The sequence below is a fragment of the Heterocephalus glaber genome, unplaced genomic scaffold (genome assembly GCF_053883595.1).
Source record: "Heterocephalus glaber isolate CG9 unplaced genomic scaffold, H.glaber_assembly_v1.0 deba00001550, whole genome shotgun sequence".
NCBI classification, from domain to species: Eukaryota; Metazoa; Chordata; class Mammalia; order Rodentia; family Bathyergidae; genus Heterocephalus; species Heterocephalus glaber.
In genome coordinates this window covers 14,280,197-14,352,285 of record NW_028258343.1, presented here as the reverse complement: position 1 = coordinate 14,352,285, position 72,089 = coordinate 14,280,197, and the positions used below count along the sequence as shown (strand labels likewise).

Below are 72,089 nucleotides of genomic sequence, written 5' to 3'. Positions count from 1 at the left end.
CCCAATGATGAATGTAACTGTATTTTATATCTAAAATATACCAATAAACTTAATGGGGAAAAAAATTAAAACTAGGGCTACCATAGTATCCAGCAGTCACACTTCTGAGTATGAGATTCAAGGAAATTACATCACTGCGTAAAAGAGATACCTGCATCTTCATGTCAACTGCAGCATTATTTACAATAATCATGATATGGAACCCACCTGCCTATTGACAGGTGAATGGATGAAGAAAACCTGGCTTACATATACCATGGAATCTGATTCCACCTTCAACACAAAAGCAAATCTTGCCATTTGTGACAGTGCGGATGAGAGTGGAGGACAGGAAAATAATCTGGACACAAAAAGACAAATACCGCACCATCTCATGTAGATGCAGAATCTGAAAAACGAAACTGTTAGAAAAGAGAAGCTGAGCAGAGGGGAAATGAACAAATGCTGGTCAAAGGACACAAAGTTTCAGGGGCCTTGGGGGGGTCGTTTTTTTAAATTTTTATTTTATTAGTACATGCTTGCAGTGCTTGATGATTACGGCCCTCGTGGCAAGTTGGCACGTGTACCTAACACACTCAGTTCTCTATCCCTCCCTTCCTCCCTGCCCTTATCTCTTGGTTTCCTTCCCATTTGCAAAAAGACTTCTCTGTTGCTTATTATCTCTTTTATTTCGCTCTTTATTCACACTTTGAGTTTCTCCTATAAGAGACACCATGTTGATATTTAAGCTTGTGTATCTGATTTATTTCACTTAACATTAATGCTTCAAGATGCGATGTTTCAGTTATACAAACAATTCCTAGAGACATCGTGTACAACATAGTTAATAATAATGTATTGAAATTTGCTTAGTGAATAGGTCTGAAGTGTGTTCACCAACCACAAAAAAGTAGTTTAAAAATTTACTACTTGTTGAATTTCAATGTGTTATCAAAGAATATATAGAATTATGAAAATTCTACTAAAATATCCTTGTTTTGCCAGGTGTGGTGGCACATGCCTGTAATTCCAGCAGCTGAGAGGCTGAGGCAGGAAGATCACCATGAATTCCAGGCCAGCCTGGGCTGTGTAGTGAGTTCAAGGCCAGCCTGAACTGCATAGGGAGTCCCTGTCTCAGGAAAAAAAAAAGAACAAAATGCCCTTGCTTTTCCCAGTCACCTATCTACATGAAGCCAGAATTTCTTCATCTACTTCAAACAAACAAACAAAAAATCCCAAAGGACAAAAAGCCTTGCATACTAGTGCATGCCTATAATCCTAGCACTTAGGAAGCTGAAGCAAGAGAATCACTTCGAGTTCCAGGAGAGCCTGCGCTATATAGCGGGTTCAAGGTCAGCCTGAACCATAAAGCGAGACTGTCTCAAAAAAAAAAGAGAGAAAATAAAAACAAACAAGAACAAAAAACTTTATTGGACTGCATTAAAATGCAGGCACAGATACAGAAATATAATTATTTTCAAAAATGCAAAACAATGCCATTTTTACTATTTTTGAAAATACAGTTATTGCTCATAAATTAATTTTATATTAACATCATATTATAATCATTTTCAATTAATTACTATTTTGCAGTGTCTCCATTTTAAAATCTAATTGATAGGTTGGTAGCTATAACTCATGCAGACAAAACTTCCGTGGGATCCTCAATTATTTTCACAAGTACAAAGGAGCCCTGACTGCCCAAAGCCTGAGAACGACTATGTGCGTGGCCATCTTGGCATCTGTGTTATATTCAAATCACTTTTCTGTGTGCTTCTCTCTCCACTTGGGCTGAAAATGGTGATGGGGACCACAGTTGGTGTGCCATTGTACCCCAAGTACCAAGCACACAACTTAGTACACAGGAGATGCACAAGGAACGTTTGTTATTAAGTTTCAAGCTCAATGTGGTACAACCCTGTCCCTCAAAAAGCCAACAATATCATTGGAGAGCTGGGAAATTTATCCCAAAATAGGAAAATTGTGTATTCTGATTTCTTCTTAAGGTGTCAAATGAGTTATAAAAACAGAAGTAAGAGCATTTAGAAATGTGTGAGCATAAAACACATTTACATTTACTAATCTTGGTAAAATAAACTTATTTGCAAATTCTAGGTCATAAAAATTTTTTTAAAATATTTACAACAAAATTCCAAGTCATTAGAATTAGTTTTTCATTTCTTTTTGTCCTTTCATTATACGTAATTTTCCATTGCTAGGAATGGAGCTCTACCCCTCCCTTGAAAAGCACATTGGAACACTAGAAATTCCCAAGTATGACCAAAGTAAAGATACATTCCTGCTGTGAATTAGTCTATTAATATAATATCATAATGAAAGTTATCTTGAATACTGAGCCTGAAATGTAAATGGCAGAGTGTCACTAGGAAATTAGTGAAAACAGTCTCTGTTTTATAGTCTGAGGTATTTTAGCCCTTCCTCTGTTTTCTTTAATTCTGAATTGCTTTGCAAGACATTACTCGTGAGTGTAATGTGCACCTGCAAAGTAGAATCTTTTGAGAGGAGTGAGTTTTGCTAAAAGACGCCAGCTAAAGGCGTCTTCCATTGGCCCACTTAAGTTATTTTTGTGGACGATAACTATGGAGTCCCTAAGTTTACAGTGGCTGAACAAAGCCATGGGCCCAATAAACTGCAACAGGTGTTTCCCAGGTTACCAGCCAAGTACCACAACAGGGTTACACTAAGAAATGGGAGAACGGCAGTTTGTGACTTGGCTCCACCAGCTGGCTCCCTGGAATGCTGCACCTCAAGCCCCTGGCTCTACTCAGGGAAAATATCTGGGTTGTGCTGCACCTGCTGCTCATCCCTGCTGTCGACTCCTGGTTCCCACTTCTTTGACCTACACTCAGAGAACCCTTGAGCCCTCATGCCCAGCATTCCCAGGAAGACACATGCTTCCACTCCAAATGCCTCTCTCTTTCACTCTCTCTGATGTGGTCTTTCTTCAGTTTAGTGTCCCAAGTTATTGCTGTTCTACTCTTTTTCATACCCTTTCTGTCTTAAGGATCCCAGCACTTGTCCAAAGAGTACCTAGCCCCAAAATTATCCAGCATCACAGCCCAGTGTTCTTACACAAAGGGCCAATTCAGTTTCAGTTCATGAGCTGCTGAGATCTCCATTACTATGACCTTCGCTGTACTTCTCCAAAATGTATACACTGAAGCTACCAAGATGGCCGTGTTTGGCCATAGGGCCTTTAAGGAAGTTGTTAAGGCTCACAAGGGTAGGACTCTAATCCAAGAGGCCTAACAAAGAAGAGACACTAGAAGTGTGTGCACAAAGGAATGCCTGTGTGAGGACACAGTGAGAAGGTAGTCTGCAAGCCCAGGAGGGAGACCTCACTGGAAGCCAACCCTGCTGGCACCTTCACCTTGGACTTTCACCTACCCAAACTGTGAGAAAATAAATGTCTACTATCTAAGCCACCTAATCTGTGGTTTTGCTATGGCAGCCCTGGCCAAGCAATATATATACCCACAGAAATAAATGTACACAGAGGAGAGCCAAGAGAGCAGATGGGTCATTATGAAGGACTGAGCAACATGAATGGAATGCCAAAGATGGTGGAGCGGTTACTGACAGATGAAATAGCCAGATAAGGTCACAGCCCAAACACAATTATGAGAAGACAGCAGTGGAGGTGAAGAGGAATCTGAAGGGCTGACTTTGGGAGGAAGAAGTAAGAAAGACCCTTTCATTCACTTTGCCAACCTCTTCACCTGAAGCAGACTCTGTCAAAATTTATCCCCAAAGACTAAATACAACATTCAAGGAGAACTACGTCTTTTAACTCAGGTGATGCTTATGACCAAAAAGGTAACCTTGGGCCTCTATAGTTCCTCAACTGGCTTCTTACATATTTACCCAAACATAAAAGCTGTCAGTCAATACTGCAGAGTTTCTAGGTATAATATATACTCATAAGAGAAACTTAGAGGTAGGAAAATTTAAACAAGAGAATAGAAGACTCAAATATATGCAGTCCTTCTGACTGAAAAGGAGTGGATAACTACTCATCAGGCATTAGACCAGTAGCATGAAAGAGAGTGAATGAAATATATAAAAAACTGACACTCAATGGAACAGATAATTGGAAAAAAGAAGAAAAATTTTAAATACTTAAATGTATATATTTAAGGAAATATGAGCCATAAAACAAGAACAGAATGCTATGAAAAAAGACAAAGCCCTATTGTATTAGTTTTCTACCAATGCATAGCATATTACCACAAACTTAGCTTAAAATAATACCCATCTACTATCTAATAAATAGGTTCTCTGGGTCAGGAGTGTGGCCACAGCTCAACTGAGCCCTCAGTTTAGGATCTCACTTCCAAGCTCACTTAGAGTGTTGGTAGAATTCATTTCCTTTTGTTTGTAGGGCTGAGGGATATGACATTTTTTATGACTATTGATTAGTACCTTGTTCATTAGAGAAAGCCTGTCCTCTGATGCTAGAGGCTACTGTGGCTCCATGCAAATTGGGCTTCCCCAACATGACCACTTTATCAAGCTCATAAGGAAAATCTACAGAACAACTTAGCAGCATGATAGAATGCTATTTAACATAATATAATCAAAGAAGTGGCTTCACATCTATTGTTTAAAAGCAAATCACAGGTTCTGCCTATCCTCACAGGGGAACATTACATAAGGATGTGAACCCCAGGGCTTAGGATCACAGAGGACCACTCCAGGGTATCTTTCATACTTCTAAATGATGCAAATTTTGGCCAGTCACATTTTAATAATTCAGTAGAAATGTCATCCAGTTTTGTTAGTCAGGGTTCCTTCACTATAACAAGTACCAAAGATAAATCAACTTAAAAACAGTTAATTTGGGCTCATAGCTTTGGAGGTTTCAGTCCATAAATGGTTGGTCTCATTGCTTTTGGATCTGTGGTGAGGTAGCACATTGTAATGGGGAACATGTGGCAGACCCAAGTCACTCAACTCATAGATGAGATGAAAAAAGAATAAGGAGGAGAAAGAGAGGGGAAAAGGACAAGAAAGAGGTGGAGGGAAAAGAAAAGACAAAAAAGGAAGGAGAAAGGGGCTGTGCTCTCTATCCCTATCAAGGGTACACCCCTAGTGATTAGAAGACCTCCCACTAGGCCCCATCTCTTAGAGTTTCCACTGTTTCCCAGCAGCAACAAGATGGGAATTAATACATAGGCCCTTGGGAAACACTTAAGATCTAAACTATAGCAATCTATCCCTGGTCCCCAAAAGATCATGTCTATTTCACAATGAAAAATGTACCCAGTCCATTCCCAAGGAGTCTCCAAAGTTTTAATCATTCCAGCATTGCTCAAGAACCCAAGTCCAAAGTCTCCTCTGAGACTCAAGGCAAACTCAACCATAAGACCCTGTAAAAATAAAAAGAACAAGTTGCATATTTTCAAGATATAATGCTACAGGACAAACATTCCTATTCCAAAAGGAAGGAATAGAGACACTTTACCAAGGCAAGATTGAAACCCAATAGGAAAACATTAAATCATACCATTCCTGTCTGGCATTTAGGGTACACTGGGGCTGGGGAATTTGAGCTCCCAAGGAATTGGGCAGCCCTGCCCCTATGATCTTGCTGGTTGCTGACAGAGCTACTCTCTTGGGCCAGCTCTACTCACTGCCTGCAGCTTCCCTCAGCAGGCATTCCATGTTCCTGCCATCTCTAGCTTCCCAGTTCTCTTTTGCAACTTTGAGTTCACTCTCCAAGCTCCATGCATCATCCTGTCAGGAGCTGCTTGCATAGAGGCAGGATCATGGGCTGGCCACTCTAGAGTCATCTGCCATATGTCTGATTAAAAAGTTTGCCAGTTACATTTTAATAAGTCCATAGAAATGTTATCAAGGGAGGCAGCTTACTTAATGATTATGTAAAGGGCACATGTGTACATGTATGTAGGTACAGTATGCAATGCTATCCTGATGTTAATGTGAGATCTGGCATACATGTGTGTATGTGTAGATGTGTGTATGCATGTCTTACATATTAAATAAGATGCCTTAAAGGGCTGTGTCTTATCTCCCTTGCATTGTCAAGTGAGTGAGGGGAACCAGCACTCCAGGTCCCTCCAGTCCCTGGCTTCCCCAGTGTCTAACTGCTAAATTCTTTCGGTAATTGTGCTCCCTGGCACCCTTCTCAAGTCTAGTTTCTCCCTCCTTTCTTTGTCTTTTCAACTGCCTTAACTGCAGAGTCTCCCTGTGAAGGCAGAAACTGCTTTTGATAAGTTTCCCTATTGATCTTAAAGCTCAATGAGGCCTTTATCCTGTCTTTACCCTACCCACAGGGCCCTTGTTCCTACAGAAGGAACAAACAGGGGTCCAAATATGAGTCGGTCCATACCACATGTACCATCTTGTGCCCCTTGTCTCCTCCTTCCACCCTGGAAGCAGAACATCATTGAAGGTGCAGTTTCCCACTGGCTGCCCATAACAGGCTGTACTAGCCATCCACATCACAGGCCTGGGAAGGACAGGACTATATCCTGGGGAGGGGTGAATAGAACTGGGAGAGGGAGGTGGGAGACATCCCATGATACTGGCACAGAGCTCCCAAAGCATCAAACAAGCAGGGACTTCAAGCCTTTCCTGACACATCCTGAGACATGATGAAATTATCCAAGGCAGAGTAAACAGAAGACTGTCTGACTTTTTTCTGGGTGTGGAGGAAATGACCCAACAACTGCTGAAGGAAGAAGGTCTAGGTTGCTGAGGCTGTGGAGATTCTTCACTTCCAGGTAGAGCTGCTCGCTTCCTGTTCTCTCCTTCTCCAGTAGCTGGTGAGAGAGGGTGGCATTATGGAGAGGGATTGTAGTGAGAGTCAGAAGTCAAATGCAGACCTGGCTCAGGGGAGGGAACCCTTAAGACCAGAGTATTATACATGGTGAAGGGCTGAAGTGAAGGAATATTGTAGATAGGTGAGTTAATTAGACATCTTGAAGACAGACAGGCTCACTCTCAAGGCTCCAGCCCTCCAGGAGCCAACACAGGGAGGAGCCAACATGGCAACAATTGAGGCACAATCACTGGTTAGCATTATAAAAAGAAAGGAGGCACTGCTTCCCCTAGAGATAGACAGCAGTGCTTGATATTTTAAATGGGAAATTCCTTGTATGTGACTTGTTTTCCCATTTGATCCCCGTTTGATCAATATTACTGGACGGTCATGGTTTTGCCCCACCTCATGCCCACCTTGTAATTTCCACTGGGTCTTGCTGTTTTGTCCCACCTTGAACCCACCTCACCTTGTGGCTTTGCTCCATAAAAACTCCCTGGGAAATAGGGTCCCAGGAAACCCACTTTCCAGTCCCCCTTCTGTCTCTCTTAGGCAGAAGCTTTCTTTCTCTCAATAAATTTTTCCTACTCTTGATGTCCGTTGTTCCCAGAATTCATTCTTCAATTTTTCAGAACACAAACTCATGTTTTAGATATCTAGCAGGTTTGGGAGGTATATCTATTCCCCCTATGTCAGGAAAATGGGACAAAATAGGACCACAACTAACCGGAGTGAGAGAAAGGAGCATATATCTCACATTTTCCCTTCTTTTTGTAACCTACCGTAAAATTGTAACCATTTCTGTAGGCTGAGAAACCCTGCATCCAGGCTGTGTGTGCACTTGTGTGCATGTGTGTTATGTATGCACTGCAGCAGCCAGAATCACAGAACACCTCGGGCCAAAGGAGAATGTTCCAGCCTGCTGAAATAAATGTTTTGGCCTCCACCAGTGACCAAATGAACAAGTGTATTCTGAAAAATATTATTAAAACTCATAGCCCCAAGACATGGCAGGTTTGTGTTGGTCAAAGTAATTACAGAACTAATTCCATTGTGTTGCTGAAAATGCCTTCAGCTTGATCTTGATATGGCAAGAACTGTTATCAATAAGAACAAAAGCAGCTTTCCTGATTTCTTTACTTCACTTTGGTCACAATTCTCCCTTCCTTTGTAAAGCCATGGGACTTGGGAATTTACCCAGGATGGTAACTATAATAAAGGAGACGGATAGCCTATGGTCACACATATCTTCAGGGTATGTGAGATAGACTCATGGGGATAAATGAGCACTTCTTATCAGGCAGAGAATAGCATAGATGGATAGATCCTAAGTTATCTGTGCATCAGAATCACTTAGGAAGCTTTTTTAAACTACAGGGGCCTGATCTCCCGCACAGATATCCCCGTTCAGTTCATTTGCCTATGATCAAGGTAGGTCTATTTATTCAGTTTAAATTTATCCATTCAACAGCCATTCAGTAGGTATTTATGAGTTAAGGTTCTCAGCATATACCAATAAATAAAACAATAACAATCTCAACCTTTATGGCGCCCACATCTAAGAGAGACACAAAAAATGAGATGAATAAGAACAGCATGTTAGGAAGCAATAAGAGTCAAAAGGGAGAGAAATAAGCAGGAAAGAAGAATAGAATGTTAAGCAGGGACAAAATTTTTAAAGGAATAGCTGGGAAAGTGACATTTTAGAAAAGAACTAAATGTATTAGAAACTAAGCCAAGCAGAAACCTGAGGGAAACACATTATAGGTAGCTGGAAAAAAATGTCTGCAAAGGTCCTGAGTAGGAATGTAGCCAGCCTGGGTTTGAGCAATAATTAGGAGGGCCATGTGGGCTGAAGTGAATGCAGGTGCAGAGCACAGGAGGAGAGGAACTCAGAGAAGGAACAGGGCTGTGTGGATCTAAGTAGACTCTAGCTCTTGCTTTTGGGAGATCTGAGCAGAATGATGATCCAGTTTGACTTTTACAGTATCCCTCTTCCCCTTTGATGAGAACAAACTGAAAGGGAGTTGACAGGGAAGCCAGGGGAGCTGTGGGTTCTGTTCTGGAATCCAGGCCAGGGTGGCAAGGACTGGGATGGTAGATGAAGATGGTAGAGCATGGATTCTGCGTCTATTTGTACAGACCAGCCAGCAGGGCTCGCTGATGGATTTATCAGGGGACAGGAGACAAAGGAAAGAGTCAATATTGTCTCCATCACTCTGAGCCATGTGCACAAACAAAATTACCTCTACAAGGATGGGGAAGACTAGGGAAGGGGGTTAGTGCAAGGAGAATTAGTAAGAGCCCAGTTTTAGTCAGGTCACTTTTGAGTTGCTTACTAAAATCTAAGTTGTCATGTTAAACCAGAATAGAGCTTGAGGACAAGACTGTATCAGAAATATAAATTTTGACTTCAGCAATATATAGTTAAAGTCCTGAGTCTCAATGGCATCTCCAGGGAACTGAATGAGGTAGAAAAGAAAGATTCATTGTCTGCTGAGGGCCCACTCTTGATTCGTGGATGGCACTGTCATTTGCTGTATCCTCACATAGCAGAAGGAGAGAGGAATTTTCTTTTTGAGAAAAGGTCTCACCAAATCACTAAATGGTCCACGCTGTGCTCAAACTTGAAATCAACCTGCCACAGCCTCCCAGGGTACTCAGATTGCAGATGTACACCACCACACCCAGCTAGAAATTTTCTGTTGTAAATGTACAAATCCCATTCATTTGCCCTCAGGACCAAACCACCTCCAAAGGCACCACCTCCTAATGCCATCACACCAGGGGTTAGGATTTCAACATAAGAATTTCAGGGAAACGTAAACAGTGGATCCACGGCACAGAGGCTCGGCATCCTGGGCAGGATAAGGTCAGGGTCCAGAGCCTGGACACCAGATTCCCAGGCTAGGAGCTCCTCCTCCACAACCGATGGCCTCTTCACTGTTTCTTTTTCTCGTTTACTTGGCACCTTTAGTTCAGGCCTGATGCTCTCCGGAGAAGCCCTAATTGGAGTTTCCACCATCTGCCATGAAACTCACCTCCAACAAACAGCCAGGATGCCTTCCTTGGAGATTGATTTTAACAGCAAAAGATCAAAGGTTCTGTGGATGCCATGGGAACCCAAGGGGCTCCTCTGTCTCATTAAGCACTGAAACTTGTCATGAATTCTCATGGAAACTGAGAACTGGACTCTTCCCTCAGTCTGTGCCCGTTGCTTCTGTTTACATCACCAGAAGCTGTTTATCCACACCGGTCAGGAGAGTCCCAGTCAACAAATGCCCAAGGGAAAAGAGCAGCACAGTCCGCGAAGTGGGGAAAAGTGGCAAAACACGGCCAGCCGTATTCAGATAGATGGGAAGGTTGGTTGCAGTTACCTGAGGGGTGGGAAAAGGCCTTGGCTAAGGAGGGGAAGCCGGAGCAAGGCTGGGAGCAGAAGGAGGCCCTATTTCCCAACAGTGAGCCAACTCTGGGGTGAGTGGGGAGACAACATGTAGATTACCATATCACCCTCCACAATAAAAATAATTATATATATGTGACTTGTTTTTTATGCCAGATACTAGACTTTATAATTAATTAATTAATACATGCAGGTTATCTATTTTATTAAGGCACATTTGATATAGTATAAATACATGTTAAATTCTATTGTTATTTCCATTTTTCAAAACAAGAAAGATTAAGTTAACTCACCCAAGATCGCACAGCTGTGGAGTTGCAGGGCTAGCTCTAAAGCTCATGGCCTTAATCCGTTCTGCTGTAAGTCTTTGATACTTCTCATCTTGGCACACAATAAAAACATTTCCTCAACCAGCCCTGACGCCCTATTGACCCTCACTGCTCCAGCTTCTCACGTCACACCTCACAGTGAACTTCTTTTCTTGCCTCTATTACAGAATATGCCTCTTCCTTTATGGTTTTAAAATTGACAGATAATTGTATAACTTACAGGGTACAACATGATGTTCTAAAATATGTACTCACTATGGAATGGCTAAACCAGGAAAATCACAAAAATACCTCCTCTTCTACTTATTGCTTTTGTGGTGAGAATATTTCAAATTTACTCTTGATAATTTGGAAGCAGACATTATTATTATTTATAGTCCACATGCTGTGCAAAGGTCTCAAAAATTTACCAATGCGCCTGAGACTCTACCTCTCAACCACTGTCTCCCCAACTTCTGATAACGTCTATTCCGTGCTTCTGTGAGTTTGACTTTTTCACATGACACATACAAGTAAGATCATGTGATACTTGTTGTTCTGGACCTGGGTCATTTCACTCATAACAATGCCCTCTGGGTTCACCCATCACTGTGGTTTGGATGGTGAATGTCCCCTAAAGGTTCCTGCACTAAAGGCTTGGCAGGTGAACTGTTGGCAATGGTAGAAGCTTTAGGAGGTAGGTTCTACCGGGAAATCCTTAAGTCACTGGGAATGTACCCTTGAGGGGCACTGTGGGATCCCCGTCTGCTTTCCCTTTTGTTTCTGGCTGTGAAGTGAGCACTCTGCTCCGCACATGATGCCCAACATTGGGCCTATGTGGTCACAAATGTCAAAATCTCCCCTAAAGCTGAATAATATTCCATGGTACACAGGTCCCACACATTCTTTATCTACTCGGGCACTGACGGACACTGAAGTTGACTCTTTATCTGGCCATTATAAATAATGTCACAATGAGTAGTGGAGATGCATCTCCGACATTCTAATTTCACTTCCTTGAATATATATCCAGTAGAGGGATTGCTAAACCATAGAATGCTTCTATTTTTAGATTTCTGAAGAATCTTTCAGACCATTTTCCATATGGCTGCACTAATTTACATTCTCTCCAACAATGCACAAAAGTTCTCTTTTCTCTGCACCCTCACCAACACTTGTAAGCTTTTGTCATTTTGACAAAAGCCATCCTAACAGTCATGAGGTGATAGATATCTTATTGTGGTTTTAACTTGCACTTCTCCAATGAACAGTGATATTGAGTATTTTCTCATATATCCATTAGCCATTTATAACATCTACTTTTAGGGGCCAGGGATTTAGCTCAGTGGTTCCAATGCCTGTCTCGCAAGTGCAAGGACCCGAGTTCGATCCCCGGTACCAAGAAAAAAAAAAGTTAATAATGTCTGCTTACAAGAAATTTCTTTGCAAGTTCTTTGCCCATTCTTAAATCAGGTTTTATTTTCTCACTACTGCTATATATGGACATATCATGGTTATAAATAGCCTTGGCATATTTACCATAGCAAGCAATTGGGATATGCCCCCTAACAAGGTATTATACACCACATAATACATGAAAAAGTGGCTTCATTTGCTGAGTAGCAAGGGTGAGTCACTTAACCTACTACCTTTCATTTCTCAGGCAAATGAAGGTAAATCTCCCAAGAATTCATCAACAGGCAAAAAGCTTTAAGATTTGCAAAGGAAGTTTTATCTATACACCTGCTGTGTCCTCCTTAAATACATGGCAGATTTAAGTAAACATTCTTGATGACCAGGCTTTTAAAGCAAGTGGCTACTTTAGATAGCAGATGAACTATCAAACCCCCTCAAAGTCTACTCATCACAGATGTCTTTTTCACTCACAATAACATGATAATCTTTTTATTTAAATGAAAATTCATATTTTTCCTGTAAGCACTTTATGTAGAATGCTATTTAGTAAGACTTATAAAGAACTCAATCAGAAGTAGACATAAGTCAAATACACAGGTACTTCCAAAGTAAACAAAATGCAGTACACCATCCTGGAGTTATAAACCATTTAGAAAAAGCCCAAAATTTTAGAACTGCTATTGAATGAAATCTCACGTTTCGTACAAGAAAGTTTCCAATGGAAATATTATTCTTCCATGGGTGCCAGGAAGCAGCTGCTCATGTGAAAAGCAAGCTATTTAGAAGAGTGATGTGAAGCTTTAATTAACCCCATCTGCTGCTTCACTGTTTCTGACTATTAAACACAGTTTGTTATTAACATAACACTTGGAAGTGTGACTGCCTTCAGGTTTTGTTTGTTGGGCTGCAAGCCTGCTGTTTCTCTACATTGTCTTGTTTTTATCCTTTCCTATCAGTCTCTACTTGGATTTAAAAGGAAATAAGCTTAATATCTCATATAGTTATCTGTGCATGATAGAAACATACAATGTTACCTACCAATTTTTTAAAAACTTAATTACATTTTTTAAATGGGAAAAAAGTTCAAATTCACAGAACAATGAGTAAGTCCATTGTTATTGAATACAAGATGCTCTGATATTCAAACAACAGCAGATTAATGAGTTGAGAGAAAAATTAAGCAAGAGGCTCACCATGTCCCATAATTACAACAACCTTTCAGATGGATCGGAACCGTGTTTCCCAAAGTGAGCTCTGAGGAACCCTCATCTTAATAAGTGCTGAGGACAATACTAAGGGTGTGTTGATGACACAATAATCATAGCTCTTTCCTCTATGTCCTTCCCAAAAGAAAATAACGTACATTAACAAGTTAAGTGCCTTGAGAAGTCCTGGGTTGGGGGGGAGCTTGTTTGTTTGTTTGTGTATTTGTTTGTTTTAAGAACAGCTTATGGAACCTTGTGCATCCAAATTTTTGACCATAGAAAACTTTTGATTCTCAGCCCTAGTCATTCCATAGAACTAGCATCTTCACGGAAGACACAACTAGAGAAAGCCTAAAGGATAAGATTTTTTTTAAATGGTAAGACCTAGAAAAATACAGAACAGCTATTGTATATTTTTATATAGGATTTCTGAAAGGTTTTTTAAAATTTAAAAAAAGAACACTCATATTTGACTACATAAAAATTAACTTTTCCGTATATTCTAAGTCTTTATAAGCAAAAACAAACAGTTCACTAGCCATAAATATAGAAAGAACATTAAAAATTAATAAGGCATATACACTAGAAAACTAAAGGGAAGGCATCAACAGAAATTCACAGAAGAAATAGAAATGACCAGTAAACATAAGAGAACTCTTAGTCTTATCAATATTCAACAAATGCAAACATCATCAGATATGATTATTTTTTACCAAATTGAAAAATACTTTTTTAAATATGCTTTGTGTAGAAGGATAGCAACAAGGGCACCTTCCTGTCCTCCCCATGTGGACAACTTTTCTAAGAGGTCATGTCTTTTGCAAATTAGTTCCATTTCTGGGGTTACATTTAGATGGATTTATGTACATACTATTCATTGTATTATGGTAAGGAGAAAATGTCTGACAATAGAAAAATTATTAAATAAAATGGTATATAAAGGAAAATGTACCATGCTACCACAAAAAAACATTTTCTATGTAGTAGCATGAGAAAAGATACCCCCAATATAACATTCAATGGGAATAGTGTTCATTATATCTCAACTATATTTCAATAATTATATACATATATTAAAAGAAATAGATTGAAAGCAAATATGTCAACACAAATAGTAATTTTCTCTGGATATCATGTCCAGTGATTTTTCTAAATTTTCTCCCATAAAAGGAAAGTACAATTAATGCTGCCAAGTAAATAGCTGACTTCACCTTGATTAATTATATGAGAATTACATCTAATTAGCACGTAGCTTAATAATAAACAGGTGCTAGTAAAGTTGTTTTGGAGAGTTTTGTTTTTTAACTTGTAAACCCTATTTATATCCTTAACTAAAAAGTCTTTTCTCATATTTTAGAAAAGATTATCCCCCAGCCCATATACATATCACCGCAAATATCAACTGATATTGATTAACTATTAGCTATTACTATGACTCTTTATTGAGGAAAAGACCTGAAAAAGAAAAACAGACCAACTCCTAAATAATGCATGCTTTCAAATGACAGAAAATTTGGTGAAATTTTTGTAGTCTCCACTTTTCTTAGTCATATGAAGAAAATACTTCATAGAAAACTTTAGAAGAAGAGCGAAGGAAGTCACTCTCTTCCACCCATTTAATTTGTTTTTTAAGACAGGGTCTCATTCTCTATGGCCATTCCTCCTTCCATTGTCCTCAGAGAGGTAGAAAATCACTTAACAAGCACCCAGGTAATAATCTCGGGTGCCCTAGGCAAGACCACATGCATGTTGGATCCCGTGGCCTGACCGTCAGTCACCTTCACCCTCCTCAATCTTACTAAAGTTCATGAATAAACACTACACCTCATGCATATAATTAAGATCAGAGTGAATTCTGGGACAAGCATACATGTTGAGAGCCCCTGAGATGACACAGCACCCTCTTGATCATTCCTGTGAGTCATGCCTAGAGATTAAGGGGAGTCACCTGGGTTGAGGTCCATTGCCCTGAAATTCCAAAAGCCTGGTTTATCTGGGGCTGCTGTATGCTGTGTGTAGTGCTTTAGCTTTCCTGTCACCCCGGCTCTACTTTTCTGTTCATGCCATATTTTTGTCAACACAAACTTGCACTGAGCACAACTTCCCATGATCTTCAATAAAGGTAGCTGCTTTCCACTTTCCATTGGGTGTGCACTTACAATTCATTGCTCATTGTACACAAGAGGCTGGATTATAGCTGCTAAATTCATCACTTGGTAACAGTAGTAGTTGGGAACTATAAATGCTAAGAAATTCTAATGATGTGGCTGTCTGCTTCTGATGAACTCTAGGCCTCTGTGCTTTTTATTTCACCAATATTCTCCCACTGCTCCAATTTAACAGTTCATTACTGAGTGTCAATATTGTATTCATTATTGCCAATACTAAAATATAGCAACTATATTAGATCTTGATTCTCTAGAACTATGTGCTAAAATCACAACTCATCTTCATTTTGAAGCACAAAATACATATTCCTATTTCATCACTGCTTTCCTGGCATAAATTTTCTAAGTGATGGAAATTTTTTAAATCCTTCATCACTTTTAAAGTAGCATGTGACATATCTGCTTATCAGCTATTTCCCATTCTTACCATTTAATCTCAAAATCAGACGGCATTTGTATCTTACGCGTGATTCTTCCTGCAACCAAGTCATTGTTGAAGTAATGAGCTTTTCAGTTTTATTCTAATATTTTAATGTAAGTTCATCCCACTTCATTATTAGATCTTCTCAACAGATAAAGCAAAAGATCACTATTTACATTACAAAAGGATCCCTCTATTTATCAAAGGATTTATTGTAAATAACATTTTTTTAAAGGGCTAGCTCTTCTATTACAATTAAAACACTTTGGTTCAGACCAATTTCATCTGCCTGTAGCTCGTTAGTACTGAGCTTGGATCCTCACTGTGCCCTGTACATCTCATTCAGGGGCACTCCTCTCCAGAGCAAAAACCCACTCAGCTGTGACTCAGTAAATCAGGGGAAGAGGGAAGGAAACATAGCCAAGGAGAAACATACAGAACACGCAGAAAGGACAGAATAGGCTAAGAAATAGACTCTGAAAAACATTAAAATTCTCAAGTCTGGTGGAACAGTGAAATAGAGCGTTCTATAGGTTGTTCACACACACACACACACACACACACACGTATGTATATAAATCTAATCCCCACCTCCAGAAAAACTTTTAAGGTGAGCCTCTCTACTTGTCGATCCTCACCTGGCAATGAACTTCAAACATAAATCTCAATAGATTTTTCTTGACTGAAAGAATTAATAAATGAACCAAACAACACATTTGACTAAGTTCTACTGACAAGCTGTACCTGTGACCGTGGCTAACCCTTTGTGTATAGTCTTCGGCAGAGTTACTTTTGCTTCCCTCCCTCTGCTCAACATCCTAAATTCTAAAGAAAAGCTACATCAAAGTGATTAAGATGTTACGTGCTACATAATCTTTCTAAACATTTACAGACCCCAGAACATCTGCTGACCCTGAAATGGCATCACCCTGTGTAACGTCCCTCCTTTTTCTTTAGCCCTGTGCATGTAACTTGTGAGGTTTAACTTGCAGAAGAGTAGCATATAGAAGGCCAAGGTTCAGTGCAATGTTCCTGCTAGGAAAACAAAAAAGGAGACATGCTCTGGGTGACAAAGAGTCTGCCCAGGACTTTATCTTTCTGCCCATTCCCACCATCCCTATACTCTCCTTCCTTCTCCCTAAAAGCCCTTTTGTGTATCTGAGTTCCCTAAGATGGTCTTTCATTGTTTTTAAAGATGGTCTTTCATTTGGATGGGGATGATAGCCCCCCCCAATCTTCTCAGGGTGCTGGCCCTTGAGTACCCCATTTTCCTTTTCACCAACTCTCACTTCCCAAGTATGAGCTTTCAAGCAGTGAGCAGCTGGACTTGGGGCCAGTAACGTGTAGCACTAGTTCCCATGGGAAAACAGGGGCAAGGAATGCCACGGGAACTATTCAGCCTCTAATACAAACAAAACAATCAAATCCCTACTATTGATGAAATAACTATTAATTCTCTCTTTTGATGTAGTTATTTATGGTCAATAGTAGTTAGAGGTAATCTATTTAGTGTCCACAACTACCGAAAAATCTTAAGGAACAGCCTCCACCCAAATCCCTGGATGAGAGGCCAGGCTCTCAGTCATACCCTGACTCACTCCCACCCCTACTACCCATCCTAGACCAGGACCCACAACCCCCTGCTGAACCGGGCTCTCTCCCTGCACACAGGCAGCATTTGGCAGTGTGGTCTGTGGCACCCTCCCAACACTTACCCATATGCTTCTCAGAGATGCAAACTATACCATGAACAGTAATAATCCATTCAAGCTGGGAATGAGCTGTCACGAATACAGAGAATCCTCAGACACTTCCGAGACTTAGGTCCCCATATCCGAAGGCCATTGCCCTATGCTGTAAGCCTAGAAATTGATTCCAATAGGCATTGTGACCTCTACATCTCCTGTTTATGTACCCAAATTTCCAATATTTTTGGTAATGAAGAAGTAGCTAATTAAAATTCATAGATAACCCCAAACCTAGAATTTCTGACCAGTAAATTTTGCCCAGGAACTCTGGACCAGAGCAATCCAGGAAGAAGCCAAATTACAGAGCTGTATAATTTCAATGTCAACTTATTTTACTCTTTCAACAAGCCTGCCAACCTTCTATCTTGTCCTGCCATTCACCCTGCCACTAAATCAGTTTTCCAGCAGAGGCACTTATTAGGCAAAGCAGCAAAATTCACATGTGGAGAGAAAAAGCCCTATAAAACTCTTCTACACAAAAGAAAAATTGTCTTTTTCCTTTAGGCTACCATAGTGCTGGGCTTTCTTTGTAGATTTAGGACTCTCACAGGGCTTCCTGTGTGAGCTTCATAGATAATAGAACAAACGTGTTAACTGCATAAAAGGGCAGAACCCATGTGTGGCTGGCAGCTTCCACCACAGTCCTCTGTGATTCCCACAATACTGCCCTACAGCCAGCAAATAACAGCAAGAACAAAACAAATATTCAAGAACTACTGAGCAATTTGTATTCTTAATGGCAAAAAATGGGCCATGTCTATAAGATGGAATATATTCTGGGAACTTTTGAGAGGGTTTCTGTTTTGCTTGCTTCTGGGAGGTATATACTCCTAAAAATACATTCTACTTATCAACCCTAAAATCATTTACCTGAACCACTTGGTCTGGAGACTGAATGACCCAGAACTCCATGACCAGTTGTTTTGGGTAAAGGGTTGGTGGTCACTCCTCCCCGGACCTTGATCTCCATGTCATTAACAAATCTTGTTCTCTTTGTGTACTATTCCATCTTTGCTCTCGGAAGCCTTTTCAGGCCCCAGGACTCACAGAGCTCCATAACTAGTTCTTTCTTTCTGCTCTCCTCCTTGCCTCCTTATCAAGTTCTTCAAATCATATCATTCCATTGCTTCAAACCTGCCATGCTCAAGCTGTGGAAAGAGCTCTACATGTTGTGAAAAAAATGCCTCTGATGCAGGATTATTTGGAAAAGGCTTGCGTAAGTTCTAAACTAGCTTCCAAGGCCGACTGTCTCCCTGACTCAGCCCTACCCAAGGCAGTGTCACCATGAAAATTTCAACATTCGCCTTACTGATCTCACACACTCTACAAAGATCATACCTGAATTTTATATTTTAAGTTTTATTTTAATTGACATGATAGTATAAATTTATAGAGTACAATGTGATATTTCCATAGATGAATTTTATAAACAGAAAAAAATAATAAGCATTATTTTTAAACCACTGCATACAGCAAGAAGATCAACAACCTTAGTCTGACATTTAGACTCCTCTAAAATTTAGGTTCAGCTCACGCTGTTTGCTGTTGTTAATATAAATTTTAGGACTCTTTGGAATCCCTTCAAAGCTGGCCACCTCAGGAAAGAAAATAACCCAGCATCCGAGGGGAAAAAAATTCCAAAGAAACCTGCCTAAGAACTCCAAAAGGGAAAATCTTCAAGCCATGTTGTAGAAGAAAAGTCCAATAGAACAGCAGTGACCCCTGTCAGCAGGAGAAAGGGCTGAGAGAAAGGTGAGCTGCAGTTTGGTCCTTGTGCGAAGCCTGCAAGGGAAACCCCTTGCAGCTGGTACAGGCCAGAGAGTCAGCAATGCTCTGCCAGGGCCACGGCAGGAGCTGCCCACGGTGCAGGTGACCGAGTGGGCGAGGGCCGCCCATCGCGACCCCACCCCTGCGGGCCCAGCCCGGACCCATACGGGTCCCTCCACACCTGCCCACACTATCGGGCTCACAGCCTTCGGGCTGCCCACACAACGCCAACACCATCGCTGGAGTAGCCAAAACGAGCGCCTCCCAACCACTCTAGGCCTCCATGCCAGGTCCAGCCTCATTCCTGACTCTCAAATCCCCCAGCTACTCCCAAGAGTCAAGCCAATGCACCCTCAGACTAGCCACGGAGCTTCTTCAAACAAATCACCAGAGAGATAGCATCGGAGGAAGTTGCGCTGATAAAACAAAGAAATGAATAAAAAGTAAAAATAGAGAGGCAGTGGATTCTAGGCATAGGCAGAAATTAGTGTAGAAGGAAGAAAAATGATAGCAAAAAGAAAATAAACAGGAAAATATGTAATCTGCAAAGGGCTGATGGGCTAAAATAAGAACGTACGGAGGGGAAGGACACTAAGAGAGAACACTTCTTGTTGCAAAGGGAATGGCTTGTTGACTTAGAATTTGTCCCTCATGCTCTCGCATAGAGAGGAGGTCAAACAAAGGGTCTGTTTCCTTAACTAGCAGTAAAAGGAAGAACATAATCACCACAGAAAAAAAAAGACACACACACACACCCCCGGGGATTTCTAGGTAGGACACGAGCCAAAGAAAGAATTAGCTGACGCTGTTGTAGCCCCATGCAAAAGCCCCAGTATTGCAAATCTCGAGTAGTGCAAAACAAAAAAGGAAATAAATGCAATAAGTGAGCTTCCTTATGCCAGTGCATATCACTGCAACGCAGCAGTGAGCATTATTTCTCAAATAGATTGCAAGGAGCCAACATCAGAAGCATAAACTCCTTCCTGGAAACAGTCATCCAGATGTGCAGCACGAAGTCCCAGCATCTGCAGGCTGACTGTGGGGTTCAAATCCCAGGTGCAGCACTTTCCAGCTATGAGGCTTTGTGCAGGTCACTCAGCCGCTATCAGACCAACTTCCTCATTTGTACAACAATAACAACTATAGTTACAGTGTTGTGAGGATTTATAATACCCTAATGCAAAAGAGCAAAGAAAACTTCACATGCCTGTGATGCACACACTCAGCCCCCTGGCACGTACTGAGCACTTTGCAACTCCGCGTGGAGCCTAATTGACCGGAAGCACAATGGAAACTCACGGAAATGAGATCATAGACACCAAACTTCAAGCTATTTGAGAGAACTTCTCTCTAGCCTGATACCCACTTATTCCACTACTGGTCTCCCTAATTTTACAAAGGAAGAAGATAAGTTCATTCAAAGCTCTCCTTTTTTTTTTTCTTTCCAAAAAGTAATTGTTTCTTTTTCTTTAACTAAAGCGCTAGTTACCTCGTGAATGAAGTCTATACAAGGCTGATCTTACTCTTTGGCGCCACCATGTGGCTGAGTTCAATGGCGCGGCGATTTCCCCCGAGGAGGCACCTGGATTTTGGATGACGTAAGATCTGTTTTCTGTAGTCTTCCACAGTCAGGCAATTCCTCACTCATGCAATTAACTGTAACGCTCTGGTCAAGCAAAGAAGCGAATGTTACCAGTGGCTCTGTAGAAAACGGGAACAAAAGAAATTCGGGGAAAAAAAGAATCTGGGAAAGGTTGGTGTTGGCCCAAGCATTTCGGTTATTTCCAAGTTTAAAGAAATACTTGTTTAGCCTCTGGATGGGCAGGAAACTTTCTTATAATAGAAGAGCACATAATACGCATTTTGAATGAATGATCAAGGGCAAATAGCAATACCTGATCTGACTGGAAATTAACATCAAAGCTGAGCCAGGGATTTAGCTCAGTGGTTCCGCCGCCTGCCTCACCAGTGCAAGGTCCCGAGTTCGATCCCCGGTACCAAAAAAAGAGAAAGGAGCCGAACATAGCTCTCAAAAAAAAAAAAATCTTGAAAATATAAGTATAAATAAGAAATTTTAACCTAAAATTGGAATTTTATTGCTGATATTTTTATTGATCAAATTTTAGAAGGCAGAGGGGTAGGGAGGGTAGCTCAGTGATATAGTACATGCTTATCATGCCTGAGGCACTGGGGTAAATTCCCAGCAGCACAAAAATAAATACATAAGTGAAATAAAAAAACTAAAGAAGGAATACGATTTCACACTATTGTAATTTGTCAGCTGTCTGCGCTACACTAAAGTGCATAGCCACTTTCTACTGTCACCCAATAATATTTTCATCTTCTTAGTTACAAAATATAATTCAGAAAAATCATTTTCAGAAACATCTTTTCTATAAGGAACTTTATGCACTTGGGATACATAGATTTAGGAAACCTGAAAGAAATCTCTGCAATTTCAAATACTAAAACTGATTGGCAGTGTAGAGCAATCAATGAACCAAACTTTTCTTTAAATTTCTAGTGACTGTAGAATGGAACTATAAGTCATGTTAAAGCACTTCTATAATATCTATTGTCTTAATGTTTTGATTGGCAAGAATGTTAGACATCTGTGGTCCTCATTTTCCCTAACAATTTTTTCTTTTCTTTAGATTCCATATTCTGTCCAGATCAAAGATCATTCATCCTGGATAATATTGAATACAATTTTGTAGTTTTCCTCCTTGTAAACTGTTTAGGTGACAATGTTCACATTTGCTTTTTAAAATTCTTCCTCTCGAAATGAAAAAATTTTAAGGATTTTTTAAGATAAGTCTCAAGGCTTAAATAGATTTAAATGTTCAAAAATTCAATAAAGTTCCTGAAGATCAGGTCTGTAAAATATGAATGGCAGTATACAAGAAAACCACTGATGAGCAGGATTATGATTGAATTGGATTATATTCCATCTCTTCTTACTTAAAATTTTATGAACTTCTTTTGCTCAAAAAAATAATGATCTTTTAAAACTATCTAACTAATAATCCAGTTAATCCACATTAACTATAAATCTAGTTCCCTCTTTATTTGGCCATTTTAAAGTTCATTAAACTTTTGGTACATAAAATGAACAGCTTTAACAATCCCCCTTAATTTGAAGCATTTTAGTCTTTCAATAATAATCTATTGCTAGAATTTAAACATGTGGCTGATAAAGAATTTTCACTTCAAGTCACTTCCCATATTTAAGTATTGATAATCAGATACTGACAGTCCAGACAACAGATCCGGATGATGAGCTTTGTCCACACCCCTGTTGCTCCCATATTGGGAAAAGACAGTAAAAACCCCGTAATGACCATTTGTTGATCCAAAGTTTAAGTGCCAGTGACACTAAAGGGGGAGTTGAACCACTTGGCTACTTGGGCCAAGTGAGAGCAAATTTAAATTATAAACTTGAATCAAATCCAAGGCTGAAACTTAACTCAGGTGCATCCCTATTACTATTCATAGTGTGGGAGTGTGGCCCATGGAATGCACTGGGCAGGGGAGGCATTCAGCCCAATCCCAGTCTCAGCTCTTTTTCCACTGGTTTGATCTTGGGCCAGTTCCACGAGCCCACGGGCCTGACTTTCCTCAGCAGTGAAACAGAAGCAATAACCTTGAGTGAACCTTTGCTGAGGCTGTGCAGCATGAGGGCTGTCCTGTAGTGTGTGCTCAGGAAATGATAGATTCCATGGCCATTGTCATCATCAATACCAGGATCATAATCTCTACTCGGAGGGATGTGAGAATTAGAGATCACTTGTATGTAGCACTTGAAACATTTTGTGGCCACTTAATACAAAATACCTGATATTACCTGGGCACCTGTAGAACTTAGAAAACTGTTATAAATAAAACCTTAGTTTGAAGATTCAGAGCAAAAACAAATGCCAGGTGTCTGCTCAGGTATGTACGGTACTAGGTATGTACTAACATGGCACGTTCTTCCTTTTGTGATTCACTGTCTTTGCCTCTTCTCGTTGCTGGGAGCAAAGGTCCTGCCTCTTACAGTAGAAGCTGGAAATGTCAGAAGCTGCCTTTGCTGCTTCTGAAGCTCACCTTAGCACATGAGCTAAACCCAGGCAGAGCGGACACACTCCCCGGTGCTTTCCATCTGTACTCGGTGATGAATGAGTCGAGGACAGGAAATCACGCTGAAGGAGGCGGAAGAAGCATTAGCATCCACATTCCAGGTGCAGCAACGGTGACATCCAAGGGTCTGAAAAAAGATTCTGCCACAAACTGTGGTGTCCAAGGCTCATGGCAGTAGCTTCAGTGGTCCTCGCCATCCCTGGGCTATGGGAATTCTCTGTGGCTCTGGGACTTGATGGCCTCGCTTTTCTTGACTGTTTTCCACACCTAACAGCCCTGCCTTCCCCAAAGTCTGTGAGCTACACAGCACCCTTCAATACGCTGTGATTCTGCCTAATCTTCGTTGATTGCCTCTAAGAAGGCACAGAAATCAGGAAAAGGCAGCGCAGGCCTGGAGGCAGTGGAGGGGCGGGAATAGAGAGAAGAGGATCCACAGGGCCTTGCAGGCTCAAATGCACTCACACAGATTGTGACCCATTTGCTCCACTAAACGTGATCAGTGCCCCTCCGGCTGAATACGCAGACTGATTCTCCAGTGGGAAGTGCTCTGCCAGTAGGAAACATCCTGTGGATTGATGTGCCTGGTGTCTTGGAGCGTGGGCCATGTGTCCATCAACGCTCTTCATTTTAGGAGGAATCGGGATGTTAGACTGTACCAGCTACTTTGATGGTGTTCAGGATGAGTTATTTTAAAAATATACAAGCTTATGTTGAACGTAGCTATTTTAAAAGCAGGCCCAAAAGGGACGTATGGCTCTGCTATTAAAAGTTCTCTCTGTCTATGCTCTGCAAGCCAAATGGCTGATGATTTTCTGCTTTACAAGTTTATACAATTAAAATTGTCTTCTCCAAACTAAAGCTTCCCAACAGAAGCAGAGACTAAGGAGACTTGTCAAGGAAAGAGGCTGGACAAAAGCCAGGCCTGATCCTCCAGGCCCTTGCACACCTCCACGAAGCCTTCTCTCTGGGCCAGGTGTAAAGCAGGCTCAGTTGAGCAGCAGCTGGAATGGAAGTAGTCAGTGGTGGCGAACCTATGGCATGCGAGCCACAACCGGCTAATTGTTATCAGTGAAGGCTCTAAAACTTTCACCATCACTAGACTAGAGTATTGCTTTCAAGTAGCCTAACACAGCAGCCTAGAGTGATTGGGAAAGGTAGAAGCAGACAGCAAGCAGCCAGAAAGTCCATGGCACACATCAAATTTAAAAGCTTCCCCACAGCAAAGGAAATAACAGAGTTAAAAGGCAACCTAGAGAATGGAAGAAAATATTTGCAAACTGCACATCTCATACAAGGTTAATATCCAAAATATAAGGAAGTTGAGCAACTGAAAAGTAGGAAAACAAGCACATTTAAAAACAGACTCCAAAAAACCTAGATAAATATTCCTCAAAAATCAGGTGGAAATGGCCAACAGATTTTTGAAGAAATGTTCAATATAATCATCAGGAAAATAGAAATTCAAACCGCAATGAAATATTGTCACCATCCAAGGAGGCTTATTGCTTCAGTGATAATGGGAATTAAAACTGAGGCAATCAACACCAATTTTACAGGCCAAAACTTTAATTGAAAAGTACAAAAATAATCAAGGACTTTAGTTTAAGGAGCTGATGGGAACATAGCTCCAACAAAGGTCAGACTGGCTCCGCTCCTTCACAAAAGAAAGTAGAGAAAATTAAAGAGATAATTCGGCTTGCAGAGGTGGAGGAGGCGCAGGGATACAGCTCTGATGAAGTGGATCAGACCCACCTGGGCATAGAAAGAACCAGGCCAGGTTTTCAGGATTTGTTGGGATGGGCAGGAGCCTGAGTGCCCAGGCTGCAACCCAAAACCACTTACTTACCACAAAGTGCCAGCACGGCAGTTAAACCTGAATGCTGACCTCTTAGTTTTGAAAAAACAGCTCATGCATTAACATCTTTTGTCTTAATGAAAAGAAAAACAAATAGCCCTCTTGCCAGGCTGGAATCCGGCTGACCATTACCTCAGTTCTGCTTTTGCAAGACGGCAGCCTTATTGCTGGAGGAGGAACTTCAGTCTCCCTGAGATGATCGTCTTTGCTTAGTGTGGTCACAGTCTTGGGGGGCTCTGCTGCAAGTTGAAATGCAAGGCTAGAAACTTCTAGGTGAAGCTGAATGTCCTTGTAAATCCTTTATCTTGGTGTCATCGGTCTTGAAGGGAAATTAGAGAAGTTAATTTAGGGCTGGTCAACTTTGTTTTGCCAACTTTTAAACAGAAGTTTTCTAAATGTTAACATACAGAGCTGATAAAAGATCTGAATCAAAGGGTTTGGTTTTTGGTTTTTTTGTGTTTTTTTTGTTACCGGGAATCGAACTCGGGTCCTTGTGCTTGTGCAGCAGGCGATGAAACCACTGAGCTAAATTCTCGGCCTGAATCAAAGTTTTAAAGTAATAAAATGAGGGCCAGGTCTCAATCTGGTTTTAGTTATCTAATGGACATCTGTAGGTACAGACGAAGAGTCACTTTTTTAACAAAAGCCACTTTTAAACATAAACCACGCTCTTACAGAGGGACAAGTTAGGGCTCAGGAGTTTGTTCTCTGTCCCCATGGTGCTGTGTGACTGTGTCACCGTCACTTCACCCCTGCTGGAATGACTATGATCATAATGTAAAGAACAAAATAAAGATGACAGGAAGCAGGGTTACAGACTTTGCCGAGCTGGGAAGGGGACCTGGAGGTAGGGTTGGAAGATAAGAAGGAGGGAGGGAAGGAGATGTAAAAAGATCATGGTGTAGTGAGTGTATGGACCAGTACTACACCGCCAATACGTTCATTATGGAGCACAAGCATACACTAAAAATGGTTTTGAAAAGACAAAAGATAAGTATTAGCAAGGCTGCGGTAGAAAAAGAAACATACTGTTGAGGGGATTGTAAATTAGCACAGCCACTATGGAAAACCGCGTGGGAGTTTCTCAAAAGCTTGAACCTAGAGTTACCACACAATCCAGTAGTCCTCCTTCGGCTTAGGCCAAAAAAGAGAAGATCAGTGTTCAAGAAACATCTGTGCAGCGTATTCATTATAGCATTATTCACAACAGCCAAGGCGTGGAGCCAACGTAAAGAAAAACATTCCCTACGCGACGGTACCAGTTGTGTTGTTGTGTTGGTCTCCCAGGGAGTCTGGGACAGACTGTGTGGCCTAACAGAAATTTTTCCGTCACATTTCTGGAGAGCAGGAGTTTGGGATCAAATGGTAAATAGGGCCGTGGTGGCCCCAGGGCTCTAGCGAGGACCTTTCCTTCCCCCTTCCTCGCTTCTGGGGGTTGCCAGAATATTTGGCGCTTTTTGACCTCAGAGTAAATGCTTCACTCTGATCCCTGCCGCCTCTGTCACGTGTCTTTCTCTGGGGTGTGTGTGTGTGTGTGTGTGTGCGCAGGCCTGAGTCTTCACACGATTTTCTCCTGTTTCTGGGTTTATCTTTCCATCCTTTTCTAAGGACGCCAGTCACTGGATTTAAAAAGTTCACTCTAATCCAGAATGACTTCTTCTTCACCTGATTATATCTACTATGCCCAGATTTCCAAATAAGATCACATTCACAGGTACTAATGATTAGGACTTCAGCTAATCTCTTTTGGGAAAGGGCATGATTCAACCAAAAAAAAAAAAAAGTGATATTCTGATATGCCCAAGTCGTGAAAGTAGTAGATGGAGAGCATTTTTAAAATTGGAGGATAATACTGAATCGGAAGGAAGGATGCATAAGGAACAGGGATATGTGTCCAGCTAACTATGAGCCAGTGACCTTCAAGTCAGGCAAGGTGATAGAGCTCTCTGCTAGATAAAATGGCCCCTGCTTGCAGGAAATGAGGCACTCCAGAGAGAACAAAGACCTGCTTTTTCTGGCCTTGCCCCCAGTCATAGCCAATCATCTGCCTCCACCACACTCCCTCAACCCTTATAAACCTCACCCAGCCAGCCCCTGGTTGCTGCTCTCACCATTGTTCGAGGCAGCCCGGCAGCTCTGTCCCTTAATAAAAGCCTCAGCTTGGGTATTTGTGTTTTGGCTCATTTTATTTCTCTCACAAGGTATTGTGAGCTCCCACAATGTGTCTAGCACATGATAAGATCCCTCTGGCATCCTAGCCTTAGCAAGCCATATCTGAAAATCAGTCCATAAAAAGTGGATGGAAGTAAGCAATGATGCTATCAGGAGAACAAGCCAAACCACACTTGCAGTCAGTAGCGTGGACACAGAGAGACCACACGCCTGTGAGCATTTGCTCTTCTTGAAATCATTGATGTCTTCAATGGAAACTGAATTTTAATCAATATCTGTACCAAACGTGACCATGCTTATACTCAGACAGTGCTTCCATCTCTCTGGGGACTGATTCCCAATACCTGGCATTAGCTACTGATGTCTTTAGTCCTCAGTTATCTGTGTGTCATTGCAGATGGAAAGGCTCATAGATTGACACCTAAATCAACTACAGAAAGTAATGCTTCCATGTGATACCTCAGTGAACTTGGTCTGCAATTGATTACATGACAAAACATGGGGCTAGGAAGAGTCATTTTTCCTTTTAGGAGATCTCAATTGGAATGATCAGTATTTAAAACTTAGCAAGAAACTCTGGGGAGGAAAAACTAATACAATTTTTTAATGGTTTAATGAAATCTTAGGTCGCTTTCAATAATCAGAAGATTTTCCTGCCCCATTTGCTAAAGTAGTAAAGTGTGAAGAAATGGTAAATCTGATTAGCCATGCTTTTCTGAGATTAATCTACAGTCTGAAAAGAAAGAAAACAACCTAAAACTTCAATCTCTATTATTTCCTGTGCTTGATAACTTAAAGATAAAATATTCTCCAAGTAAGTCAGCAAACGGGGACATTCAGGTATTTTGAAAAAAATCATGTAGGAAACAACTGGCCAGGAACCACAGCAAATGCATTTTTCTAAGCATTAGGAAAAGCGGCTTCTCTACAACATAAGTCAGATGTTTCTTGGCTGTTTGTAAACCACCTGGTGTTCAAAGACCAATGCAGGAATGCAGAAAGCTGTTCCCATGGTGATGAGATTTCCCCTTGGCAACCACTGCTCCCCCCTCCTCCCTTCTCTTTCCACTATCACGAGTTAAGGTAGAATTTCTGCACAGAGCAGGAGTGGTGACACAGCCAGGATTTTGTGGGTTTTCCAAGGGCACCTGCTGTGTGTCTATAAGTTTAAGGGACTCTCCTCTGCCCACATGTGAAGATGGTCATGAACCCATTAGAATCCACGAATTCTTCTCACATTCCAAGTCACTCCACCAGAAGTGTTTTATTTAAAACCCTAGTACAGGAACAGAAATTTCCCTGGATCAGGGATCAACAACTATAGCCCAAAGGCCAAATCCAGCCAAGAGTGTTTGCAAGTTTCACCAGAAGGCAGCTGCACTTGTGTGTTTCCGTGTTGTCTACAGATGCTTTTGTGTTTCAGCGGCCGAGCTGACGAGTTGATGGGAGTGACAGCAACTATGTGGCCTGAAAACCTAAAAATCATTTGCTATCTGACCTTCTATAGACAGTCGGGAGACAACATTTGGCAATTCCTGTACTAGATGGTGTAAAGCCAAAACTCTGACGAGGGATACTATGAAAGGCAGCGGGGACAGGGTGCTATAGGAAATAAATAAAGAGTCCTATGTGAATGCTATGGATCCCCTGGATCACTGAGGAGTCCAGTGATTGATGATCTCTAGAAAAGTGAGACTAAAAAGATAAGAAGCCATTACAAATTTAAAGAGGTGCAGAGGCATTCTGGGTATGATATAGAGATGGAGCAGAGGATGGTAAAGGCAACGCTCCCCAGGATCCTGACAAACACAAAGGGCCATGCAAATACCAGGGGGAGCACAAACTCCCGACACTGGGGGAGAGTTTGTGGGGCCAGAGATACACAGTCCTGGACGCCAAGCAAAACAACCAGACTTACTCTGAAAGGAGTAAGCACTCAGGAAACCGGAAACTGATCTGATGAAAGCTTTGCTAAAGGCAAATTCAAAATATCAGAGGAAGGATGAGCTATAGAAAAAGGAAACAGAGGGAGAGGGAAAGCAGCTAATGGATCTCTGTCAGCTGAGTCGTGCTTATTATGTCAGCCGCTATTCTCAGAACTCAACGTGGACCAACACACTTAATCCTCCTCACAACCCCATGAGATGAGTGCTGTCATGACTGCCACTTTCTTGATGAGAAATCTGTAGCTAAAACAGGCTTGGTATCCCACAGACAGGAATTTGCTGAACCTAGATTTGAATCCAGTCCACCTGGCTCCAGAGTCAAACTTCCATAATCAGTTACAAGATGACAAGATTACTATGAGTATAAAATGGAAGCACTAGGAATTCAATAGATGTGTGCAGTGGCACACACATGGTTTCCCATAAATGCATTTGATAAGCAAATGAGAAATGAGAGTACAGAAGAAAAGGGAAATGCCAGGTACAAAGCATTGCAGAAAACATCAGTAGCATTCAAGACCTAATTAAAAGATTCAAGGGAGACGAGGCATTGGAGATAACTCTAATAGTTCACTTAGGGATAGTGGATAGAATCGACACATGAGAAACAGAAGGGAAAATCAGCTCTGAGGATAAGGTGGTCAGTTCCACTTGAAGGTGGACAGAGGATGAATTTGATGAGAAGGAAGAGTATGCAAGTGGAAGCTCTCAGCAAGCGCTGGTCAGTGTGAAGACAGAACCCAGGAGGGAACCAGAGTCAGAACAAGGCAGTCATTGGTTGGGGTGGACAGCAGTAACAGAGGTGACAAAGGGTCTGCCTCATTCTGATGGGAAAAATGAAGTCATCTTCACTCAGGACATGTACAATAAATAAAACAAAAAAAATCGTCAGATGATGGCAAGGTGTGAAATCAGCCCAGTGAAAACAGTGTAGCTGGCTGTGGAGGAAATTAGGAAAGGGGTATAACCATTTATGGAGAGCCTGCAACATGGTGGTGGTCTTCCCTTGCACTCAGTGATCACAGTGATGCAGATGCAACGGGGGGCAAGTCTCCTTACAGTGCGGGAGACAGTGGGAGAGGAGAAATGATCTACAGAAGGCCGAAGCTGGAAAGTCCAAGTTTGCCCCTCCAAATCCCACTCTAAATTCTCCCCAGACTACAAAGGGCCCCTCCACAGGTTTCCTGGAGCTGCCTCAGAGCCTCAAAGAAGATGCTGCCAGATTTTGCAAACTCCTCCCTGGTCCTCAGGTCACCTAGCAAGGTAAATCACTAGGAAACGCTCAAGAGTAACTGACCATGGGTGTTATCGCTAGCACTGCCAATTTCAGATGTTGACGAGTTGTTGGGGAAATTTGAAGGGATGTGCTAAACACACATCCAATCCTTCAAAAATCTGCCCAGTAGTCACTTCCTGGTAGTTTTGGTTTGTGGTTTCTGCCAGGGCAGCCCCTCCTGCAGGTTCACTGGCAGGAATGTGGAACCTCATGTAAGCCTTGGACCTCCATGGGGCTCTCCCTCTCTGTCCCAGCTCTCAGGGTTTACTATAAAGGCCTAGAATCACTTCTTCAAAATAACAAAGGTAAAATGAGTTAGTTTCCTTTTAAATGTGGATAAAAGAACACTAAATACAATAAGACTAACCAGAAGTAAACATACAAAAGAAATAATTTGTCTCTTCATTTGTGCAATTTCTTCACTGGCCTTGTTTATACCAAGTACATAAGCAAATCTGTGCTTAAATTCCATGTTAAAAGCACTTTGCAGTTACATAAATTCTCTTAAATGTGTCTGTTCTGATTCCTTCCTTTTTCCCAGATCAGGCATCCAATCTCACAGGTTTTCCTGGAGCACATGTCTTATGTGATGCTTTCATTTCACAGCAGAGCCATATCAACCCACTGTATATCTTAAATAAATTTCTTCATCCAAATCCCTTTGTTGATGAGGCTGAAGAAGGAATTAAGGAAAACCTACACAAAGGGTACAACTAAATACCCGAATGCCTAGTAGTAAATAAATGGAAGTGCTGCGTCTACAGACACAGTGAAAACAATAGTATGTATTCTTTCCAATAGCAAAGGAAACCCAGGAACAGAAAATCTGTTAAATGAGCAACTCAGTGCTTGAAATGCAGAGCAGGTCTCCAGTTTCTCTTAAAATCAGAGACTTTTGCATGCTGTAGCAAATGGATTGAGCTATACAAAATTCCAAAAAGCATCTGCCTTGGCATTTCTTGAACCTCATGGCCCTCCATGAGAAACAGACCTTGAAAGAAGCAAAATCCTTTTAAATCTGCATTTGGAGATATGACTGTGGTATATCGAAGACATAACTATCAGCTGCAGAGTAAAAGGCTTCCCAGCATGACACGCAGGAATATTAACATTTCTTATCAGTCACCGTAGCTCTTGCTGTTTAACAGCAGCTTCCCTAAATGGAGTGGGTTAATAGGGGAACAAGGAAAGGAGGACAGACCAAGAAGGAACACCACGGAAATAACCGTGAGTGTAAAGATGAGACACAAAGCTCATGGCTCTGCCAAAAACACAGTGGGCAAAATGCAGGGCTTTGAATCCATGCTGATTTAATAACATGTACTCAAAGATCTAGGCTTTGCTCCCCCTTTAGAAAGGGGGAGAGCAATTCTGTGAGATATCGAGACTCTCTTCCTTCTCCTAAAGGTGGTTTCAACTCTGAATCCAGCACCCATCAGTCCTTCTGCCCTTAAGAATATTCAGTCTCCCTCATTGGAGTAACCTTCACTGACAACCCTTTACAGAGGTACATCGCCCTTTGATCTAGTTCTGTAGTGTGGTCCCATCTTCTGTTGGTTCTCCCCGTGTTCCTCCAGCACTGGTCTACACATCTTTGCTAGACTATGAGCTCCTGAGGGCAGGCACCCCCACCCTCCTTCCCCAGTACAGCCCACAATTTGTCAGCACCCTCTCAAGCATTCCCCAAAGCCTGAGCCCAGCAGCCACTCTCCCCTCCTTTTAGAAATTTGAGTAGTGTTCCCCAAAATTTCTGGATGTGAGGTTCTTGGGGAGGGTCTTTACAGATGTGGTTAAGGTGAGGACTGAAATGAGAGCATATTGCGTTAGGGAAGGCCCTAAATCTCATGACCGTACCCACACAAGAGGCAGGGAAGAGGTGGAGACTGGAGTTATGCTGCCACACCTCAAAGAGCACCAGGAGCCAATAGAAGCTGGAAGAGGCAAGAAAAGTTCTCTTCTAGGGTCTTTGGAGGGAACATGGCTGGTGGACACATTGGTTTCGGACTTCTGGCCTCCTAAACTGTGTGGGAATCAATTTCTGCTGTATTGAGCTGCCAAGTTTGTGGTGACTTGTTACAGCAGCCCGAGAAAACTAATACACATCCTTTCTCTGCAAACCAGCCTCCTCCGTATCCACATGGTTTTAGGTTCTGGGAAATCATGTTGAGACCACTAGACTCTGCTCCCGAGTCCCACCACCAGCTCCTCCCAGTGCTGGACACAGATCTTTGCTGGGCCAAACAACATTCCTTCTGTGGGAGTATGGGGCCCCGAAAGGAAAAAATTCTTTCCTCAATCTTCTACCTCACTCAGGTCTCTGCCCAATGCCATCCCATAGACGCATTCCTTGACATTTTGTCAGAATTCTTCTTCTCATGACTCAGTATCCTTTGTTCTTATTATCTTTCTTTGTAACCCTTATTCCTACCTGACATCATTTTTTTACTTCTTCCTTCATTTTATTCCCCGATCTTTCCATAGCAGCACCACTTCTATTAGAGCCCAGACTTGGGCCGCTTGGTTTATGACGGTATTTCTATCCCCTAGAACTCTGTCTCCTGCAGAGTAGCTCTGTACCAAGACAGATAAAGTTCACCTGAAGAGAGATATCACACAAGGGATTAAAAGCTCAAATTCCCTGTCCAAGTTCCAGGTTCCTGTTTCGATCCTTCCCAAAGCCTGGCCATCCTTCTGCCTTTGACTGCACAGGTCACTCTGATGAAATGTGCTTTTCAAAACTGAAGCTAATTCCCATTTTTCTAAAATTCCCATGTTTCTTGTGACTACACAATAAACCAAAAAGAGCCCTAACACATATGGGGCTTCATAGGAGCTCCAACATCTTAGAGGAATAATTACGAGAATTAAAAAATGAAGGACTAAATGTGTAAATTAACTAGTTAATCCATTATGAACCAGATAGGATTAGTCTTAAAAGTAATTAGTACAATTTGAAAATTTAGAAAGCATTTGCTACCTCCTGAATTTATCTTCTTACCACCAACTTTAGAGTCTGAAATTCAATCATTAAAGATTATAGGAATGTTCCATTCAATTTAAATATTCCCAGAAAATGGAAAACGTTAGCCATAACTATTTTAACAGACCTTAGAGAACCAGGCTGTCCTGAATGATGTATAAACTAGTCAGCTTGTGGAAGGACAATGAAAAGAATCAAGGTAAACTGGAAGATAACAAAGAGTAATTTCAACCACTTCTCTCTTTCAGAGACTGTCTTGTAGTCCTGGGGAGTTAGGGATTTTGTATCCATGGAAGACTGTTGGAATTGATGGTGCAGTGAATGGCCTCTCTCAGTCTATTCCTTTTACCATGTGACTGTGTAACTCCTACTAGCAAGGGTTTAGGGTGACTCCTCATGGCTTGGATCTACCTGCCTTGAGTCTTGCTTCGGCCAAAGAATGTGGTAGAAGCAACATGATGCCCTGGCTCGAACGGTCCGTAGACTTCCACTACTTTTTAAAAATCTGCCACTTGCATTAAAACAAGCCCAGCTTACCTACTGGTGAATGAGACACGTGACTCCTCACCATTCCCCACCCACAACCCTGACCAGTAGTCATGGGAGTGAGGCATCCCCGACCAGCCAGTCCAAACTGACCTGCCCATTCATCACAGGAACATGGTAGGATGTTCCTGTGACATTCACTGAGCTTTGGAATGGCTTATCAAATAACAATAGTTAAATGACGAAATACTAAGAGTTCAAGAAAAAGATCCAAATGAAAATAGACAGTGTGGAGCAAGGAGAAGGCTAGAGTTGAAGCCAAAATGGCGCTTGGGGATGGGGGCACGATGAAGAATTACAACGAAGCCTGGAAGGCCGAAGAAACAGAAACTAAGTTAGGGGGAGAGGTAGCAGTGACATAGTGCTTGTCTCCCCTTCTTTCTTGGTTTTGTCTTTGTTGCTGTTATTTGTGTTTTGTTATGTTCTATGTTGCTTTCCTTTTATTTCAACAACTGGATCTATAAAGAGGAGGATAAACTCTGGGAAAGGCAATACACCCTCTCGCCGCTCCCCTCCCTCTTTCTTGTGCCTGCTGAGGTGGGAAGGACGAGAGGTTAGCAAGGAGTCCAGTGGGTGGGCCGGCAGCCTTGGCCCCAACCTCCTGCCCTTTCTCCTTCTTGTTAGCACTGTGCCAGTGTGGTAAGAGGTGAGCCGTGGCATGGTTTAAGATTCTTCTAGACACTTCCGTGAGCAGCCTGTCAGTCGTGGATGAGAACTATTGGTGAGTCGGGCTTCTGTGGCTGAACTAAAAGGTCTCCTCCACCTTCCTATCCAATGAGGACCAGTATCTCCCAGAAACCATGCTGTCTGTTGGTCAGCGGGAGGAACCAGGACAGGGCCCCCCACTGTGATGGGGGAAGGAGGCTCTTTCTTTCTTTCTTTCTTCTTTCTTTCTTTTAAATAGAAGCTAAAATCATTGTCAGTAACCTCTTCTAATAAATATCCTGGTGGGAGTATTTTTTTTTTAGCATTTTTATGATAAGATTGTACAGTTTTCTCCCCGTGTTTTACTTTGGGACACCAGCAGGGCAGAGGGATTGGGTTAATATTATGCTATAGACCCCAGAACAGATACTACTTGCAAAGCCAACCACTGTTTTCCTAATGCTTCATTTAAAAAGACATTAAAAATATTATGCTCCCAAGAGGTCCCAGAAGCAAAAGAAATATGAAGCATTAGGACAAAAATGAAAAAAAGGAGAAGAGAAAGACTGGGAGAGAGGAAGAGAATCAAAGTCAGCAGATACAGCAGAAATCCATGCCCACATCTTCTACCACCCCCGAGCGTGGTAAGAACCCAGACATCATGCTACAGAGTGCACCCAGAAATGGCAAGTCCCAGGCAGCAGGGGCCCCAGTATAGAATTCCCAGGTTCCTGTATAGAATTTGGGGACTCTTATGGTTTAGATCTAAAATCCTCCCCAGCACCTCGTGAGCTCATAGGCAGGGCCTTCCGAGGGAGACTGGACTACGGGACAGCATAGCTGACTTGATATTTTCAGGCAGGGTTTGGTGAGAAGATGGGGTTCACTGTGGGTGCTGCTTGGAAGGTCTAGCTCCCTTCCTGGGCCCCTCCCTTGACTCTTCTGCTTCCCACCCCGTGACATGAGCATCTTGTCTTCCACTATGCCTGCTCTCTTGCCTGACCATGGACGTTCAATGTGAGCCAAACTAAACTCCACTGAATCGTGGGTGTCAGGTATTGTGTCCCAGAGACAAGAAAGTGACTAAGGCAGGGATCTCCGAGGGCTTTGCTGTTGAGGATGTCAGCAGAAATCAGGCTGTACTGGAGGTCAGATTCTTCCAGCTCGCCAGGACTGCATCCATTCTGATGTGATGGGGAAGAAGCAGCAGGCCCCAGGGTTATAATGAATGAAAATTAAAACACGGCAGCAGTGTGGTGCGGCGCTAGACTGTGGAATGTGACATCCACCAGCTCCCCTGCAGGTCCGCTGTCCCTCACACCTTACTGCACATCTGAGTGAAAATCCTGTTCTCTTTCTTCCTTTGGAATCCAAACAAACTTTCTAGATCCCTGTTCCATAACCCTTCAAGCAAACTCCTCTCTCTGCAGTTCAGTTGTATCTCAGGGGTTTGCAGTAGGGCTGATTCAGAGCATGCCCTTTCTATCATCAGGAGAAAACGAGGTAACAAGTATGTTGGAGACTACAGGGAAATACAGAGTAGATGAGGTGTTGAATTTATAGAATTGATGGAGATCACCTTCGTTGTGTGCAAGGCTTGGTGTCATACTCAAAATCACAGATTGCTTTTACCAAAAGAAAGAACATTGCCTGAAAATAGATGAGATGTCCTTCTGGAGGATGTTTATTTCTTCTTTCCTTCTCTCCTTTAATAAGATTAATGAAATCAAGTAGTGCATTCAAAGAATCTACACAATGCCTATGGGCAGGATAGGAAATTTTGTTGTCATTGTTATTTGTATAAAACAAAAATACTCATGCATCAAACTTCTTGTGTCTCAAGGATAAAATTCATATAAAAAGTACTCCAGCTCCAGCTCCAGGTTAGCAGCCCACTTCATATGCAGTAGATTGTCAGGAAACATAAAGCCCTAGAGACAGAGAAAAGGAGTTTTAAAGAAAGAGAGACATTTCCTCAAATCCGTGGAAATTAAAAACATATAAATTTCATTACACGATTTACCATTGCTACCAACTCATATACTATTTTTAGCTTTATTTTGCCTTTTCTTTTTTTAAAAAAAGTCATCTTGCAGCTACTAAAATATTAATAGGGGCACTGGTCAGCCTCCATCTGAGCTCAGACACCCTGGTGGTCTGTCCCACGCCCCGGGGTCGCAGTCTGTCTCTGGAGCTCGTGCAAGGCTCACATGCAGGAGGTGGTGTGGTGGTAGCCCTTGTCCCTCCACCTGACTTCCATGTGGGCATTAAAAATGGAAAACCAGGGCTGGGAATTTAGCTCAGTGGTTTTGCCGCCTACTGCGCAAGCTCAAGGACCTGAGTTTGATCCCCGGTACCAAAAAAATGTTTTTAAATGGAAAACCATTGGGCCAGGGATTTAGCACAGTGGCACCATGCCTGCTTTGCAAGTACAAGGTCCTGAGTAAGATCCCCAGCACCAAAATGTCTGTAGGGGATGGTGAGAATGTACCACTCTGAGGACTCAGAGTGAAATTGCTCTTCCTCACAGATCTCCCCAAGAGAAACTACAGCTGTGGCTGTGTCTCACTAGAAATACACATCAAAAGCAAAAAGGAAAGTGATGCCTTTGAGCATTAATTTTGGTTGCTGGAAATCTTGGATTACAACCTATCTTTTACGCCACTCCCAGATAACACGTAAGTCTGGTCAACTTTTTTTTTGAGTCTCTATATCTAAGTTTTCTACAACAATATATCCTATAGCATCAAGGATTGCTAGTTACATGGGTGCAGTGCATACCCTATACCATTAAGGACTGTTGCACAGGTGCACTTTGGACAGTGCTCTGTTGGGATTGCCTCAGAGTCAGAATGTAAGAATGGTTTCCCAGCAATGTCAACACATGGTTAGCTGGAAACCTTTTATTCTTTCATTTCTCTTTCTTTGTTTTGTTTTGAGACAGCTGGTTATGCAGCACTTTGCAGTACACCACTGGTTTTAGGGAAGATGAGAAGGAGGGAGCACATGGATGCTTACACAGACAGAAAATCATGGCATGGCAAATGGGAATGAAGGCAGAAGAAAAGAGGTCCACAGAGGATATCCAAAGCAAAGAATGCCATTGCATGCCCCATCATTTCTCAGGGCTGTAGTCTGGTGTGGAGATCCTCAGACTGCAGGAGCCTACCTGTCCCACTCTTGTGGAACATCCATTCTTATGTGCTCCCTTTAAACTTAAAATTTACCAGCCATCTCTGAAGCCATTCATAAAAAACCACAGATTTTGTCAAGCTTTACCCAGATAAAACTTGTATATAACACAATAAATAATCTTGCTAGAGTATAATACCACATACTTGGAGACTGATTTAAATTTTTATGTTAAAAGTTCTTTACCAAGATATACTGGTAGTTCATTTTTTCCTTAAACTGTAAGGAAACTATTCATCTTTGTGTCAGCATATTAGTTTTCAAGTAGAAATACAAGGCCTACCTGTATTTTATTTTAGCTGCTGAGTTAATTGAGTTCTTGAGAGGTTGAAAAGCAATAAACTTCTTCCAAGAAACAGTATTTCACATCATTCACTACTTTAACTGTGAAGGGCAACCTAATCGCTACTGGAGATGACAGGTGTAACTTCTACATCGTTAATTTCCTCCCTTGTGTACTGGAAAGAAAAAGGAACATTTGGGGAAAGTAGGAAGTGAACAGTGCAAGGGAGTTATAGGCCCAAGACAACAATTGTACTGGTACAATCAGACCTTATCTGCAGAACAAAAACAGCCCAACAAAACGCACGGTACACATTTATTCTGAAAATCTTTGGGTCAGATTTCAATTGCCCTACAGTGAGGAGAATAAATGACCTATTGGACTAATCAATGCTTATTTAGCAACCAAGAGCAAACATGGTTCATTTTTAATGAAATGCCTCCTTTAGAGTACACTTCTTTGTAGGATAATAATGAAAGTTGCAAGTCTCTTAGGATGTTTAATAATAACTAAGTTCATCTTCACAGCCTCCGAAATACAATGTGATAGGCTGCATTAATGGCCTTAATTCTTCATTCTCCTATACACACACACCTTTTCCCATGAGACTGAAGTTCTTCCCACAAAATCATTCACTTCCCAGTCTCCAGCTCCTAGTTCACCCTTGCGATTTGCCAATCAGAAAAACAGGCAAAAGTTCTTGCATGCTTCCACTTCCCCTCTTGAGTTTCTATCATCAGGAAAATGAACACTTGAGGTGAACTATATAATTGCTTGCCTGTATAAATTGGAAATATCATAAGTGGAAAATGTCTTTAATGCATCTAACCTACTGAATATCATAGTTCAGCAACACAGTGCATTGTAGAGTGTGGTTTGTTTCCTCTGTGATCTTGTAGCTGACTGGGAGCTATAGCTCACTGCCACTCTCCAGCATCTCAAGAGAGTATTTTAACACATATCACTAGGCTGGGCAAAGATCAACACTGAGAACTTGAGGTATGGCTTCCACTGCTTTCAAACCACTATAAAGCCAGAAAAAATATTAAGTTGAACCATCCAAGGTGGGGACCTTCTAGATTCCCAGTAAGAGGAAGAGACAAATGAAGTAGAGCTGCCCCTGAGAACAGGCTCCAGCCTAGCCCAGCCTAGACCAGAGGCAGCAGCCAGCTCACAGATGCAAGAGCAGGCCAGGCAGGATGAACCGAATCCAGCAGCCCCACACTCAGGCCAGCTACATGACGATCATGTGCCACTGAGTTTTAAGGTGCTCAGTTACTTGCACAAGACAGCTGGCACACATACATATTTGACATTTCTCCCTTTCACGCTTACTTCTTGAAAAGGGAAGAGTTTTACCAAGGATTTCTTGATTAATATACAAGTAATTTTCTATTAGCATTTCCATTTTCCATAGAGCAATTTCCTTAAGAATCAACATTATCATATTTTATGTATCAAGTTTTTGGATTAACTCACTTCAAAAAACACTGACTCAGTACAAGAAACATAAATACATAGTAGGCACTGGGGACACAGAATGGACTAAGCCCTTACAGGCTCTCAAGGCCTGGTAAGGCCAACACAAATGACGAAGGCTATTGCCGAGTGCTTTCCTAAATCTAGCAGTGTTTAATTCTGATTTCTTATGTTGGTTGTATCGGCTTGTAAAGACCTGCCACATTTTTCAAAGCTTGAATTGTACAAAGGGCCCCAGAGATGCTGATATTATCTAATATTTGGAGATTTAACACAGAGACGAAGATGGAATTGAAAAGCAGGGGTCTGTTAAATCCTAGAAGAAAACAGGAAATAATCCATACCGTATTCTTTACACTGAAAGTGGTAGGACTGGATTTTTTTTTAGCTAACAAATATTTTCACAAAATTATCCGCTTCTCTCCATAGCTACAGGAAGTTCTCTTTTCCCAATTTCCTATGGAGTGCTATGAATTCAGTGCGTGATAAAAAAGGAACTGATGTTACTCTTGGAGCTTGGAGTGATTTGAGTAAACCATTTGAGTGAAAGAATGATTTTAAAAAGCCTCTGCTAATATTCTGTGTAAATATGCTCTTTATACTCAAAACCCATAGTAATTACACCAATGACAGAATAACAATCTTAGCGCTTTCTTAATGTTAATCTTCCTTTGTAGATAAGCCTCACAAATTTATTTTCTATAAAAGGATTCTTTTTTAATTTTTATTTCATTGGTACATTTTAGGTATACAATATAATGATATTCATTATTGGAAATTTGCACCTTTATATAATCTCTTGGTTCTTATTTTTCCCCTTTCCCCTGCCCTCCCTCAACCCCTCCATATTTACAAAGACTTTGTTTCCATTCCTTCATTTTCTCATATTAATTCCATTCCCTTCTTCCTTTTCCCCTACCCCTCCCACTTCCCCTTCCCCTTTGCCCCTTTTCTTCCTATTTCACATTATCTATTATACCTTTTAGTTCTTATTTACACTTTCAGTTTCTCACATTAGAGAAACTATTCGATATTTACACATGTGTGTCCTATTTATTTCACTTAAGAGTATCGCCTCAATGTGCATCCATTTAGCTATAAATCTCTCCTTTCTCATTTTTTATGGCTGAGTAGTACTCCATTTTATTTTAAAAACCCACTTTTTCTTTATCCAGTCTCCAGTTGATGGGCATTTGGGCTGTTTCCAAGTTTTAGCTATTACGAATTGTGCTGGTATGAACATGGGTGCACATATATCACTGTGGTATGATTCTTTTAATTCTTTGGGGAAGACACCCAGCAGGGGAATAGCTGGGTCAAATGGGACTTCCAGTCCTAGTTCTTTGAAGTATCTCCATACTGATTTCCACAGTGGTTGCCCCAGTCTGCACTCCCACCCGCAGTGGAGCAGGGTTCCTCTTTCCCCACAGCCCCACCAGCATTTGTTATTGGTTGATTTCATGATAGCAGCCATTCTTTCTGGAGTGAGATGGAATCCCAGCATTGTTTTCATTTGCAACTCTCGGATGACAAATGATGTTGAACATTTTTTCATATGTTTATTTGCTATTTCTACTTATTTGTCCGAGAAATGTCTGTTCATTTCAGATGCCCATTTTCGGATTGGGTCTTTAAATTTGGGAGGTCTGATTTTTTTAAGTTCTTAATAGATTTGAGATAGTAGACCTTTGTCCGAGGAAGAGCCGGTGAAGATTGTTTCCCACATTGTGGGTTGTCTCTTCACACTGCTGGTGGTTTCTCTTGCTGTGTTGAAGCTTTTTAGTAAGAAGAGATCCCACTTGTTGATTGTTTGTGCTAGTTCACGGGCAACTGAGGTTTTTTCATAAAAATCTTTTCCTACACCAATGTCTTCAAGCGTTCTACCTAACCTCTGTTCCAGCCGATTCAGCATTTCTATTTTAATATTTAGATCTTTAATCCATTTTGATTTTAGTTTAGTGCATGGTGAGAGATACAGGTCTAGTTTTAATCTTTGGCAAGTTGAAGCCCAGTTTTTCCAGCACCATTCATTAAAGAGGCTATCTTTCCTCCAGTGAGGGTGTTTGGCTCCTTTTATCAAAGAAGAGGTGGCTGAGTGTGTCTGGAGTTGTTTCGGCATCTTCTAACCTGTTCCACTGGTCCGCAGGTCTGTTTCTTTGTCAGTACCATGCTGTTTTAATCACAGTAGCTTTGTAGTATAGTTTCAAGTTGGGGAATGTGATACCCCCTACCATGTCTCTGTTACCTGGAATTGTTTTTGCTACTCTGGGTCTCTTCTTGCTCCAAATGAATTTTTGGATTGTTTTCTCAAGGTCCATGAAGTATCCTGCTGGGATTTCAATTGGGATTTCATTGAATCTATATATCAGTTTTGGAAGTATGGCCGGTATGGCCGTTTAAACTATGTTGATTCTTTCTACCCAGGAGCAGGGGATGTCTTTCCATTTTCTGATATCATCTTCAATTTCTCTTTTCAGAGTGCTATAATTTTCAGAGAAGAGGTCTTTGATTTCTTTTGTTAGGTTGATTCCTAAGTATTTCAGGTTCTTTGATACTATAGTGAAAGGAATTATTTGCCCTATTTCTCTCTTAGTGAGTCTGTTGTTCGTGTAGAGGAAAGCTATTGATTTTTGTGTGTTGACCTTGTAACCAGCTACTTGACTGAATTTGGTTATTAATTTAAGAACACTTTTGGTGGAGTTCTTGGGGTCTTCTATATAGAGAATCATGTCATCTGCACATAAGGACAATTTGACTTCTTCATTTCCTATCTTAATTCCTTTTATTTCTTTCTCTTGTCTAATTTCCATGGCTAATGTTTCCAAATCTATATTGAACAGGAGTGGTGATAGTGGACATCCTTGTCTTGGTCCTGATTTTAATGTGAAGGATTTCAGTTTTTGACCATTTAGTATGATATTGGCTGTGGGTTTTTCATAGATGGCTTTTATCAGATTGAGGTAGAGACTGTCTATTCCAATTTTTTTAGGCTTTTTATCATAAACGCATGTTGGATTTTGTGAAATGCTTTTTCTGCATCTATGGAGATAATCATATGGTTTTTGTCCTTGGCTCTATTGATATAGTGTATTACATTGATTGATTTTTGTATATTGAACCATCCCTGCATCCCTAGGATGAATCCCACTTGATCAGGGTGTATGATCTTCTTGATGATCTTCTGCATTCTGTTTGCCATTATCTTATTAAGGATTTTTGCATCTATGTTCATTAGTGAGATTGGCCTATAGTTCTCTTTTTCAGTTGAGTCTTTCTCTGCCTTGGGGATCAAGGTGATGCTTGCTTCCAGGAATGAATTTGTGAGTATTGCTTCCTTTTCAATTTCACTGAAGAGTTTAAACAGTAGTAGCAGTAGTTCCTCTCTAAATATCTTGTAGAATCCAGCTGTGAAGCTATCAGGACCTCGGCTTTTCTTAGTTGGTAAGTTTTTAATTACATTTTCAATTTCGTTGATTGATATTGGGTCATTTAGAATTTTTAGGTCTTCTTCATTCAAATTTGGTATTTCATACATATCTAGAAATCTGTCCATTTCTTCTGTGTTGTCCATCTTATTGGTGTATAGGTTCTCAAAGTAGGTATTGATGATCCTCTGGATTTCTGCTGGGTCTGTTGTAGCTTCACCCTTTTCATTCCTAATTGCATGGATTTGGGCCTTTTCTTTCCTTTTTCTGATAAGGTTGGCTAAGGGTTTGTCAGTTTTGTTGATTCTTTCAAAGAACCAACTCTTGGCTTCATTGATTTTTTGTATCATTCTCTTACTCTCCACTGCATTGATATCTGCCAAGATCTTTATAATTTCCTCCCTTGTATGAGCTTTGGGTTTGTCCTGCTCTTCTTTGTCTAGAAGCTTGAGGTTCAGCATCAGGTTGTTTAATTGGGCTCGCTCTGTTTTCCTATTATGAGTATTCACTGCTATGAATTTCCCTGGTAAGATTGCTTTCATTGTGTCCCATAGATTCCGATAAGTTGTATTGTCATTGTCATTTAATTGAAGGAACTGTCTGATTGCTTCCTTAATTTCCTCTGTTATCCATTGGTTATTCAGAAGTGTGCTGTTCAATTTCCATGTGTTTATGAAATTCTTGCAGTTTATTTTGCTATTGATCTCCAATTTGATAGCACTATGGTCTGATAATATACAAGGGATAACTTCAATTCATTTGCACTTACTTAGACATGTTCTATGAGCAAGTATGTGGTCTATTTTGGTGAACAACCCATGTGCAGCTGAAAAGAATGTGTATTCTGATTTTGTGGGGTGGAACACTCTGTAAACATCTGTTAAGTTCATTTGTTCAAGAGTTCGATTGAGTTCTAGTATTTCATTACTTATTTTTTGTCTAGTTGATCTATCTATTTGTGACAGTGGGTTATTGAGGTCCCCCACTACAATTGTATTAGTGCATATATGACTTTTCATGTCCGTTAGTATTTGTTTTATATAGTTGGGTGCACTAGCATTTGGTGCATAGATATTTATGATTGTCATCTCTTCCTCTTGGATTGTTCCCTTTACAAGGAAGTAATATTCTTCTTTGTCTCTCTTAATCAGTGTTGGTTTGAAATCCACTTCATCTGCAAAGACAGGTACTCCTGCTTTTTGGGGGGTTCCTGTCATATGGAGTATTGTTTTCCACCCTTTAATTTTCAGTCTATGAGTTTCTTTTGAATGAAGTATGTTTCATGTATGCAGCATATTGTTGGATTTTGCATCTTGACCCATTCTGCCAGTCTATTTCTTTCGATTGGTGAGTTGAGACCATTAACATTGATGGTTATTACTGATACATATTGAGTTATCATTGTCATGAATTTTTCTTTTTGTTGGACTCTCCCCCTTTACATTTAATTTGTTGTTGTGCCAGATGGATTCATTCTGCTGGGCTTCCTGGGGTTGTGATCCTCATTGTCTTTTCCTAGGATTTTGTCTAGAATTTTTTGTAGTGCTGGTTTTGTATTCATGAAGTTCCTAAGGTGCTCTTTGTCATGAAAGTATCTTATTTCTCTATTAATTTTGAAACATAGTTTTGCACTGTACATCAATCTGGGTTGGAGGCTGTTTTCCTTTAGAGCTTGGAATACATCACTCCAAGCTCTTCTTGCCTTGAGGGTTTGCATTGGGAAGTCTGCTATGATTCGGATGGGCTTTTCTTTGTATGTGATTTGTTTCTTTTCTCTCACTGCTTGTAGCACTTTGTTCTTCTTGTTTCTGGAATCTTAACAATTTTATGCCTACATGTAGATTTTTTTTATCAAGGCTAGTTGAAGTCCTATGTGCCTCACTTATCTGTATGTCAAGTTCTTTTCCCCTCCTTGGGAAGTTTTCTGCCATCACTTCTGTGATCAGTTCTTTTATGTCATCTGTACTCTCTTCTGTTGCTTCCTTGACGCCAATCAGTCTTATGTTATTCTTCTTTGCATCATCTAGCAGCTGTTGGGTTGATTTCACGTGTTCCGTTACAATTTTAAAGCAATTTTTCTCTTTCTGGTCACTAATTGCAATCTTATCTTCTATATCTGAAATTCTGTCCTCACATTGGCTCATTCTGCTGTGTAGACTTTTGATGGAGTTTTTAATCTCTTGGAAATCTGTTTGCATCTGTTTTATGGATTCCATTTGTTTCCTTTGTTTAGATTCCATCATGTTCCTCAGGTCCTCTCTAGATTTATCAATCATGTCTTGCACTATGAGAACAATCTCTGCTATTATCTGAGAAATTATTTCTGATTTCATTTTTTCCAGATCCTCTTTTGTTGCCAGTTCAGGGAGTTCAGGTGGTTGGTATCAGATTGTTTCACCTCCTTTCCCTTTGGGGTTGCTGTAGGTGGTCTGGAAGTCTGGTTTTGAGACTTGTTTATGTGTCTTCTCATTTCGATGGGGGGTGGGGGCTGCTGTTGGCACCCATGTGGCTCACCTCCTCTGAGCTGGGAGTGGTGGAATGGTGGCCCAGAGGCCCCTTCCTCTGTGTTCTATAAAAGGATTCTTAATCTGGCTAAACCTTGATAAATTTGAGAGATTTTTCTGAAGGCTCTTTGTAGGGTTTTTAAATATTAAACCTTCCCTTTAAGACAAAAACTATGGATGGTTATTTGATAAGAAAATAAAGTAAAATAATGAAAATAAGTGGTTGGTGGTTATGTACATGTCCAAACTCATTTAATTCTCCTTGTCACCCTATGAGACATATGCTGAGACCATCTTCCCATGACAATAAAGGCAGTAGGACATGAAATGGTTTTCCATGTTGCCTAAGGTCACAGAGCTAATAAGAAGAGACAGAACTTAAAGGCAGAAATTCTGGGCCCCGAGTCCTTGTGATACCCCAAGACTGAAGGGCCTGACTTGACTTACAAAAAAAGCAAGGGGCTGTCCAGTCCCTCTACAACCACATACCCTTTCCATGCTTTGAGACTGACTTACTAACATTGAAAGTAGAGGGGCAGGGAAGACTTCTACATGCAAGGCTGTGTGTTAATGTGCTGAAAATACTCTTATCAACAGGCCAACAATCTGGGTCATTTGTAGGAAAATGGATGCACCATGAGACCATAATGTTAAGAGAAATAAATCAGACACACAAGCTGAAATGTTGCAAGGTCTCTCTAATATGAGAAACCCAAATTATAAATAAAGAGCAAATAAAGATAGATAATAGGAAACAGGGAGTAGATATTTTGCAAAAGAGAAGGGGATCAAGAGATGGGGTGAGGGGAAGAAAAAGGAAGCAGTGTCATGTACATGTTCCAACTCCCCACTGTGAGTAAAATCGTCATGTATTGCAAATATGGACTAATAAAAGTAAATTTTTTTTTAAAAGTCAACAAAATATTTGCCTTCCATGGCTTTTAATTTAGTGAAAAGAGTACCTAAATGAGCAAACAAATAAAGTAAAATATAAAATATACAATCTTACCTAGAAGTACAAAGAGTTCCCAGAAGAAATGGCATTTAAATTGAGACCTGAAAGGTGAACAGGAGCCCACCAAAGAGTAGCCAAAACATCATTAGCAAAGCCTAGGAGGCAGAGAGAGACCCGAGAGCAGTTTCCTCCTCCTGCAGTGTGTAGCAGGAGGAAGAAGGTGACGAGACAGGAGTTGAGAGGAGGGAGTTTATACCAAGGTAACAGAAAGTGGTTAAAGAATTAAGGAAGGGAGTCCTGTGATTAGAGTCACATTTTTATAACTTGGTAATAAAATGCACATTTTGGGTAGGGTGGTCTGGGCCTCCCCATTTCTAGTTTGTAGGAAGAGTTCCCATCACCCCCCTCTCTGTAGAAACTCAGGGCGAGGTTCCAGCAACATCCACAGACTCCACATGCAGTGATAGCTTTGTCTGCTCTGCTTCCTCCCGTCTTAAGAAACTCCTCCTTCGTTTCCGCAACTCACCCTTTTCTCTCCTTTCACTCTTCATCCACTCCTGTCAGACTTTGGCCCCCTTTACTCTGCTGAAACCTGTCTGGTCCAGGTCCCTGATCCTAAGGCTGCCAGTCCAAGGGTCACTTGGCCAGCCCTCTTCACAAGAGTCCATACTTGGGGCCAAACCTCAACTGAAAGCACTTCTTCCTGCTGGTTTCTGTGAGCCTTGGAGCTGTACAATCTACACCTACCTCATCGCTTCTCCTTCATGACATCCTTGGCTGGCTCCTCTGCCTTGCTGGGTTCAAACTTCATTTGGTAGCACATGTGGAACTCTCTGCTCTGCCCTTCTCATCTACACCCTCTTCTGAGCTGATCTCATCACAGAGAGCAACTCCAACCTGACATCTCCTGAATTTTCACTCTACACTGAGGTGGCCAGCCTGATCCTCAGCCTAGGGTAGCTGAAAGCATCAGTGCAAGACATGATGAAAGGTAAACCATGCACATTCGAAGTTTTAAGGGGTTATTGCAATCCTTATTGCAATACAGTAATTTCTTATGAGCAAACAGCAATATGTGAACGAGGAAGCAGCTAAACCACTAGGAGCTTGGATTCTGCCAGAGGAGTTTGAAAGAAAGCAAAGCAGAGCAAAGAAAATTTTGGATTGGATATAGTATGAAGTGTTGCCTTATTTGGACTATTTTGGTAGAAAGTCCCAATAACATTATGTTAATATTATCATTCATATACATAGGAACCCAAGGTGTTAGAGCTACCTTGTCTAATGGTCCCCATTTTATTTTACCAAAGGTAACCAAGACTCTATAATATGAAATTTTAGGTTTATAGCTTTCACAGAGAGGTGTTTGTTAGTTTCACAAATTCTTAGGCATACAGATTAACAGAGATATAGAACAAAATCTCAATTTTTCCCAGAAAAATAAGTCTACTCTTAGAAGCAGATACATAGTCCTGTATGCTATTTTATAACCTTTAGAATTTTATCCCAAATCATGCTTATCAGAAGACAGAAAGCAGCTAAGCTGACCAGTGATGCCTGGGATGACCTAACTAGATCATTGGTTTTGGTTCTAATGAAAGCTTTTAGCATAAAAGTGTCAATTCCAATTTTTCTCTTAAGATGAACATGAAGAATGTCTTCTGTTTTAAGATATAACGAGAATTTTAGATTTCCTGCTGAGCTGAAAAGACAAAGATGTACTTTCTAATGTGTGTTGTGATGTCAACCAGCCATGTAAACTTCATATATAGAACTATAGGAATTTTTCATGAAAAAAGCCTGAGATCTGTGGGGTTAAATGATTTGCTCAATTAGAAAAGGCTAAAGAGAAAAATTGAAGACATTGTTATTTTCATCCTCACTTCATACATTAACCATTTGTGACTTTCGTTCCCATACTTTTTAAGTAATGAAGCCTACTCATTCCTAAATGCACGAAAGCCTCATCTTTCAGCTTTAACAAATAAGAGATGAGAGAGTTGCAACCTTCTCTCCCATGAGACCTAGCGACAAAGCCCCTTCCCTGAGATCGCTCCACTGCCAGCCATGGAATTGGCCCTTGGACTTGAACTATGCTAGTATGCTTGCTAATCAACAACCCTGCTTGTTCTCTGAGTCACCCACACCAATAAGAGTGCTGTTTGAATACTACTTCGAACTGAAGTGGCGGACCATCCGTGCACATGATCAAGCCAGGGTCTCCAAGAATAACCTGGACAGCTTCCGCATGGAGCACCAGCTGCCCCTGCCCCGCACATCTATTACGCTTCTACTATGAAGCAGCCTCCATTCTCCCCTGCTCTCATCTCACCACTTCCTCCAGGAGTCTGCAAGAAAGCTGATGCTGTGGCTCTGAGGGGATGTGTGGAAATTAGCAACATTGGCCTGGGCAGTGGCCCAAGGTCTCCTTGACCAGATTCTTCCCATTCCCCTGGTCCATTCACCCCACTCCTTTTTCCATCCAGAGCAGAGCCCTCCCATCTTCTGAAGCCCAGTGAGTGTTATGTCACCTCTAACTGTCCTCTGACGCGCCCACCCATGATACCACACTGTCACTCTTCCTACATGCATGCGGGCGCGCGCACACACACACACACACAAATGAAAACTGAAAATCACATCCCTGAATCTCAGCTAAATGACAGAAGAAAAACAAGTTAATTACATTAACTCACACCGTTCATTCATTCAATTTGAATTTCTTGAGGGAGCAGGTGATTGAGATATCATTCAACTTAGATTTCTTGCCCTTACGTCAGATAGAAAAGGCGTGACATTGACAGAGATGAATGATATCTACAAACTAACTAGGGAGAAATAGAGAATTACTCATCTCCCAGAAGTGTTTTCAACCCGAATGATTTTCACTCAATGAAAATTTTCACTTGGTAAACTATGGTGTGTGGAAGCAATGGGAAAAGCAGGAGAAGGAACAGCTGGTAAAAAAGAGAAATTTACCTAACTCCTGCCCTTTATGCTCTCTTGATGCTTATACAGAAGCAGCAAGAACAGAGGGGAAGTGTTCATAAATCCTTTTTCTCTCCAAATGGAGGGATGAGTTTTATCAAATTCCCATTAAACCTCCAAGCACTTTGTCACTGTAACCCAGAGGATGGCCCTCGACACCATGGTAAGGGGTGAAGTGGTCTAGACAGATGGATCATGAGAAATAGATTCTTCTCATGGTAGGAACTGGACCATTCTCATTTTTGTGTCCCTAAAATGGCCAAGTACAATGTCTTATATAAAACTGATCATTGATAAATTAAATTTCTACTGGAAGATCTAGTGAGGCATAATTGGGTACAGAAGAGTCCTTTCTCACCTACAGCCTACAATGGCCCCATTTGCAATACTTTTATGCCTCATGAAAAGGGACAGCCTTTATCACAGGGCAGATACCACTCTGCCTGATGGTGTACTAGGTGCTGCCTACCGACCTAAGAGCATAAGCATCACCTCTAACCAAGAAGCGCAGAAACCATGGCTCCTGGCCAGAATCATGGCCTCAGCAAGTTCCAAGTCTTCCCGGATTCCTTACCCCTTTATGCAGCACCCCATGTGTATCTGGGTTACCCTCTTACAGGGGGTTAGTGATAGTCACCCCACAAGCAGCCCAGTACCAGTTACGAACATCCTATATGTTGTTGTGCATTGTATCCATTACAATACTAACTCCTTTCATGCATTACAATTTCTCAGGCATTATAATTTTCTCACTCTAAGCAGATACTGGTTTAAACCAATTAACAATGCTATCTATAGCTCCTTTTAAAAAGAATGATCTATAGAGGAGCAGCAATGACATTTCAAAGGTAGAGACTGTCCTTGAAAACTGCTTTATAAGGAAAAGAAGAAGAAAAAGAAGGGTGTTCTGTTTAAGAACAAGTATCACATTTATGTTTAAATGTTTTTTATTAGGACTTGACACCATTCAATCAACCAACACACACGAAGATTTTGAACAAAGAAACTAAGAAAGGGTAATCATGATGATCCCATTTTAGATCACATGCATGTATACCTTCTACTGCTCATGAGCTGTCAGATTTTACTAAAGTAGTAATTAGCTATTCAAACAGAACTTCTCTATCATGCTAAGCAGCATAAGGTGTTGACCTTTGCGCACATTTTTATAATGATCTTGCATCTTTAAAAGGGAAATTATTAACAAAAAAAAATCACTGTAAGTCTAGGGAAATAGTTCCCACTCTGAAGTTATTTTGGTAATACTAGGAAAGAAATGCATTTCTAAAATACAGTAAATGTGCTGATTGTGGATTTGGAGTCTGAACTTTTGACCAAGGGGAATCAGCCAAGTGGCAGACTATTTAATTGAAGAGAAGTAGCTACTGGGTGGCAGAGGAATTTCTGATACTTCAGTGGCCCTGAGTAATGCCCCGTGATCTCCATACAGCCCTAATAATCAGGGTCTGGGAATGAGGCTTTCCGCTCCTTTTCCCTTTACAGAATCTTAATAAATGCAGATGTTTGGAACTTCAGAACCACAAACTTGAACTCACCATCTAAAATCACTGAGATGAGTTGATCATTTTCTGTGATGGTTAAGCTTGATTGGTGTGGGGAACTACCTCGGGATCGATGGAGCACACGTCTGGTGTGTGTGGGTGAATCATGGCAGTGTGGCCTCGGGTACTGTCTCTGGTCCTTCACCCCTTTCCAATCTGGCACTGTTCCCCTGTTCTGTTTCCCCATGAACTAAGCATCATTGCTCCACCAAGCCCTTCTGCCATGATATTCTCATCTTGTAGCCCATGGACAATGTACTGAATCCCTTGAAACTTTAGGCTAAATTAAACTTCTCCAGCTTTAAGTTTTCAGTGTTGGATAGTGTGTCCCAGCAACACAAAAGCTGATTAATACAATTTTTAAAGCCACTTACTGTAAAACTCAAGAACATTGAAACACCTGATTAGCAGAGGGTTTTTTTTTAAGTGTTCTATCTCTATTAATAGTACACTTTGGTAAAAGAAGATTTAAAAACCCCATAAATTGCAACATGGAATTAAGGCTTTATAACCAAAACAAAGACTACACAAAGGTTTAAAAACCTACTACTGATAGGAATAAAGTCTCATAAATATTTTTCATAATAACCTCGCACCTTTCAAAGCCCTCCAACAGTAAAGACTTTTACAACTCAAGTAGATCAAGGGAAAATTTCCTGGTGATAGATGACATATCAAATACAGAAATAATAAACCTGGGTAAATAATTTCCATATAAAACAATAACAATCAATCACCTAATAAATATTGAATATCTATGAACAAAACAATGTGCTAAGATAACTCACGATAGCCAAGATATAGAATCAAACTAAATGTCCATCAATGGCTGAATAAATAAGATATATAGAACACTATTTAGCCTTTTCAAAAGAAGGAAATCCTACCATCTCTAACAATATGGGTGAGCCTGGAGAACATGCTAAGTAAAATGTCAGGCACAGAAAAACAAATACCGCATGATCTCATTTATATCACAAGTGTACAAAAGTTAAACTCATAGAAACAGCAAATAAAACTGGTGTCTGCCACAGGCTGTGAGGATAGAAGGAAGAAGAGGAAGTGACATTCAGGGGACATGAAACTTCAGTTAGACAAGGGAAGTAGTGCAAGAAGCCCACCGAAACTCATGGTGACTGCAGTTAGTAACAGTATACTGCAGAAAAATTCCTGAAAGTAGACTTTAAATATTCTCACCACAAAAAGTACATGAAGTCATGTACTATGTTGGCTCCGTTTAGCCTTATGACAATGTATATCTATATTAAAATACTATATTGCACATTATAAACATATAGTTTTTACTTGCTAATTACAAAAGTATAGAAATCCAAAAATCCCCTTGCTAGATGTTATGAAGCAGTTTGAAACAGAACATGAATAATCCATCAAAGAGCTTTCAATTCCACATGAAGAATGAGAACCAACTCACAAGATAAATTCTGAAAACAGAAAAACTATGTTGCTGCTTGCTTAGTTTCACCAGGCCTGGATTTCTTACCCTACAAACAAGAGGAAATAACATATATTCCATAGGATCATATGAAAAGATGCTAGGTTAATGTAATAAAGTGCCTGGGGCAGTGCCTCATAAATGACAGCAGCAGCTGAAGGCTGATGCTGCCCCTGCTTCCTGCTGCTGCTGTTAATAAACAGATCGCACTGAAGAGAGGAACCAGGAAATTTCTCTTTTACACTTGCCCAGACCTGAAGGACCGGCGCCATTTGAATTCTAAATAAATGGGGGGAATGGTGTGTTCTGAAGCCCTCCCGGAGAGGGGCGGGCAGGAGAGAGAGCCCTGGAAATGCCCCCTCACTTCCTGCAGGTCTGCCCTGGAGAGCGACCACAGCCCAGAGTCCGAGGAAGTTGAGACAGGGATTCGGGCCCAGGACAGGGTTGCCCACAGAACCTCTTCTCTTAACTGTATATTTCTTATTGTTATTCCAGGTGTTAGAAGGCCAGAGGAAAGAATAAATTCAATCTTGCCCTAACCTCCCAGAACCAGACTTCCACATTCCAGTAGAAATCAGCCCAAAATGCAGCAGAGAGCTGGGTGGGAGGGAAGCAGACTGGGCCCTGGGCCTCTGTTCTTCCCAATCTCTCTCCCTTTATCCATTGTCTTCCATTTCCTGGTTTCACCCAGAAAACTCTCCCTTTCCATACCCTAGTCCTCCGACTTGTGAACTCAAAACTGATTTACCTTTCTCCCAGTCCTCTGGATGCCCTAGAAAACAAAAATTGTGGTGTTGGGTTTCCAATTACATAAAGAAAAAACTTTTTTTTCTCCCCTTGTAGGTTCTTTAACTAGGGCCCTGCAAGCTAGCCTGACAAAGGACAGAGTAACGGGTGGGAAAGCATACAACCCGTGTGGCGTCTTTTTCTGATGTTTTTATGTGACACAGTGGCCTTCCTACAAAGAAGCAAAAGTCCCCAAGAAGTAGATAGACCTGAGAACTTATGTACTCTTTTCTTTTTTAACAAAAACCAATAAATTGTGGAGCCATAACAAGGCAAAGGGAAAAGCTTCTGAAAGAGGGTTACAGCTGAAAACCGTGGGAAAGTAAATACTTGGAGACACCACCACAAGATAAAGGCTGTCTTAGCCAGGGTTGTTGGTGTGGCTCCTTCTCTATGCCAACCTCCCATACTCTTCCTGTCTGTAAACCTCCCTGCAGAGGGGATTTATGGCTGTCTATTTCTCAGTAGTCCCTGCTTTTAGTCGGATAAGGGAAGCTCCAGGGAGGCTTTAACATCTGTTGAATCTCAAATATTTTCAGCTCAAAATAATCCATATGCCAAAGTGGGCATACTTTGGAGTAGCACAGTCTGATCCCCTTCAATTACAATGAAATATAAACAAGACAGAGCAGTAAAAATTTTCAAGCTTAAGTGCCCGGTCCAGGCTCCCTTGACATACTCCACATCCCCTTTGAAAAAGACAGGAAGATTCTCACAAAGATAGTATTTTTGCTGTCGAGTTGTTATTTAAAGTCTCTGGGTGCATGCCTGTAAGGAGAACTCATAAAGGGCACCTTTATTAATAAATCTTGGACTAGAAAATGCACATAAAAGCTTTTAGACTAACTTTGCTAAGATTCCTCTCTTTGAGATAGGCAGAGTCATGGCATAAATTCTATGATATTTTAGAGAGCAGGAGTGCAGAATATGTATTAATTTTTTATTTGTCACAGCTATCTCATTTTTTCCCTCGTGATCTTTAATAAACCTATAATTCTAAATTTACTTTTTAAGAATATTTCTGATTCAGAAAGAGAAATTACCATTGTAGACATCAAACAGAACCTTTGGAAATTATGTCCCATGCCCAACTTCTAGACAAGGAAGAAACCAAACTTGTTTTAGTCATACTACACAAAGGACTACCTCTAAATTTTCAGGAATCTGTGGTTCGCATTATAATGCTTCATTTTCAAAACAAAACAAAATAGCTCCTGTTTTTTAAAATGCTTATTACAAGTTTCATGCCAGGGTTACTACATGTCAATAGCATATGCGTCTTTCTGTATTCCAACATCACCAACATTTTTCTAGTTCCTTTAACACCCTGGGTTAGGCTTAAATGCAAGTTACTATGGCAACAGAGATAATTGTGGCTGCTTACCCCAGTATGCTCTTTATAAATCACATTTTTGAGGATAATTTTTCTAACAAAGCATTGTTTAAATTGCTTCAAGTTATAGTAATTACACTCTCAATGATAAACATCAGAGTACAGAGAAACACAAATTTCCACCCAGGGTTACAATGCTGGCCGCAGGTGCGTGTGGTTTTATGGAGTGGCTCCTGGCCACTTCTGGTCCACACACATTGCCATGGGTTCTCGGCAGGATAGTGGAGCCATCGCACTTACAGCAGCTTTGTACTATGGCAAACTGTTCACACTGTCTTTTCCCTTCACTTCACTTATTTTCTATCTGTGGTACTTCCCTGTGTTGCATGAAGATGGCCTCTTCAGTACAACTAAGGTGAAGAGCCCTTATTTTTTACTAGTAATTTATTTCATCCATTAGAATTTTTTAGTACTTAACTTGTCACACTTGGTTCCAACTTGCTTTATACGTTTGTATCAGGGTGGCCTCCAGGGGATTTCTACTGGACAAGGCTGCAATCATCCCACAGCTCAACTGGAGGTGAATGATACACTTCCAAATTTACCAGCTGTCAACTGGCTTCACTCCCTCCTGGTTACTGGCCCGGGCCTCCTTCTGTTCCTGCCACTGGGTTCTCCATAGAGCAGTTACAATATGGTAGCCTCCTTCCCCGAAGTGAGTGGCCCAAGGGAGAGGGAGCACAGGGAGAGAGAGAGGGAGGGAGGGAGTCCCAGCCAAGAGCAGCCAAGACAGAAGCCTCATCTTTATATAGCCTCACATCTGAAGCAAAATCCTACCACGTCCATGGCATTCCATTCATTAGATGTGAGTCTTTAAGGCCTGCCCATACTCAACAGGAGGACATTAAATGCTACTTCCAGAGAGTAAAGGCATAAAAGAATTGTGGACATATTTTTTAAGCCACCATGGTATAAATAGTAAGTGTTAGCTATTATTTTACTTCTGATGCTTTTCTAAAACCTGCTGTGGCTAATAGAACCTTAAGACATTAGTATGTTTCTGTTCTTCTCTTGTATTTCCCCTTTTCTCTCTCAGCAAGTAATGGGCCAGGGCCTCACGTCCTCCAGGGACTTACGTGGCTGAGGGAAAACCGGAACTGGCCCACAACTACCCGTGGCTTTGGCTTTACAAAATTGTTAACTGTTCTGAGGGATTGCTGGTTAACATGAATATAAACAATAAAATATATTGTTTTCTAGCATTCTATGAACTGGAAATTGTTATTAACTCCTTAAACTCTTATATCTGATTTACTATAGCACATTGTCTTCATTTGTTGTATAAGTTAGAGCTTGCTGTATATGAAATAGAAATTGGGGAAAGATGTTATAAATACAGAATGGAGATATGCATTTGATAAATACAGTGCTACAGTTCTATATTTATTATAATAAACACAGAGCAAGAGTTCTGGTCAATAAAATTCTGAACAAAATGATTTCTATTATATCAAAATCTTATGCATATTTCAGTAAAATAGCATTTAGCCACATAACTCAACCTTTTTAGAGTTTGTTATTGCTATTGTCTTGTTTTACTTTAAAGAGACAAACCTCAGTCTTTCTCTCTCTGTACACACATACACATTATACACAAACATACAAGAAGTGCAAAGATGTTTTTCTCTTACATTTCTTCTAATTAAAAAAGTAAACGTTCTGAAGGCCCAAAATGTGAAAAGTCCAAAAAAGTCCAAAGAAGAAGAAAATAGACTACATAATCACCCAAAGACATATGTTTGTAACCTTTTCCCTATACTAGTTGAAATGACACAGTACATATGTTGTCTATACCATGCTTAACATTGTAGCATGTTTTCTGCCTTCATTAAGAATCCTCAGATATGTGAAGAAATCAAGAAAGTAAATGAAGCTTAAAACAAAATAAGTTGCAGACTTATACTCATTTAACCAGAAAATAGGCTAACTGAATTCGGAGCATGCAGGGACATTTGCATAAGAAGTCAGTAGCATTCAGGTCTGTGTATCTCAGATGTTTACCGAATGCCTAATACCTGACAATCATAAGGAAAGAGTTTCTAAGACAGCTCTTGACCTCAAGGAACTGAGAATTTACTTGAAAAAGCAAAATTTTAAAACACCCAACAGTTTAATAAATGATAATGCAAAGCAATGTATAATCAGGAATCCAGAGAATACACAGGGCTGACCGGCATGAGCCTTCAGGGGTGGAAAGACCCCAGCAGGCCTGCCGGGAGGTCCAGGACACAGTGACGGGCGTCACACGCAAGCAGGGCTCCAGGGAGGGGCGCGGGAGACAGCCCCTCGTGTCTGCTGGCCTGCACTCCTTCCGTTGATTGGCACATATAAAACTGGAGTGTGAACCAGAGGCGAAATCATACGTTCATGACTGCAAAGCTCAAAATGACGGGCTGCTGTGAAGGACTCCATGTAAGCGCACTGACAGTCCCCAAGGTGATGCAGACAGTTTCCCTAGACTTCTAACCAAAAGACGTGGTGGATTCTGAGTTCAAAATACTTATACGTCTTTCTTAAAACTATGGAAAAGATATTTTAATGTGTTTTAAATGGCTGAAAAGAAATTTTTAAAAATTCTCTGTGCCAGGCCTGGTGGAGGACACCTGTAATCCCAACACTGGGGGAGGCTGAGACAGGAGGATCACAAGTTGATCATAAGCCTGGGAAGTTTACCAACTTAGCAAAATCCTGTCTCAAAATTAAAAAATAAAATAAAGATGAGATGTGTGATGTATCTCAGTACAAAAGCCTTGGGTTTGATTTCCGGTACAAAAAAAATGAGAAACCAAAAATTAATGTTAATTAATTAAAATTTGAATTTTCTAGGATCAGAATTGAAGAACGTCTTGAACAAACATAGTCGATTGTTCACTATTAGAGTTACTGTTAAAGTTGTTACAGTAAAACTGAAACTACATCACACTCAAAATGAAGATCAACAGAAGCAGAAAGAAATACATATGCAGAAAAAAATCTACGATGCATTATGTTCTAGAGTGCAGCTTTCCAACTCTCCTATAGTGCCTAAGTCAAATACTGAGCAAGAGGCCAGGGATGTGGCTCAGCAGCACAGTGCATGCCTGGCAAGCACAAGGCCCTGAGTTCAATTCCCAACATCCCGATACCAAAAAAAAAAAAAAAAATTGAGCAGCGATACATTAAGAACTACAGCGGTTTTTATTTCCATTGTGCAATATGGGTAAGATTTTTTTCCTTGCTTAACATCCTTCATAAACTTTAATTTCTATGAAGTTAAAGTGTTTTACACTGTAACATTTAGTATCTAGTCATAGCCTTAGCAAATGAAAAAATTATGCTACTGTGTAACATCTAGAAAACCAATCACATTAGTAATGAATCTTGTTTCAAATCATTGAGTAATTGTTACAAATTTCCTTCATTTAGTATTATCATCCAAAAGACACTGAAAAGGAAAAATATGACCACTCAAAGACTCAGTAGCCAAAGGACAATTATAAATTATAAATTAGGTAAAAAAAGAGATGGCTGGAAAATATTTAAAAGGAAATAAAATAAAACAGAACTAAATCAAACCTTTTTGTTAGTAAAAAGCTCAACTTATGTGGCAGAAAAGTGAATTCACGACATGAAGAATAAACTTTAAAAGTTCTCCCAGAATGCAATGGAAAGGGGAAGAGATTTTTAGAAATTAGAGGAAAACAATTTTTGGAAAAAAGAAATAAGATATTTCATAATGATTACATTTGTGTTTCTGAGAAGAAAACCAAACAAACAAAAATAGCTATCAGAAGCAGCAAGGCATTAAGAACTTGTTGGAAATTGTTGAAATACTATACCTAAAAATGAAGATTAAAGAAGTTTACCAATCACATTCAGACTGTCAATTAAATGAATGTGCTACATCCTGAGTAAAAATTTTAATCACCACGCTGTAATTAAACCAGTTTGTTTATGTTTATGTTTATGTTTACCATATGCACTCATCTGCTGCTGCTGGTGATGTTCTGGCTCACCTTGGACACATAGGGATTCCAAATCAGACCTCACTCCCTTCGTGATTGGCTCAGATTGCACTGGAAAATACTCTTCTGAGTCACACTGTGGATCCATCAATCAACAGGTAAAACACTGCAGTCAAAGGAGATGATTCAAGGTCATCATCATTTTCCAGGCGAAGGGTTCAACTTCAGTCCTACTGCAGTGCAGAAAGTCCACCACAGCCAGGCACCACAGGCAGAAGCAATGTCTGATACTGAAACAGCATATTGAACCTACAGCTGGGGGCTGACAGGGGAGGTCATCACCGGTCACAAACAAGTCCAGTGCCTCCAGTGCCCAGGGTCCCTTCGGGCAGTACGTTTGGTGCATATGTACTCTTTTTGTGCCTGAGGCCATTATGAACACCCTGGGGTCTCCAGGAAAGTTAATTCTTGAGTTTCTACATCAAAATCCAAATGATGGTTAACAAACTACAACTGAAAAATAAAGGGGAAAAAAGTCCCAAGCATAAATTACCCACTGTTTACAAATTTTTAAAAACCCTCAATAAGCTGTCTCCCTAACAGCACCAATTGGCAAAAGTCTTTAGATCAATGTATATAGAATTTACAATATAAAGATTATGAACCAAGACTGCCCACAAAGACATTCTCAGGAACAAAAATGCCCTAAGAGCCTACATGTGTAGAAAAATCCTTGGAAAAATTACTAGAGGAAATACTGCAAACAAGCTGCATGAAAAATTTTAATAATTAATATTTCAAGTATACAAAAGGCCTCTTGAGACTTAATTCATTAAGTTTGAATTTCAAATTTAGAAAAACAGCTGGTCATGTTTCGTCAGGAATATTCAATAACTTGGAGACACATCTTCATAGACTTGCTCGTCTGTTTCTCTCCTGCTTCAGGGTTTCCTTTCCCCAACAATTCCAGAGACTGTTTCTCAGGGCCTACCTACACCCCAGAGATCAGCGAGAGCCCTCACCTTGTTTGATGATAGGACACATTACTTGACGAGGTTGGACTCCAGCTAAATGAAGTTAGGACACTGGACTGGGAAAAGCAACTCAACTAGAAATTTCTCCTCTCCAGACTCAGTCTCTTTTTCCCTCAACACACATGTTCAGAAGTTCCTGGGGGGAAAGTGGAAACTATTTTCATAGTCAGGCAACCTGGAAACATTTTCTATCTCTTTAAAGTTCTTTTTTTTTTTTTTTTTTTTTTTGGTACTGGGGATCAAACTCAGGTCCTTGGGCCTGCACAGCAGGCAAAATCACTGAGCTAAATCCCTGGCCCTAAAGTTTATTTTTAACGCCTTGCATCACTCAAAGATGATTTTTCTAGGTTTTAAAGATAAATATATAAATGTCTGTCATGAGTTCCCCTGCAGGAAGTCTGTTATGTCTGTGTCTAGAGGTCCCCTCAAAAGCCCCTCAAAGCCTCATAGCTAGGGCTTTTCAGGGGTGGGTGGATCTAGTGTGTGTGATGTTGGGATTGATTCATGGTGTAATGCTAGGATTAAGAGTGCTGGGATCAAGGGTGTGAGTGCTACCTGGCCTAAGGGCAAGTAACCTGGATAAGCTGTAAGGGACAGAAAGAGGCTTGTCCCTGCTGATCAATTTGCTTGCTTGCTTTGCTGCCTTCCACCCACTATGAACTGTTTCTCCTCTGCAGTGCCCCTCTGCCATGCCACCCTCTCTTGGAGCCTCCCAATTATGGTCTCTACAAACCATGAGCCAAAATAGCTCCTTTAACTTTGACTGTTGGGTAGTTTGTCTCAGCAACAAGAAAAAGTCACTAAAACAAGCTCCTCCCTCAAAGTTTTATAGTATCTCTCTATTCATTATGCCAAAAATCACTGCTTCCTGTGAACTTCTAAGTATATACAAATATGCAAAGAAAAAGGGATATAATTTAAAAGTATCAAATAATAGTTTTTTCTTGGTTGGTTTCTAGATTATTCTTATCTTCTTTACCTTTCAAATGTTCACTATATCTACTGATATATTATTAACTCAATTATAAATTATCACTATACTAATTTTATAATCAAAAAAGTTGTTTTGATATCAATATGTAGCATAATATCTAAACCCCAATAAATACACATATACAGAGAAATGTAACAGTGATTCGCTCAGAGAAATAGATTTTGGGTAGTCTCTCCCTCTTGTGTAGTTTTAAAACTTCCTGTAATGATATCAAACCATTTAATTACAGAAAATGCTATTCTTATAAATCTCAAAGGTACAGAATAACTTTGAGGAACATATACTCACCCATACCATAAAATATTTATAGTGTTTGTCACTATTTTAGTTTTAGAATTTAATAGACTATCGGGCACTCTCCAGAATAAGCCACCTGGTACTCAAATAAATAAAATAAACCAAGCAGCAGTGGAGAGGTGACATTGAAAGGCTGTTTTGTCACGCTGCATAGGCCACAAGAGAGCGAAAATTGCTTTAATTACTCATCATTTGAATTTCTGATAGATATTATGGCAAAATTTAAAACTTGTAAATTTACCTTGGCAGCTTGACAACAGGCTCATTTACAGTCTTTTGAGGGAATTGCAAATTTCCCATGCTTTGATGTGGGGGGTGGTGGCATTTTTCATCTGAGAACATGAGATGGATTGAGGGCTGAACATTAGTCAGAATATATTTTTAACCCATTAAAAGCCCAAGTCCTCACATAATGCTGTGAGAAAAAAAACTAGTTTTAGATTTATAAAATTTAAAACATGGTCAAACACCATAGTCACAAGTTTTTTAATCTAAAATTTTACAATTGAAAAAAATTTACTTTAATCATAAGATAAATGCTAAGTTATATTGACACCTTTCAAAAATCTCAAGTTCTTATGACTAATATTATGAGCAGTTTAGTTTCTTGAAATACAAAGCTTTTTCAATCTGAGAACGTAAACTCCATAAATATTGGAAATTTCTCTCCTTTCCCCCCTTGTTTTCCATTCAGGGTCCAGGTCAGCACCATGAACATGTGGAATGTTAAATGAAGCCCACCTCTCAGGAATTCAGCAGAGGTGGCCCAGGCCAAGTTACAGAGCAAAAACGCAAGTGTGAAAACATCTATTCAGTGGTCATGAACACATGGTGCACATGCCATGCCACAGTGGGCTGCTTGTTATCATGGAAAGAGCTAACAAGTTCGCCATCACTCGGTGAAGATATTTATCTGTGGATGCTTTGAGAGCAGGGAAAGACTTTTTTATTCATGGAAGAGATTCAGAACTCCAGGTATGTCTTAGAATGTTTACACCAGCCACATGTCAAATACACCTTGGGTGAATATCAAGCTTGAATATTCATCTCAAGGGCAAAAAGGATTCAAAACAAAGGACAGTTTAATTTTTATTTTTCAAAATGCAAATTTAGGGCCAGGGATTTAGCTCAGTGGTTCTGCCACCTGCCTCGCAAGCGTAAGGACCTGAGTTCGATCCCCAGTACCAAAAAAAAATATGCAAATTTACCTTCTTCTTGGTGGTTGTGTCCATGGTGACCCTTTCCATATCCATATCAGATATTTTCCTTAAAAGCCAATAAAGCAGAATTTGATGTGAGGGTAAAGATAAGTACTAAAGAATGATCTTATTTCCATTTCAAAGCTTCAGGGTCATAAGAAAATCAACATAATTAAAACTAAGACCACTGGATGAGTGAACTCAATGCCTAAGTGTGTGTTAGAACAGGATGCTAGCCCTCTCTGGGAGGTTTTCAACTTTAGCCTCATGCTCTCCAGTCTCTAGGCACATCTTGATGTAGTTACCTGTCTGCATATGTTCCTCAGTATTCAAACTCAGCAACCCGGGAAAGGTGCCAACACACAGGAAGAACTAGCTATCAGTTCATTATATCTGCTCATGTCCTCTTCTGACTCTGATCCAGAGGGCTCTCGACTAACATAGGAAAGAAAAGCAGAATAAAATAGTGACTTTGTCTTCTTAATAAGGAACTGAAATGCAAGCACAGATCCAAACAAATAATGTTTTCATTATCTGACATCAATTTTCTCATGTGATTAACTTGAACTATGCAAAGTTTAAATTTAGCCTGCCAGTTTTAAAATTTGTGTGTTTATTTGTGCCTTTTACCCTTTTACTTTGGTGTCTGGGGGTCTTGATTTAACAGAACTGGTTATCCAGGTCCCACCTCATTTCTCTAATGCAGCAAAACCTCAGGCCTGAAGTAATGGTTCAGCTCTTTTTTCCAACTCCAGAGACTTTCCATGTTCTTGGCATTAGGCATCTTTTCATCTTAAGCTCCCTGAACATCAGCTGAAACTGGGTAGCTCCATATTGTGGAATACAGAAGAGCCAGTTTGTGGGTGCTGCAATTGACACCCAGGCCCATGAAATGACTTCCCCAGCATCCACGGTCACACAGCATCAGGGGATGGATATAGACTCTACAGTGAGAACAGCAACTATATTTCCTCTCTGATGCAAATCTGATTTTTTAAAAAAAGACTATAAGGAGATAACAAAAATGCAGAGTGATAATAAAATCAAGAGCTCCCATCTACTAAGCCAGGCATCACTCTCAGCCCTCTAATGGATTAATATAGTATTGTAATCCATGTAGCAATCCTTTCAGAGAAGTCTTATTCTTCTCCCCACTGTTCATCTTCCATGGTCACTCAGCTAATAAGCAATCACCAGGAGCCCAGATTTAAACCCAGGTCTCACCCCAGGAGCCATGCTCTGAACTTTTATGGTGCCACTTTTCTATGACTGGTTTTATACCAATGTATTTTTTTTAAATATAAGTCATAGGGCCAGGGATTTAGCTGAGTGGTTTCGCCGCCTGTTGTGTAAGCACAAAGACCTGAGTTCGATCCCCAGTACCAAAAAATAAATAAATAAAATAAAATAAAATATATGTCATATATTTTCAATGTTTCCAAATCCAAAATGGTGGATTAAGTGACTTTTTTTCTTCTGGATTCGCTTAAGTAAAAATGGATCTAATTATATTTTTAATGACAAAAATTAAATTATTTATTTAAATGATAAATGCATCACCTTAACCTGAAAAGAATCAAGTCACATGAAAAACAAGAATATTTGACTGCCATAGTCACCAAGAAGGCATAAACCTGTAAATTAAAATTTATTTCAGCAACATAACCCTATATTTAATTCATGAATGAGTTTCTTCCTTTCTGGGGGGTGGGGAAGCAAACATGCCATCAGAAGGCATGTATAAGTTTAAAGCATTTTCACTAGACTCTATTAAGTATTAACTTCTTCATTGTCTACCATTTGTTCTGATCTTGGTCCTGTCACTTAATGTTTCAGTATTTGTAGGTTGTAGATGACTTTGAGAAAACTGGTATGAAGGACTTACCTATTCCAAAAGGGAAGAATAGGGAAATGGAAAAGAACTGATTCAAAACAAGAATGAAATCCAGCAAGACAAACATTAAGTCCTGTAGATCCATGCCCATCATCTGGGGCACATGGTGATGAAATGTGAATTCCAGAGGGATTACATGCCAACCCCCACCCCACTACTGTGTTGCTGGTTGCAGCCTATACACTCTCTTGTGGCTTGTTTCATTCTCAAGCTGCAGCTTTCCTCCCACATGTTCCATGTTCCTAGCATCTCCAATTCCTAGGGTCACCACTGCACTTTTGGCTTCATTAACACAACTTCACTCACATCCCTCTCAGAGACCACTTACTTGGAATCACAGACCTTCCTTTGAAATCTAGGTGGAAGTTTCCCTTACCCCATAATTCTTGCATTTTTTATGTCAGCAAAACCACTATCACATGGAAAATACCAAGATCTGCTGTCTGCAGGAGCAGTAGCCAAGCCCCTTTGGACTATGACTGCAGTGGCCTCTGAATACCTGGATGGTTGAGCATAGAAAAACAAATCCTGGGGAAGCAATTCGCTAGGAGGTCCTTTTTTTTTTTTTTTTGGTACTGGGGATCGAACTTGGGTCCTTGAGCTTGTGGAGCAGGCGGCAGAGCCACTGACCTAAATCCCCAGCCCTTAGAAAGTCCTTCTTAAGGAGGGGTCCCAAGGGCTCTCATCTCAAAATAAAGTTTGACATTTTTACACCCTTGAACCTGGGTGAGGTCTTGCTGATTCCTGAGATGCCCTTAAGGCATCTTTCTTCTTGTCTCTGTACAAAGTACTTTGGGTTCTTTTTTTATGGAGCTAATCTCTTCAGCAGTCATACTCTCCTTTGGCTCCAACTTTGCATTTGTTTCCTTCTGGGCATTTTTCTGCTCTGCTTGGCCCTCAATTTTCATTACAAATTTGGCTATGTACAGATCAGGGGGACTCCACAATGGCTGTCTCACACTGGAGGCCCTGAAGATCCAGTAACTTCTCAACCAAGAAGATAGAAGACACAGAACAAGAGGAATCTAAATCCAGCACCAGTCCAAGGTTGAAAGAATAAAAAGTCGCTGGAGAATCACTGGCATGAGTCTGTGTAGGAAGGCTGGAAAAACTGGAGACTGGTTTCCAAAGGCAATGGCAGTAAAAGATGAACTCCCTTAAGCTGACAAGCTCTTCAAAAACACTCCAACTTCCCTCTTCTTCCCCTTTTATTCCATCCAGACTAGAAGCCTCTTGATAGGTGTCACTTATACCTGGGGTGGGTCTTCCTCCACCAGTTTACTTGCCTATATGTCAATCATCGACAGACACACCCAGAACTGTGCTTTCCTAATCTGGTAGACATTTCTTAATCTAGTCAAGTTGCCACATCATGATTAATGGTCACAATGCGCTAGGTTGAAATTCAAAAGTATACACCCTGTTCTCAATATTTATAAGAAGCTGAAAAAATGAGCAAGTTCCAGAAGAAAAGTACAATTCTGAGTGAGTTTGTTTAAAGGTTTTAGATTTCAGAGATGGCTTAAGGCTTTCTGAGGCTGGCCTCAGCCTCAAGCTCCATAGTAGAAGTAGTACACTGAGGCCCATATCTACCCTATAACTCAGTTTTTAAAACTTTGACTCTGAAATTAATTTGGATTACTTTTTAGAATTCAGAAAGGTCAGAGAAGCACAAACAAGAAAATAAAAACCATGCACTGACAAATCACCAGAGTAACACACATTAAGATGTTGGTAAATTTACTGCCAATAAGGCTTCAATTTGTTTGTAGATTCACTGTTCTGTAGGTTGGAATTATTCTGACCCAATAAGACACTCTGAGCAATTTTCCCTTCTCTGTCATAACTAAATTACATGGCTTATTACAGTGTAATAAAGATGCTTCCTCCAGATAATCAGAGCAGTATTTTGTTGTGCCTTCTCATTAAGGGCAAAAGTTCTGCCTGACTGACAACTGTCAGTGGGTCAACTGATTATGTTCAGCAGGAGATAATTGGAAAAGCTGCCTCCATTGCCACCTCAGCTCAGCAGGTAAGGATGACACATGTGAGAGACTGTCCATCTTAGCAGCTCAAGGAACAGGCAGCAGGAACTGGGAACATCTGAGTGGTGAGGCTTAACAAGAGCTCCAACCTCCTCTCCCCACACTCAAAGAAAACCAACCAATCTCTTAGTTTACTCACAGATTAAAACCCCCTCAGGACTGACTCACGAGTTATCTCCCAGAATTTAAAGCAACCCAGTTCTATTTAGCTCTCTGCAGAATCACCACAGGCAGGCATGATGAGACAATTTCAGGCCTGAGGTAGTTAGCAGATGGGGAGAAGGGATAATATCTCCTTATTTAGCATCCTCAGTGCTCAGGTTCTCCTCCCAGTGAGGCATCCCTGAGTGCAAGGGTTTACACGGGCTGTACAGGTGAGTGCCTGGGTTCAGGTCCCTGAGGCTGCTACTAAGCTAAATTAACTCTGCTTTGCAAATAACATTTACAAAGAGTCTAACAATACATAGCACATAATAAGTGCCCAATCAATATGAGTTGTTATTATCTATTTATCCAACAACTATCAGCATGGCAGTGAAATGCTCAGAAGATATTCCAATGAATTAAAAATTTTAAAACAAAAAATGCTAAATAACCAGAAACACACAGAATTTCCCCCTTAAGGACTACTCTTGTAATCTTATTTATAATGTCTATATGTATTTATTTAAAGAAATTAATGGCTAAGATCCTGACTGAATTATCAAAATTATGAAGTGATGATATCCTAATTTCTGACACTGAGAATCTTTCTTAATTCTTATTCGTCACGTTAATGGAAAAAATATCTTGTCCAGAAGTTTTCTGACTCTGAGAAATTGTCTGATTTTACAGTAACTCTCTTACCAACTATAATTATATATTCTGGAAAAAATTAAAAAGCAATCAATTAGGGCCCAGGATTTAGCTCAGTGGTTCGGCAGCCTGCCTCACAAGCGCAAGGACCCGAGTTTGATCCCCGGTACCAAAAAAAAAAAAAAGAAAAGCAACCAATCAAAGTCATTGTAGAGTTACCCAAAAGAGGCAAAATTGAGAAAGCATTCAGCACTTAGAAGGAGCAACTACAGTAAGCCCCACACTATTCTATTCAGTTTGTCCCTTGAGGACCCTTTCCCACTAATGGAATTGATGATTATCTCCAGTAAAGATCCTTCATCTTGTTAGCCTGAGTATTTTTAGACTGCTGGAGAAATCTCAATGTAATGGAATCTTAAAATCTAAAAATTTACTGTCCTCAATTTCTTGAAATTTATCTGTGCAGGGTGAGCGTCTAAGGAACTCAGAAGGAAAGGGAGGTCTGGACAGCTGAAAAATCTACGCATAGAACCCAGAAGCCACTGTGAAGGAAACAGAACTTCCAGTTCAAGACCTTCCAAATTCAGCTTTGCTAAATGTCTCAGATTTCATTAAAATTCCAGAAAGGCTAAGTCTCGGAAGTAAAGACTTCCTCTCCAACTCCTTAAACATCATGCTAAGTAAAGGAAGACAGCTACAAAATACTAGATATTACATATTCCATTTATATGAGTGGCTAGAGAAAGTACATTTATAGAGAAAGAAAGTAAATTGATAAGGACATGGATAGATGTGAGCATTATCGGCACAGGTTACAAGGGCATTTTTGGAGTGATGGAAATGTTCTCAAACTGGGTTATGAATAAATAAAATTTGTTACATCACACAACATCATCTTTTTTATTCTCTTAAAAAAAGAATAAAATTCTAATACACATGCTGCAGTGTGCATGAATACTGGGCGACATTACACTATGTCGAGTAAGCCAGTCACAAAGGACAAATTCTGTATGATTCCACTAACACAAGGTAGCTAGACCAGTCAAGTGCATAGAGGCAGAAAGGACAAAGGTGACTATGGGAGCATAAGGAAGTGGGAGTTTTGCTTACTCGGGACATAGCTTCAGTTTGGCAAGATATAAAAGAGTTGTGGAAATGAAGAGTGGCAACAATTGCCCAACAATGGAATGTACTTCATGCTCCTAAACTGCACTTTAACATGGACACAATGGTAAATTTCTTCTTATGTTTACTTTACCAAAATTTATAAAAACTACATCGTGGCTATGGCTGCACAAGTCCATGAATTTGCCAAAAATCATGGAATTGTATACTTATAATAGGCAAATATTATGGTATGTAATATTAAGCTATTTAAAAGACCCTGAGGAAAAAAGAACCTCTTCAAAGATGGAGAAAATCATCCTCGGACCAAGGACAAAACTAGAAGAGAACCAATCTAAGGCTAAAATCAAGATTTCCCAAGTTCAAGGTGATCATCTAGTAATACCACTATTCTTTGGAACAAAACTTAACACACTTCAGAGGAAGATAACAGAATTTAGATTATCTATAATGCACAATTGTCAAGGTCAAGTATGCAATAAAAAAACCACAACCCATTTGAAAAATTTTAAAAATGTGACCCACTTTTCATCATCAAGAAAAAAATTCCTCAATAGAAATGAGACCCAGATGTTGAAATTAGCAGAAAGCCACTTTGAAATAACTCAACTATTCAAATAATTAAGAATCCTGTAGAAAATGATTAGTAGGAGAGCCAAGAATATGGGGAATTTTAGTAGATTTATGCAATTTAGAGAAAATTTAAGAAAGAAAAGAAAAAGTAAAGGAAAATACTGGAATTGGAAAATAGAATATTTTAAATAAATTCATGGTATGCCCTTAAAAGAATATTGGACAAGAAAAAAAAGAGAGAAAATAGAAGGAAAAATGGAAACAAAGCTTTTGTACATAAGGAAGGGAAGAGGGACTCAAGGGGGGTGGCGGAGAAGAAGTAAGATGTTATCATGTACAAGTACAAATTCCCTACCACAAATGTTATCGTTATGTATATCTAAAATGTACCAGGGCCAGGGATGTAGCTCAGTGGCACTGTGCTTGCCTGGCAAGTGCAAGGTCCTGAGTTCAATCCCCAATATCAAAATAAATAAAATAAAATAAAATGTACCATAAATGTTTTGCTTCAAAAAAATAAATTAAATTAAATTTTAAAAAAAGAACATTGGCCATCACAGAAAATAGGATTTGTGAATTTGAAGAAAAGCAAATAAAAGTCACCTAAACTGAAAAGCAGAAAAATAAGAGATCTTAAAAAGAAATAGAACCTGGCTGGGGATTTAGCTCAGTGGTTCTGGCACTTGCCTCTTAAGCGCCAGGTCCGGAGTTTGATCCCTGGTACCAATAAATAAACAGATAAATAAATAAATAAATAAAACCTGAAGTACCTATGGAATGGAATAATATCAAACATCTAAAATATATGTATTTGGCATCCCAAAAGGAAATAAGAGAACAAATAGGGCAGAAGAGTATATTTGCATATTTGAAGAAATATAGGCCCCAATTTTTCAACATTTGGTCAAAATGAGAAATCCAAAAATCTGAAAAGTTTAGTGAACCCCAAGCAAAATTAAAAAGAGTAACACCTGATGATATTGTAGGTAAACTTTTTTGAAGTACAGAGGAAAATCCTAAAAGCAGTCCATTTACAAAGATTCATGTCACAAATGGGTATACAATAATAATAACGGCTTTACATCAGAAAGAGTGGAATCTAGAAGACAACGGAAGAGAAACTTTAAAATGCAAAAAAGAAAAAACCTCAGACAAGCATTCCATACCTAGCAGAAGCAACTCCAGTGAAATAAACATATTTTCAAATAAACCTTCACTGTAAGAATGGTAAAGGAAGTTCTGCAGGCTGAAGAGAAATGATGTCGAATACCATTTGGGTCTACAGTTAGCAAAGAAGAGGGAGGGAAATGGTTAACTATCTGAATAGGTGATTTTTCTTTCTGCCATTACATTCTTTAAAAGTCCGTTGGCTAATTCAAAGATGGCAATAATTTATTGTGGGTTTATTATATACTTATGGGTAAAAATAAGAAAATAGTACAAAAAGTGGGAGAAGGTGTTAATGGGATTACACTACTACGAGATTCTTACCTTCCATGAAAAGTAATATAAAATTAATTCAAGTTAGAATGTAATTGGCAGGGATGCCTATGGATATTCCTAGAAGAATTCTTTTGGTACGCCCAGGTTTAAAAGATACCTGAAATGAATTACAAAAATAAAAATTAAAACCCAATTTTTTGGTCTTACTTGTACAATGTATTTGAGTAAAGAAGCTTTTTGTTTTTTCCTCAATAATGGGGATTGAAGCCAGGGAGCACTGAGCTACGTCCCTACCTTCCACCCTTCCTATTTATTTTGTTTTGAAACAGTCTTGCTAAGTTTTCCAGGCTGGCCTTGAACTTGTCAGTCTCCTGCCTTAGCACCCCCTCCCCTAGTAGATGAAGTTATACACATGCTCCACCACTCCTAGCAAGAAGCATCTATTAAAATCACAATGCATCTATGAGTTCTTTAAAATTTAAAAAGCTATCTACAAGGGATATGTTTGGAACAGGAATGTGAGCTATAAAATTCCTCATCTCATGAGTTGAGCAGTCTGAACTGGTAAACTAATGAGTAATAGACTTGAGGTAATAAATCACAAGTGAGCCATCTGTTAATATGCTCTGTTCCAGAACTGAAAGGGAATACTTGGCTTCTTCTTTTCTTGAATACCTCTGGGAAAAAATTTTGTCAACAGTGTGATAACATGGAAATGTAATATTCTGCACTTCTGATTCTCTGATGAGTGAAACATTCCACTGAGAAAGAGGAAAAAATGAAATTTGGAAACATGAACAAAACCCTGGGAATATAAATTAATATACAATTGAACACAGATAACTGTATTAGCCACAATCTTGGAAGACCTCTTCACAGAAAATAAAGTTTCTCAGCTTTGGCAGAAAGCAACTTTCAACTACAGTACTTTCTTAAGTATAAGAACTAAAATTATCTTTTGGATATAAATAACTGCATTTTTGGTTGAAGCAGTAGAACCTAAATCTATCTGGCTATCTTAAAAAATAAATGGAAAGATTGAGAGCTTATAAAATAAAAAGCAATGCTAGAGAATCTCGTTAGGAAAACAGGAAATAATGAAAGAATTTCAACACAGAGCACAGAGCAGCATCAGCCCAAGCCATAGCCTGTCACCATTATTACACGGAGATGAACTCCAGATTCATGAGTCATTTTCTAAGGTGAAAATTTTCAGAGAGAGTACCTAAGTGGCTGAACTAAGTTACATGTGATTCCCTAGTTATGAAGAACCTGACTTCCTCAACCTCTAAAAAGAGAGGCAATATCCACCGAGACTACCTATAATTGGAAAGTTCCAAAAATGGAGAGTGGAAGGGATTAGTGACTTTTCCATCTCTGTGAGAAAATCACCCTATAAGAAGAGATGGTTTCTTTTGGTTCCTAGTTTCAGAGGTTCTAGTCCACAGTCACTGTATCCCCTTCATGGGCAAATCCCTAATGACCTAACTTCCTCCCACTAGACACCATCTGCTGGAGGTTCTGCTATCTCTCAATAGTGCCACAGGCTGCGGACCACATCTTTCAACACATGGGCCTTTAGAGGACACTCTGGATCCAACTGTAGCATGGGATATGAACAGGAGTGGGTATGAAATACCAAACAATTTTTAAAATCACATATCTACCTCAGTTCACCCTGTTTGTCCGTAAATGGTTCTCCTGCCTCACAGTGTTAGTCTACTGATGAGTTCGTGGCTGATGTGCTGTGAGGAGGTGGGGCTTGGTCCGAAGAACTGAGTGATTGAGGGCGTGATCCCCAAGAGAACTGAGAGCACTCTCTCCCCTCCTCAAAAGGAAAATACCTAAATTAAGTCATTATTGTATCTTGGCTCTTAAACCAGAGTCTCTGTACATTTTCCCATATCTGAAGCATGTGGTCTAAACACAAGTAGAACCACAAATAGTGCATCTTATAAAGTATGGGA

At 40.3% G+C, this 72,089-nt stretch overlaps 1 long non-coding RNA gene across 1 annotated transcript; it reads right to left on the bottom strand.

The window, feature by feature from the left end:
• Window positions 1-36,414: 36,414 nt before the first annotated feature.
• On the bottom strand, window positions 36,415-59,979 carry LOC110349473 (uncharacterized). The gene is made up of 4 exons (XR_002395432.2): window positions 59,746-59,979; window positions 58,775-58,889; window positions 38,235-38,409; window positions 36,415-36,690 (listed from the first exon to the last, which is right to left on the bottom strand). It is a non-coding gene; the product is annotated as an uncharacterized LOC110349473 (long non-coding RNA).
• Between the last annotated feature and the right edge of the window lie 12,110 nt (window positions 59,980-72,089).